We start from the raw sequence: 70,355 nt of genomic DNA on the forward strand, positions 1-70,355 counted from the left end.
ACAGCAGGCAGCAGTGTCCATCTCCCCGAGCAGCCGGCGCTGAGCACCCCGCGCTCGCCCTCTCCACGGTTTTCCATCCCCGGGAGCAGCGGGACGGGGCCAAGCCAGGCTCACTGCATGCCCCAAACCAACCAGCTCTGGGATGTTTCAGTGCTGGTCCAACAGCCGTGGCACACAGGTACCTTTGGGAATGTCTGGGATGGCAGGGTCCCCCAAGGACACATCACTGCACAGTGGTCAGGGATGCGGCTTTGAACGCACCGGGTCCTGCTCGCACCCTACGAGCTGTCTCATCTAATTGCAGTTAAAACTGGGCTTTTAAAAATCACAAACCAACCTGGACACTAGTGATCGATGGGTGGGAGAGGAAGGAGACCAGCTCGATTCCTGATTTTCAACAGGTGGATGCAAACCTTAGCAAATGTGTGACAGAATAAAGCTGGATCCCAGGAATCTTACAGAGGCAGACATAACACCTGCTTTTAGAGAGTCTGAACTTCCTTTGTAAATGGACTGGATGAACTGGAAAATACCAATTTGTCTAATGAATGTGCTTTTAAGTCTAGCCATTTGAGATTATGTTTTTATTTGATCATTCTTTTGTTATTAATTTGAATATCTCTGAAGCATGTTTATGTCTGCTGCTTCTTCTGAGACAGGTTTCCAAAAGGAGGAGCACCCTCCATTGGATTAGTACTCAGTAAAATCATAATAATTTTCTGAAATCCTGAAAGGCTGAAGTCTGATAATATTTTTAAAAACAAGAACTCAAGTTTATTTGTAAACATTAAAAATCTGAATTGATTTACACTCATCAAGAAACAAAATATTTTGCCAGTTTTCACTGCATACATTTTCAGAAATTCTGACAAGATTACAATTTCTCTATAAAATAATTTAACAATATTATGTAATTTGTGGCTGACAGACTGAACTTCTTAATGAACCATTAGATCTGCAGAAAAAGTTGAGTGCTACAACACACACCTTGCCTAAGTTGGAAAATATATTTTTTAGAATTTCTTTATTTGATATCTTCCATGATTTTAAATATATTACTTCCTGTTCTGGATTGTTTCATGATGTTATTGTGAAACACTCATGGCTGCTGTGTTTATTTCACTGCGGATGTGTGTTCATTTCACTGAGGGGTAAAGCTTGGTAATGGGTAAAAGATTTTGCAATCCTGTACTGGGTGGCTCAATATAAACCTTAATTATCCACCTGACTTGCAACAAAAACATTTTGCTGTACTAAAGATCCTGAAGTTTGGGATGATACTGGGTGGTGATTACACTTGGATTTGTTTGTATTATACAGGGGGGAAGTTGGGGGAAAAAACCAAGGGAAGATGATATAGTGTATAATGCATAGTGCGAGCTGAAGTCCACAAACAGCCTAACTGAATGAAAGCGCATGAAGTAAATAAGAGGCATGAAGAACAAAGGTAACAGCACTGTAGTGTTTACAGTGACAGTGTGTCCCATTTAAGCCGCGCTGCTGGCTGAGCAGGCGGTCACGGATGCTCGGCTCTAACCCTTTATTCCGGGGGTGACACTCGCCCACCCTTCCAGCGGGGACCTGCCCGCGACGGGCGGCACGAGGTGAGCCCGAGCTGCTCTGCCTCCCGCAGGGCAGAGCACACGGCGGCCCGAGCGCCGGGAGAGGGGCAGGAGCCCGTCCGGGACGGGGCCAGACCTGGACAACCGTGCGACGAGGGGAAGCATTATTAAAAACACCTCCCCGCAGGTGAGGGGCGCCGGGCCGGCGCTGCCCGGGGAGCCGGCGGTGCCGCGGGGCTGCCGGGGCTGCGGGAGGCGCCGTTATCGCGCAGCTGCCTCAGCCCGTATCGCTGCTGCTCCTCGTTGGAGAACAAAGAGGATCAATTAAGAGTGTGCAATTACCGCCGTGCCCTGCCGGCAGCAGCGCGGCTCGGAACGCCTTTCCTGCCGTCGCTCTCCCAGGGAAGAGTGCTCCCCTCTGTTAATCCGAGGCGGTTTGGGGCCACGCAGCGCTAATGAGCACAACACGCGTTTAAAAATCAGCCAGTTTAGTGCATCAAACACAAACTTAGAGTGGGGAAATAGAGACTAAAGCACACGTGCCCTTGAACGTCTTGTCTAGGATACTTGCGAGCCTGTAGCAGAATGGATCAGAAGCAGTGCACAGCTGTTACTTAATTTTTCACTGCTTTTCATGCCTCTTAGTTGCATTTGAATATTTCCTGTTGTTAGTCGCCTTTTCAGCATTTAAAACAATAATGTGTTCCTAATAAATTTTGCTGTCAGTGTCAGCATGATTTATGCGTGTGGTCATCCATGCTACTAGTTAATGCTCTGAGACTATTTCATTTTACAGCATCCTGGAGACAGTTACTGGTGACCTTTCTCGTCATCCTGTGAAGGGGTAAACAGTAGCAGTTTTGCAAAGTCTCAGAGCAGTTCTGCGGGTTCAAAGGGGACCTTCTGCCTACTGAAATACTTTGTAGAATGTGTGCGCCTTCATAGATCAGCAAATTGAGGTGAGGTTAACCAACTTGCTCAAGGTCATGGAGTGTCAGTGACAGAGTTAGCAATAATGGAATCCAGCCATCCTGACTGCTGGCTCTGTGCTCTCATCATTGGGTGACGCTCCCAAATAATTGCAGGTAGTTTAAACATTGGTTTGCGTAAGTGCACGTTGAGGCCTTCAAAACATTTTGGAGAAACCAAATGTTTATGGTGTGCTTCAGATCCCATGCTGCATTTGTATGTAGCTTAAAGTCATTGCTCAGCTTGGCATAGGAGGGAATTTTGAAGATTTTGTGGTTTATTTGGTAAATATGTGCTCAAAAAGCATTAGTTTTACTGAGTATATAGTGTAGAAAGACTTGTGTAGATTTAGGGGTTAGATCATGAGATGTAACAAAAGTAGATTACAGTGTAATTAGGCAACTTTTAAAGCAGCATGACTGGAGGCATGACTGTAAAGAGGTTTTCTTCTGAATGAAGTGTTTACCCGATGACATTCTGTAGAGTGATTTGCAGTTGTTATGAAGAAAAACAACCAACAAATGCGCTGGGAAGCCATGGTGATGAGGCTGTTGGAAGTTAAAATGGGAACAAAAAAGTTCCTCAGTTGATTTATTTATTCAACAGATACTTGTTAAGTAAAAACAAATCACAATGGATGTTATTTCTGACCCTGGAGAGAAGTTACGTTTCGCTTCGTGTTTTGCTCTGTCAAGTTAAATTTATGAAGAAAGGGATTTCAAAGGAAACACTGGCAGATCTGTGCTATTGTGACACCAGCAGTATATATTTAGTAACTTTACAGAGGAAAGATCCCTATTGTGCTGGAAAAATACCAGTGACAATTGTTTGTCAGGACTTCAAAGGGCGCTGGGAAGTGAGCTGGCAGTGTTCAGGTGTTGCAGCTGGCCCTGGTGAGTGTTACCTGTGACACATCCCTGCTCCTGTGGGAATTCCATCCTGGGAGAAGCCCATCTGTGCAGTGCAGCTCACAGGCCTGACACCACAGATCCTGGGTTGGGACAGATTTGCTTGTGCTTATCTTTATGTGCTGCAAGTAATTATGGTAACTGTTGACCACAAAATTTAGTGGTTGTGGTGCAGTGGAGGTGCAGAAGAGCAGCAGCTGAGTTTCTGTTCATGAACTGTCTGGGGTACGTGACCTTATTCTCACCGTTAGAGCTGCTGTGGGGTTAATCTGGGCAAAGAAGTTTGTATCCAGTGCAGCTCACAGGCCTGACACCACAGATCCTGGGTTGGGACAGATTTGCTTGTGCTTATCTTTATGTGCTGCAAGTAATTATGGTAACTGTTGACCACAAAATTTAGTGGTTGTGGTGCAGTGGAGGTGCAGAAGAGCAGCAGCTGAGTTTCTGTTCATGAACTGTCTGGGGTACGTGACCTTATTCTCACCGTTAGAGCTGCTGTGGGGTTAATCTGGGCAAAGAAGTTGTGGTGATACAAACTTCCTCTGTAAAAGTGTTGGCAGTTTCTCATTGATGGGAAAGGTGTGCTGTTTTCAAAAGTATCAGTACTAAACCATTACATCTCCCTATCATATGTGTGGATTATCCATCAGTCTTTGGGAAAAGTGTTTTTACCGCTGTCACTTGGTGAGATGTCCCAGCAAGGTGACTTCTAAGCTAAAACTGTTGTCTCAAAAAGGATGCTGGTTTGCTGGCTTAGGAATACAGAAATTCATACCCTGAATGACACTGCTGTGTCAGCAAATGTGTCTACTATAGGTCTGCCAGACATTACTTTTGCAAGTTTGGGCGGTAGCTCCTCATCCAGCCAAGTTAAATAGGAAAAGGAAGCAATAATGGGATATTCTTTTTTAAGATTGGTGCCTTTCCACATGCAGGTTGTGGAATCCTGGGAGGTTTCCACAGATGTGTAACAAAAATGAGCCTGTTGGTAGCCACAGTGATGCAGGTTGTGGAATCCTGGGAGGTTTGCACACTGTTTTCCACAGATGTGTAACACAAATGAGCCTGTTGGTAGGCACAGTGATCCATACCTCCTCTGATACTGGGAATTGTGGGGTTTTGGACACTGAACACTTGCCACGGACTGAGTTGAAGAAATTGAAGATGTGGGATGAAGCCAGGAATTAGAACAAAACATGTGCAATGTTTAAATAAAAAACTAAAGCATCAAAACAATACTGATTATTATAAATAATACTTGAAAATTTTATTAAGCATAGTCAATTAAGTTGTGTAGCAGTAACTTGCTGTTGGTTTAATGGTAGCTTAAAACATTCATTTGAAAAAAATCCCTACTGTTAATGTCAAAATTTGCCTGTATTTCTGTTTCATATGATGTGCAGAGTGTAGATAGATATGAGAACCAAAAATTCCAACATATTCTTACTGCATACTGCATTGAGCTAACTTTGGTAAATGAAATTTAAATAAATTGTTCTTAATCTTCTGCCTATGTCAAGCATCAAAAGGTATTTTGTATTCCTGTGTGCTGGCAGTTTTTTGACATTAGCTTTTCATATAGTCTCAGTATGTTTGACTGGAGCAATGAAACTCACTTTGCAATAGTGCATGAAGTTGTTCAAGGAATAATACACTTGCTGTATCAAGTCATTCCAGAGTTTGTTGATTCTTCTGAAACAAAAGGGATTCACCATAATTCCAAGAAGCACTCAGAACCCAAATTGCCACTTAGAGAGCCATTTCTTTTTCTAGACTCTTCTTAATAAGGTAACAGAACATCAGCTTGGAACACTGTCATTGGGGATTTGTTTTCAGAATATTATTAGTAGCATTTCAGTGAAGTGGAAACAAACCTGTGCTCTGAAAAAGAAGTGGATCATGGGGAAAGACATTCCAGTGAGATCCATGAACTTGAATTCGACAGGGATAATCTGCTATTTTAATAAATAAATAAAATTAAAAGCTTAGTTTGTGAATAAGAGTCAGCACCTGTAAATCTGATGGTGTGACAGATATACTCTTGTAAACACATGAACATGTGTCATGTTTTAAGTACGGAGTACGTATCTGGTGCTTGGAAATGTGATCGTTGTGATGTTTAGAATGCGGAAACAAGCGTTTGTTTTTGATTGTTCATACTGTTTGGGCTGTTTGCTGCTAGAAATTTCAGAAGCTAAATTCTTTAAGGTGCAACTATCCAGTGTATTGAGCTGGAGAACGGGTAAAATGTACCTTATTTTAAAAAGCTCTCTGGGAAGTGGAAATGACATTTAATGAGTCAGTAGGAACTTTTTGTTGTTTCAATATTTTTTGCTATAAAGTTAGACCTGAAAGGACACCTTCAGTTTGATAATTAATCTATAGAAGCTGCAGTAAAGTATGACCTTCTTCAGGGGAGGAGAAAGACTTTGTTCTCTCATGACTCTGTCATGTGTTGAGTCAATGGTATGTGTGCTGAGGAGTCTGGCCTTAATTTTATTTTATGAATTACATTTGGGATTGTTTCTTGGTTGGATCATTGGTCCTGGTTTTAGTTCTGGAATGTCACTCAAAATAAAACAGAACTGGGGGAGGGGGATGGTGGCAGAGGGAGAATTGTGATGATTGTACTTTGGTTAGAGGTAGTGCTGGTAGAAACCTGTCACCTCTTAACAAAATAGTGAATCCCAAATCTGTTTGCTGTTGCTCATCCCCGTCATTTTTCCATTCATTACCTGTACCTGCAGTTGGAACAGGGAGTTTGGTTTAAACAAGGCATGCAGGTGTTCCCCATTCCTTTGTTCTGAATCCCTGGGATTTGACATACCTGGGTGCCTAGGTGAGGAGACTCCTGACTTGTTATACCTCATCCAGGGAGGTCATCCCCACGGAAAGGTTCCTGCCCAAACAGTGACTCCTGCTGCCTCAATGTCCTTGTGTTTCCTCATTTCTGCCCTCGTGTTTCTGATGTGTTGCTGTCCTGAGGCAAGGATGGGATTTCTTTCTGCTGTCATTGTTTGGTTTGTGTTGCAAAGATCCAGCATAAGCAGCCCTAGTCATGGGCTGGGCCCCCAAATGCCACCATGATACACTGGAGAGGTGCTTATCCATTTATTTTGTAGCAGCTTGTTAAATAGATGGAAACCCAGTGCAAGTATTTTTTCTATTTCAGTATTTTTGAAGGAGCGTAAGTAGAGGTAGATTGATAATCAAACATCGTGCTTTATATTTTGCACCTTTGTTAACTGCCTCAGTTCAGTATAGACTTACGGAAATAATCTTCTTGCCTTTTCTCTTTTTTTCCCCTTTTTTTTCCTTTAGAATTGCCAAAATGCTTTGGAATTCTTAAACGATTCAAAAGCTGAAGTCTCTGAGGATACAAAAGCATAAGAACACAAGAAGCAGCAAGGAGGATTCAGTGCCAATGCAGCAACAAAAAAGACAGCCAGAGTTAGTGGAAGGAAATCTTCCTGTTTTTGTTTTTCCTACAGAACTTATATTTTATGCAGATGACCAGTCAACACACAAGCAGGTGTTGACTCTATATAACCCCTATGAGTTTGCCTTAAAATTCAAAGGTGGGTTTCTTAGGTTAAGTTCTATTTAAGGGCTAGTTGATGATCTTGAACAGTCCAATTATAATTCATGTAACAAATCATATCTGTGACAAAACCACACTCGTCTCTCTACGTGTATCTGTTGATGAAGCTGGTGATGTATTAGTTCATGGTTTGTTACCACTCCTGTCCTTCTCCTTGCAGTTCTTTGTACAACTCCAAATAAATATGCGGTGGTGGATGCTACTGGTGCAGTGAAGCCTCAGTGCTGTGTTGATATGTAAGTAGAAGTTGGTTGGGTTTTTTCCTAATATACAACATTGTATTGCCTTAATTTCTTTTATTATTTAAGAGGTTGTAGATGACAGCATGTATGTTATAATATGTAAGTTGGATAAAGATGTTTTCCTAATCTCCTGTATATACTTGTGGTTCTGATTTTTGCTGTTCTTTCCCTCTAGAGCAGAGGTATTACAGTATTGAAGATATATCCTTCTTTAATTTTGTCTTTGGGCATAAATAATATGCCAGTAAATGCATCTTGTAATGTAGTTTGTAAACCAGGAGCAAGAGTAATATGAGCCTTCTCTGAGCACCTTTTCGTTAGAAGTAACAAGAAAAGAAAAAAAAAAAAAAACCAGGATTGAGATTTGTTTGTGAGAAATGCTTGTTTGCAGATTGGCAAAATGGAAATGCATGCAGTTCTACTGAGTACATTTTTCTGGGCTATGTTTACAAAGGTAGTTTTGCCTACCTTTCACTCTGACCACTCATCTCATTCTCAGATCTGTGTCTGCCCTTTATCTCTCCTGCCAGGTCTCAGCCCAGTAACTCAGAACAGAAGGAGGCTGCCTAAGTGACCACAGTAATGTACAGGGTCTGTAGGCTGCTGGAAGCTGAAACAGAGTAGGTGTATAAGCTGAAATAGATCAACTCTTTTTATCTTCTATTTGCCACATTATTTCTGTGCTGATGTACAGACACAGCTGAAGAAAATCTGGAGTACCTCAAAGAGCAGACTGAACTTTTTGAATAGACATTTTCCAAACTGTAAAGCACCACCTGGAATCTCTGGCTAACAAATGGCCACATACAAAACCCCTTTGTCAGATAAATATTAACTGTTCTTGGGGAATAGCTCTTCGTTCTTATAGACTGTTTTCCTTAGGTGCAATTTGAAAAATTCCAAGGACTCACTAAATAGAAAGGAAGTTTAGAACATGGAACTGGAAGGTTTCAGTAAGTAGGGACAACAATGCTAAAAATGGAATTAAACAGGTCAGACTATACCAGTGTACCAGTGAGCTAGTCCATTCTTCAGGAGACATTTACACAAGCTTGATTACATTTGGTTAAACAAATGTGTTTTATTAAATAAAGGAAAATAAGACAGACACATGTTCCAAGGGGATTTTTCTGTGTAGCAAAACTCCCCATCCCATTCCAGTGGTTGCTGTCTAAGGACAGTGTTTACTGCTAGGATATGAGCAGTACTATGCAAGTGTGGCCATTTGCCAGATAAACAGATAGTCTACAGAGCTTCCAATTATGCAATGATCTCTAAAAAGAAACAGGAGAATGTGTCTGTTTATAAGGGTCTGCATAAAATATCTCCTTGCTTGGCAGCAGATACATGTTCTCCTAGCACAGTGTTATGTAAAGATTCTGTTTAGGTTGGTAGTTGGTACCATGGTACTAGGAGTAGGAGCACCAATGTTAAAGGAAGAAATCAGAGTTGATCTGCTGTGCTGATATGCTGAGAGCTGGATGAATTAGGGCTGTGAGGGGAAAAAGCCTTTTGTTTTAGTGAAGGCAGTTGCCCAGCCAACACTCCACTTGCTGGAAGCCTGTCATAGGCACACTCCTTTGCCTCTGGAGTGACGTAAAACATCACTGCAGCCTCTTGCTGAGGGGATGACTTGGTCTCTGTTTCTGTGTTGAATAGTCTATTCAAACCAGATACCAGTTGCAAGCACTGGCTACGTGCTAACGCTTGTAGATATCTTGATGTGATATAGGTCCTTTAAATAAGGACTGAAAAACAAAAATCCATTTCTTGCAGCATTTTAATGTAATTCGTTTCTTGAAGCAATTTTAAGGCTACTATTCTGTGTTACTAAGGGTACAGTAATTTTTTTCCCCTCATGAGATGCCAACCTTCTTTGTATGTACGTTCTTCAGATCAGCTGCTGTTATCTTGGAAACTTAGAATAACCTTTAACAAAAAACATCTGGAAAAATAGTTGAAATCCTTATTTACCCTATGAGCTGATACCACTTCAAAACCTAAATGTTGTAGCTTTTCAATGCTAGATATGTATTCTCATGATGAATCACAAATGCAGAGAGGAGGCAGTTGAGCACAGCACTGCTCAGAGGTCTGTTTTGCTGTTGATCAGTGCTATTTTAAAGCTGTGCTTTTTATAGGTTCCAAACATGCTCTCAGTGGTGGGTTTCTGATTTTGAAAATCCCTAGCTGACTCTTGTCTATAGAGGGAATGAGTTTTGCTTCTGAGAAAGTAGAAGTGTAAAGCTTTGAGCTTGGTTCCCTCCAGAAGCTGGACTGTTGCTTGCCAAACACCTGTCCAACTCCTTCCCTTCCCTGGCCACTCCAGTCCCCTCAGTCCTTTTAAAATCACTGGCCAGCATCAAACAGCTTTGATACAGGAGGAGGAGGCATCTTTCAGATAATTGATGTTTCATCAGTTGGCAGCAGGACCTCAGATTGAGGCAAAGATGGGCTTGAGATAAAGACTTAACTGTCCTGTTTGGCCAGAAGCATTTATATTTGAGAATTAAAGCAAACATAAGGAGGGGAGAGAGGAGGTAAGATCAAGTCTTCAAGAACATTGAGTGGTGGAGGTTATTATTCCAGTTTATCTGAAGGAGGGGGGACAGAGGGCAGACTTAGTGATATATAGAATATAATTCCACAACAGGCATGCTTCTTAGTACTTCATCTGTTTGAAAATGTTGTTTTTCTACAGTGTGATTCGTCACAGAGACGTTCGGGCTTCTTACTATGGTGTCATAGATAAATTCCGTCTCCAAGTGTCTGAGCAGAGCCAGAGGAAAGCATTAGGGAAAAAGGAGATTATTGCTACTCTGCTTCCATCTGCAAAGGAACAACAACAACAAAAGGAAGAGGAGGAAAAACGAATAAAAGAACACCTGGCTGAAAGTGTCTTTTTTGAGCAGACTTTGTGTCAACCAGGTAGCTGAAATCTTTTTCCCTTCCTGTGTTCTGAATCGATTTTGAATAGTCAAGTGACTAGACTTAAAGCATGTTTTAAATATAAACAGAAATACATTTTAAAATATTTCATTTTGCTTGCCTGTAAGACTGCTGTCTTTATCGCTTGAGGATGACAGTATTCAAGAACCCAAACTGTGGCTATTTTGTTTGTGCTGTCTTGATCAATCAAGACCCTTTGCTGCCCTGTGTTTGCATGTCATACCTTGGAGAGTGCATCCACTGTTCCTCTGGAGCAGGAGTTCTCATACAGACAATGGGAATTTATCTGTGAAAGGATGCTAGTTATTTTTTTCCCTTGGGCTCTTTCAAAACATATGCCCCTTGTAAGTTTGTTCCAAACCCTTAATCCCCCATTTCCTGATGAGCAGGAAATATTGCCAGAACATCTTCTGAAGTGCTCCTTGTTCTGTGCCCTGTCCTTTGTCTGTCCCACAAGACCAGAAGAGCACAGTTGGTGGCTGAAAACTCTGCGTGTTTCATACACACAGTGAGGAAGTGAATCAGCAGGCTTGAAAACCTGGGCCACAAAATTAAATTGAAGGGATAGGATATAAAGTGTCAAGTTGTACCTGAAATGAATCTAAACTGATTCTTGATGGTCTGCATTCTTTTTACTTCTACTGATTCATACTGAAATGTTCTTGTCCCTGTTATATTTTCAGGACAACAAAAACCAATTCCAGAAAATAGATGAACCTCCTTGAGAGTATTCATGCTGTTAAAATGAATGCTTCACTATTTATACTGAGTTTGTTGGCTGGTGAAACACTTTTTATTAAAAAAACCCTCATAATAGATATTAGTAGGATACATAGTTAAAGGAAACCTACAAAGGTCTCTGGGCTCACAGAACAAAATGTTCCTGTGATAGTTGATCCAGGACAAAGGGCCTGAGCCATCCTGAACAATCTGGTACTGGTCTTATTCCAAATGCTGTTTCTCTGCTTAAAAACCTCATTGACTATGGTATATTGCAGTAAAAGAAGAAGCAGTGAACAAAGAAACTGCAGTTTTGCATGTAACCTGCTACCTGGAAATAATAAATTTATGGAATTAAAATAGAGCACATATTGCTAGTCACTGAGGATAGAAGTTGATAAAAACATTGGCTATTTTCCAGTGGGTCTTAAGGATTTGGTTAGAGGTATTCAGCTAACATGGTAACAGCTCTTTTCAAAGATGACACAGTGGGCCTTTGAGTAGGTTCCAGCTGTTAAAGTGCAGGACAATAAAGACTATGAAGGACTCTTTATTGTCTGTGGTTTGCATTTCTTATTCTGATAATACTGGACTGTCAGAGCAGTTCACTCTCACAGGTTTAAAGTAAGATTCAAATTTTTCTGATTCGTGGCATCTAAACTGACTGGCTCAGGTGTAGCCCTTGAGCCCTGTAAAGAACAAAAGGGAGCTCATCTGGCCCAAGAACCTGTGCTCCAGCAGCAGGCTTTGTTCAGGAGGTGTGAGCAGTTACCTGCCTGTGCAGGTCTTTAGGGTGCTCTAACTGATTTATTACTGATCACTGAAGGAACATATCAAGGAATGGAGTCAGGATGCACAGGGAAACCTGAAGCATTGCTGAGACATCCAGCTGTCCTGAGTGTGTATATATAGCAACTGGGCCTGGCAGGCTCTGTTCCTCCAGAAGGGAGTGGTTTGGGAAGTCATGTGAAAACAAGTTCCAGCATCAGAACAGGGAGCAGCCTCCTCCACTGCAGAATGCAGAAGGTTTAGAAGGGTGGGTTTAACACTTGTCTTCCACCCCCTGCAAACTCCAGAGCAAAAAGGAAAATCCGAGGATATTTCAACTCCCATGTATTGCAGACATTTTTCCAGAATATTTAATGTTTATATTATTTAGATCTTCCTTACAATTGGTGCTGTCTTTCAGAAAACAGAACTGCCTCGTCGGGACCTAGTTTACTCACAGTCTTCCTTGGAGTGGTGTGTGTCGCAGCACTAATGCTACCTACATTGGGGGAAATGGAATCCCTGGTGCCTCTCTACCTCCACTTAAGTGTGAATCAAAAGTTAGTAGCTGCTTATGTTTTAGGTAAGTACTTTAGATTTTATAAACATTTTCCTACAAAATCTATGAGTTTGGAAAACTTCACCTGTCCCTGCCAGCATCCTCAGGAACCTGGATGGAAACAAAGCACCACGTTAGGTTTTGTTTTGCATCTCAGCTTACATCTTCATATGTAGCCATGGTGATAGCAGGGTAAATTAGTTATTGTAAGTGTTTTAGACCAGATTTGAGTTGATACCTATTGCACACAGGCCCCTACATGCTAATTTCAGCTTTATTTGATGATGGGCCAGCAACAGTCATCTGCCAACACACCTGAACGGAATGTGCTGTTTCTTAGTCTTGCATTGCAATAGTTACTCTATTGCAGAATGTAGAATGTGTTATTGTGTTTCTCTCCAGCCCCCTGTGAGCTGTTTTTAAGGCTTGATTCTCAGTACCTCTTTCATAAGGAGTTGATGTGTGTAGCAGTAAGTTGTTGTAAACCCTGTCTGAGACCACTACCATCCACAGTTCTTCCTGATTTGTAACTTGCTCCTGCATTAGCTAGTATAGATGAGTTGCACATTTCATTTGTTATGACTATTTCTCTATAACTATTTCAGATTTGAAGAACAGTCACACTAAACTCAGTTCTCCTCTCCCACTACCTGGCAGAAATGAGGATTTAAAGGAAAAGAGCTAGGCAGCTCCAAACTGATAGCTAGAGGTGAGGTAGTGATGGGGAAAGGTGCAAGTTCTGATGGTTCATGCACACTCTGCTGACTCACAAAGGTCCATCAGCTGAAGTGGTTTGAAATCTCACTTGTGGCTCTTTGCCCAAGCTGATGGATTCTCAGATCAGGACCTTGCAGTAATCTTCACTTTGTTTTTATCTCTGCTTTTGAAATTTATCCATGTTCTGCTGGTGTCAGCTACATTTTTAAGCCTTTTGACTTTATACATTTGCAAGAGCTGAACCTGTTTCTAGATTGCCTATGAAGTTTTGAGAGGTTTTGACTTCTTTACTGGAAGTGCTTTTAGTGTTCATGGACAGATTCTTTTGTGTGCGACTCTTGCTCATGTAGAAAGTCAATTGCTCTTGAGAAGTTGAAACCACTTTGTTCCACAAGGAACTACAACTGGATTGTGGAGCATTTAATTGGAAAGGGTTGTTATACCACACCAACAGGACTGTATGATATTTGAGAAGTATCTGATTTACAGAACTGAGTTAAACCCTTTATTGTCTGCAAGCCCCTGTACAAGTGGTGCAGGCTGTTCTCCAGAAGCCTCTGCTGTTCCTCTGAGATGATGGAATTGATCCAAGCTGAGGATCCAGCAGCTGTGGGAGCACTGATTGTCTGAACCAGTACAGACCTTAATAAATAGCTGAGCTGTAGCTCCTCTTTAAGGGATGAATTGCTGATCTAATGGAAGGCAGTGTTGCAGCTCTGTTCTGTTGTGCTTCTGCCTTCACCATCTTCATAAAGTGGCCAAGTTCCATCAGTACAGAGTGGCAGGAGATAAAATAGTCTCAGAAATGTCTTTATGCATGGTGAGATCTGTAGGTTTTAGCTGAGCTTTCTGCAGTGAAAAGTAGTTACAGTGACATCATCTGAGCTTGCAAGAAAGTGAGATTGCTCAAGAACTAATAAATTGTTATTCTGATCTTACATAAGGGTGTAATTCAGAGAGCCCCTATGTTCTTCCATCTCCCTCACCTTGTGCAATATAACCCATGGCTAAGACCTGCAGATTTGCACTTTTTCCTGTATCAGCACATAATTAAAATGAACTTTTCAGTGTGTCATGAGTAGGTTTATTAGCCCCTGTTTCCTGTTTTCATCTGGTTTTAATTCTTTTTAACCTCCATCAGAGCAGTCGTTTTTTTCCCTCCCTCTTTAAAGGTCACAACAAAGAGTCTGTTGAAAGCTCCCTCTGCAAACTGACAAGGAAGCTTAACATCTTTGTCTAAAACTGGTCTTTGATCAGTTATTATTCACAGAGCAGAAAAAAGCCTTGGAGCCTTCAACTGATCTGCCTTACTGATGATTCAGCATTCGAATGGCACTGCCCATAACTGGCCCCCGTGAGGAATGGGGTTTGGGTGCTAGTGTTACACTTACCCAAGTCAAAAGTTCAATGTTAAGATTTTCCAGTAGAGGGGTCAATAATGGTTTGGAATATTTCTGTCTTCTTTGACATTCAGTTATTACATGCACCACACATCAGTGTTGATTTTTGACTATGTCAAAATTTGGAGCAATATTTCTAATATTTAAGTGTGTATATAAATGCATTCTGCATGCATTTGTGTACTTGTACTATATTTTCTGACCTGTGATAGGGTAAACTCTTTATTTTAAATGTTCTATTTTGAGTGAAATAGAAGTGTTTAGTTCTTAATTCTTGTCTTTCAGGTCTCATCACCATGGTTATTTTGAGAACATGAGCAATGAGTTCATAGGATGACAAACACCTTACTGTATATTCACATCATGAATGTGGACTGCCTTTTACTCCCATTTGGCTCATTAAGATGCTAGCAAAACTGTTCAGTGATTTAAGATACCTTCAGAAATGTAATATATTTTAACTATGTATAATAAATGAAAGACTCAAAGCACTTTGCGGTGCTTCTGTAACAGACAGCTATGAAATGTTCAGTGATACCTGTGAAAATAATTTGAAAAAACTTTTATATCTATGCCTACTGTAAAAAATCCTTATTAAAACAACATTTGTTATTTTTAGTCTATGTTCACATCAGTGCGTGATCACTATAAAAGCAAACTGTCTTCTGTAAAAACGCTCATTTGGTTTGTGGTTGTACCTGCTGAGGCTGGCACATAACACTTCTGTATATACATACCCAGAGGGGTGAGAGTTGTGACTGATCATTGAAGAAAATGAAAAATTCCTTCAGTGGAACTATGAAATAAACCATGAATTTTAGGTGAAGAAGTAATTCTCAAATTTCTTACTTCATCATTACCAGTATATCGTTGAGTGCTCATTTTCTTACCTGGGGAAATAATTTCTTGCAACAGTCATTTTGTACCACAGTTAGACAATAAAATCAAGTTCTGTAATCAGATCCTTCATTTCTTAGGGTTGCATGGAAGTGGCATTAATGGAAACTGAACTCATACTAATACAAAATTAATCATTTTCTCTATTTTAGAGACCAAACTAAGTGAAATAGCAAAGGCATTTCTCTACGTCCCTCCCCCCACAGCTACCACAGGGACTTCTTTGCTATCAGAAACTCCTGCTTAAATGCCAGTTTCATGTTTGAGGTGAACATTAATCTTGTTTCATACAACAAGTATTTCCCTTTATTTGACATTTCATTGTCGAGATGTTAATTCTAAAAGGGCAGCTATTACTGCGTTGGATTCATACAGACAAATCTTTGTTTGTAAGAAGTCTATAGAGTATGCTCTGATATGAATAATAAAGTTTGGAAATCAAACCTTCTTTCCCCCTGCATGTTTTGGGTCACTTTTCTGCTTATGCATGGAAATACAAAAAAAAACATGCAAAGAAGTGTTTAAAAAAAAAAAAAGGAGAAAGAGAAGTTGAAAAAAGTTGTTAACTACTACATTTTTTCTTCTACAATGCTGCTCCAGTTTGATTCTCGGAAGAACTGGCGTTGTGTCATCCATCGATCAGCATCAGATGATAAAGTCAAACATTAACAATCACTAAGAAAAAACACCAAAAAAGGTTTCCAGCTGGTTTTACAAGTCTGTGTGCCAGGGCCTGCTGCAGGCACAGCGCTTCCCTCCAACACTGAGCTCGTGGCTGGGTCAGTGTTTTCCTGACACTGCCGGACTCTGTTCTTGTAGCTTCCCTGTTCCTCAGTACCTACCCTGAATTCTGATTTTCACCAGGTGGTTTAACCTGCTGCTGCCTGGGGAAAGGTGAGGGAGTGGAGCAGAAGTTGTGGAGATAAAAGTGCCACGTGGTACTTTACCTTAGCACCCAACAGCCAGGCTAAATGTTTTGTTGTGCCCAAGCTGATTAAAAAAGCCCAACACAAACCCTTTTTTCCCCTATGTCCTGGAATTCTGGTCATGGACAGGGATCATGCTTTGCCAGGCAGGTGCAGAAGTGCCAGTCTCACCTGTAGGAACCCAGAGTCACTGAGTGACTGTAACCAGCTCTGGCACCTGCAGCTGCCTCAGTCCTGCAGGACAGTGCATGCATGGGGAGGGGAGATCACAGGACACAGATGCCAGCAGTTGTTTTCAAGAAATCTGAAGGGAAATGATTGGTTTAGAAAAACACCTTGACCAAAGAAATCGGAACAAAAAGTTACTGTCAATGAAAAAGGTTAAGAACATTGGACCATTTCTTTGTCAAGGCAACGGAGGAGCAATACAGAGCAAAAAAAAAAAAAACAACTAAAAATTAAATGCACAGAGTAACTCAGCAGATGTAGATAAAACTGGTGCTTGGGTGAAATAAGGATGACAAGTGTGAATTCTGACTTCCTTCTCCTCCAGGGAGGTTGCAGCACACTGCAGAATCACAGATTTATCCCAGTTATGAAAACAAGACCTGGGGACTGTTTCAGTTCAGCACTGAGGGAGAACATATCAAATTATGTTCCTGCACAGTCACAGCAGGGCACCAGTAAAATGTTACCAGGTGGATACACAAGATTTTGAAGATATTTCCTGATTTTATGTATATTTATGTGCATGCACACACCTCTAGCACTTACATACTAGAGTTTCAGAAAACACTGAACACCTTTGGAAATAAGACCCGAGACACTGAATATACCTCTTAGAAACACCAGGAAAAACAGTTAAGTGATCACGTCATTTCCCATTCCTGACTCCTAACACAAACAAACAGTCATTTCCTTGCAATGGGCAAGTGTTTTCAGCAGACAGCTGGGAGAGCTTTGAGATCATCCAGCAGAAACAATCCTGGTGTTTACCCACGCCTGCCATGGCACGGAGGAGCCGCGCTGGCAGAGGAAGTGGGAACGCTTTGGGCAGCGTCACTCCCATGGCTTGGTACATGATCTTCTCTAGGTGTCTGCACTTGTCTGGCTCAGAAAATCCTCAGGTGATCGTGTTTCTCCGGAGGAGTGAATCACAGAGTGCTTGAAACTTCAGTAGACCCGGTGCACTGTTGCAGAGCTCCAGGGACAGGAGGGGAATCAGTTCATTGCACCAGCTGATAATGGAGCCCCGGGGAGCAGGGGCTCCATTTCCACCACCTGAAACAAATCAACCCCTGCAAAGGGAAAAGCTGAGCTGCTGCTGCTGCTGCCATGTCTCAAGACATGCCCCAGGAAGACAATGGGACATTGCTGTCAGATGGGAACAGTCACTGCTCCTCTTAAAACAGCTCTACATGGATGTTTGCAGCAGCTCCAAGAGGAGCCCATGCACAGAATGGTGCCTTCAACAACAGCAACAACAACAACAAGAAAGAAGCAGAGAAATCCTGCAATCAGCCAATTAAGAACTGTCAAAGTCAATCATATGTTATTTCATCTTATGCCAATATGTACAGGTATCTGATGACCAACAAGCCTATACTGGAAACAGGCTGTCAAGTAGGTTTGGCAATAAATCATTGTATTTTAGTCCTTATTTGTCAATGTACGCTTAATATACCTGGCTTTCCTTATAACAGTTTTCCTTATAAATGCCAAGTTCCATCGCCCCTTTCCTTTGTCAGGAGTGTGACTCCCACACTTCAAACTTACACTCAGAGCAACATCAAATTTAAGGATCAGGTCTTAAAAACCCTCTTGTACAGGAGGCCTTAAAAAACCCCCAAACCTTGAATCGTCTCTGCCAGGTGGGATTTGAGTTGTTGGGCTGGAGCAGCTCAGGTGCTTTGCCCTCTGACCTTGCATGAGCCCCTCTGGGCAGAGGGAAGAGAAGGGAACAGAGTGTCCTGCAAAGCACGCGGGGCTGAGCAGTGCTGCTGCTGACCCTGCTGCCAGCTGTGCAGGCAGAGGGGCCGAGTGGAAAACAGGTTCCCTCCTGTGTCCCTGGGAAAGGGGCACTCACCTGCTTGCTGCGGGGTGGGGAAGGCACCATCTCTCACTAGAGCTGGAGGAGAAACAGCCAGAGCTAACAGTGCTGGAGTCTCTTTCCTGCAGGCATAGTGTGCTGCCTGAGGAAATTGAATTAACACTGAAACCACTGAAGGAAAGTGAAGTTCACTGCTGCCAGCAGCCCACCAGTCACTCGTCACTGCCCCAGAGGAGCTGAGGATCAGGAAACCATCGCCACGCAGTCAGCAAGAGCCATTTCCAGATAAGGACCGCAGTGAAAGGAGCCTGGAGAACAAGTGCATCCTCCCCAAAGGAGAGCTGGAGAATGAACACAGCAGGCACACGCAGCGTGTCAGTAAAGCCCAGTAAGGGCTTTACTCACTCCTGGGTGTATCTTTGTCTTCTTTAGAAGCTCTCCACCGAACGCTAACGAGCTGTTTACCTTGGATAACGAGCTGCAGCTAATGCACATCAGCTCTAGGAAACCTGCAAAGCTGTACGGCCACGCTGACGATGTAATGTGGAATTACATGCAGGCAAAGCGACCACATTGGTCCTCAAAACAACAGAGACTGCAAAGAAATAATTTAAGCAAGAGCACAACCATGATTGCAGCTATGGGTGTCTCCTCAGTGTGAGGAAAAAGGCTGGTAAGGTATAGCTGAGTGACAGGCGCCCTGTAATGGAACTTAAATCCATTTTAAATCCAGTTTAAAAAGAGAAAAAAATTAGCCATAAAATTTTCAATAGCAAAATATGATTTACAGTAACAAAATGAGAGTGTTCTCTAGAAAACGGCACAGTCAGTGGCTTGAGGTATGAACATGAAGGCATCAGAGGAACATTTGCTTTAACAAACAAAAAACCACCATCAAGAGAGGGAACTGCAGCAGGGAGAAAACCCTGTTCCATCAACACCACCAAACCCATTAGCGCCTTTCCCTCAGGAATGTGCCAGGAATCTCCACAATCCAAACCGACTGCTGAAGTGAATGCACTTTAAATGAAAGGATGGTGATGTATTTTTAGCAGGAAGTTTCTTGCAGCGATTTCAGTGCGAGCTGTATTTAAAGTGGCTTGAGAGACAACACAGTACCTGATTTCTGTGCCACAAACCCTGACGTGTGCTGTGCACATCATGGCTTTGATTTTTCTCCATACAAGGACAAAAAGTAACCAGGAGAGCCACATTTCCAAAGATTAGTCCCTGCAGCAAAACCTGCTTCCTCTTGAGCAGCTCTTCCTACCTGGGTTGACATCCAGCAAAATTCTAAACATTTTACATACAACCATTTGTCATGGAAGGAAATAGCAAGCATTTTCTAAGGCTCTTAACAAAGCAAATAAAATAATAAGAAAACAAACAGAAGAATTTTAAATTTGATAAATGCCAGATTTATTTAGATGAGGAATCTTTGTGGCACTGGGGATGTCTCACCAGTTCCTTGAGAGACACAGGGGAGCCAGCACCAAGGGGTGTGGAGGCTGTGTTTGGTTTTGTTTTGAATGCACCCAACTCCTCCCTCCTTCTGAGATTTCTGCTCCTGAGCCAGCTACTGAAAGTCAAACAAGGTTATTCTCCTTCAGCTTATTTTTTTCACCTCCTCTCTCATGCTTCTGCCACAAAGCCCCAGTGGTGGAAACAGTCTCAGCATGTGTGTGGGGTCTGGGTCTTTGAGAGGGAGAGAATCTCCTGAGCAAGGCCTGGGCTGGATGGCAACTGCTCTCAAGTTTATCAAACAAGGATGCTCCCTCCAGATATGCAGAAATGGGAAGGCTTCACTGGTACTGCTAAAACAATCACTCCTAGAAAATTAACCCGAGGTGACAATTTTTACACCCAGTTATTGAAAAGGATTCTTGCCAAGCACTCCTCTCTGTGTCAGTAAGGTTTTAATTACTCTGCTGTAGCTGTAAACATTCAGTTGCATGTACAAATATTTTAACTTGTTGCTTCCAGGAGAAAAGGGATCAACTTAAACTCCATCTGCCTGTTGGTGATGGGAAAGGTTGCTTAAAAGAGGATAGGAAGAGCTCACACAGTTTAATTATGACTCCTGAAGCTCTCTATTTTAAGTAAATGAATTATGACTCCAGCATATGCAAGAATACAACAGCATAAAGTGAACATTTCTGAAATGATGACTGCTAAGGGAGGCACAAGCTGTTCTCAGTCTCAGGGAGTGCTGGAGGTCCCTCCACTCACTTCACTAGCAAATCATTGCACAACAGGGCTGGACTCACAAACAGCACTGACACTGGAACCACAGCACACATCTATAAATGGAAATATCTCAGTCTCACCAGGCTTTGAAGACTTGCTTTGTTTCTATGGGTTGGTGATAATTTACATTCAAGTTTTCTGAAAAAAAGGTGAGAAGTAAGAATTTAGGATTAAGTTCTTACCCTGGCCTCAGGACCCTGGGCAGTTGCTCAGCTGAGCATTCAGGTCACCTGCCTCGCTGGCAACACACAGAAGATCCTGCAAATCAATCTAGCTCAGGCAGAGGCTCATTTTTCCTGGCATTTGTACCTCTCTTCCAGAGGGAAGTATCTATCCCTCTGCTAAATGCAGCAACCACTGCAGGGTTCATTCCAAAAATACAGCCCCCTGAGCACTGGCACGGTTACCGACGTTCCCTCAGCAACTGTCACTCTGGAGAAGGTGGAAGGAAGGAAACACCAATGTTTGTCAGGGAAGACACAGGGGCCCAAGATCTAACTGCCAACAAATCCTGCAGGAAAATTTTCAACCAGACCAAGCAAGTGCCAAACCCAAGTGTGATTTTTGGAAGGTGCCATTCGTGGCAGAATCCCAGAGAGAAGCAGAGGCAATATTAAAAGCTGAGTTACTAGACAAGTACAGGGTTGATTATGTGCATGGTATAACATCCTGATTCCCTGTATCCAGATACATATTCTGGAGTATAATTGATTCCAGAATTTTTCATTTCAGTGGAAAAAACCTCTGTATGTGTCACAGGACTCCAGGGAGTGAAACTGCAGCTTCTTGGTGACATGGGGATAAAACACTGAGATGCTTTCCCACAATTTCAATGCAGTTTCTGTTTTGCAAAAGCAGGGAAAGGAACAGATGCAGATAAGTAACTATTTCACTCTCCTCCAATAGCATTAATTGACATAGAGAGGTTGTGGATTCCCCATCCCTGGAACTGTTCAAGGCTGGGTTGGACAGGGCTTGGAGCAGCCTGGTCTGGTGGAAGGTGTCCCTGCCCCTGGCAGGGGGTGGAATGAAAAGGTTTTTAAGGTCCCTTCCAACCCAACCCATTCCATAATTCTATGATTAACTGCCCTATTAAAGCAAACCACAAAGACTCCCCACTTCTTCGCAAGAGTTAAGACCTTCAGTACTTCCCACCAGCAGGCAGAAGCTTCTGACTTCTTTATTTCACTACAACTTCCTCTAGGTATAAACTAGGGACACATGTAACTCACATTCAAAAGTGTTTGGGTTTATTCTTCTTTATTCCTAGAGTTGTCACAGACCTGCAAGACAGCATTGCACAAGGAAAACAAGGTAAGTCTGCTGCAGATTTTCATACCTGCTTGCATGTTAACTAGACTGTGTGGAAGTAAATTACAATAGATATTCTGATTTTAAAAGAAAGCATTTAATCCCAGATGGAAACAAGACTATGGTCATCTAAAAAAGTGCAGAAACAGTAAAACACATTTATTTTTCCATTTATTGGCACTTATTTGAAAAATAGCATAAATATTCAACAGAAAAGAGACAAGTTGACCCACACTCAGCTATTAAACCCCCCTATACTGATGTGTCTTCTAGCAAAGACTGGAAGAGACACCAGGAGGTTCCTTCTTAAGAAATAAGCAAGATTTAAAAAAAAAAAGAGTCTTGCTGTCACCACAGAAGAGTGGTGGCACAGCAACTCTTTGGCACAAACCTGAAACTGCAAAGCCAAACTTTGCCTCAGCAGAGAGAGCAAACAGAGCCCAGCACTCCCATGTGCCTCTGCTTGGGGACAAAGGGCAGCTGGACTCAGGGAGGGACTGCAACCAGCAGGGTGATTATTACAATAATTTAAGAGGAATGATACCAGAAGTAAACCATGTTGTATGTTAACTAGAACAGAGTCAGACTATTAAATACATTCTATTTTCTCTCTACAATAAGGACACACAGAAATGGGTCACTGGCCCTCAGGTCGCCAGGTCTTTGCTCTCCAAGTCACCCCTTTCTCATTTTGATGGCTGCTGTCAAAGCTTCATCCATGTGAATCTTTCACAGCAGAGTTCAGGGTACATTGTTCTCCTACTCGAGGAAGTTTCCACACTTTTCTCACTTTATGACACACTACAAAGATTTAGCGTTTAAAAATAAAACATTTTGCTTCATTCTTAACCTCTCTAGAGAGAAGGTTGGAAACCACATAGCACAGATGCACAGACATGTACAAAAAGGGACTCAGCTGGGGGAGTTCAGCTGCACAGCCCCAGTGAGGGTGTCACTGCAAAATCCCAGACAGCTGTCCATAAGGGAGGTCTGCAAATTCTTCCTCTTGGTTGGGGAATTTCAGAGTTGAGATCAAGATGTCTCAACACAATGACTTTTCAAGCATCTCAGATTACCAGATTCCAGGCTTCCAATCAGCATCTGAAGTTTTCAACAGCAGAAATTACTTGATGTCATTATTTGAGGAAGCAACATCAGGAAATTAAACACAGATTAAATATGTTTGATGGCCTCAGGCTGTAAAAAGGCATTCAAGATTCCTCACTGTATCTGTCATATATGAGGACAAATACTGACTTAAAATAATTCATTTCTGAAGTACTAAATACTACAATCCCAAGATTTAATGCATTGTTCCAAATATTGTCACTATTTTTCCCTATTAAAAGACCTTTAACAGAGCATCTACCACTCCTATACATCATCTAAATGGGGAAGAAAAAGAAACAAACGCCAGATACAAAACCCCAGAAAAATGTTCCACACCTAATTTAGATTTAGTCACAACAGCAGTCATGATCATGAATGAAATCCAACATATAAATTTGACAATTTACCAACTCGTTATTTTCTGACATCCACTGGAACACAAAATTAAGAGCCAATCATAATAGAAGACAATAATATTAATAATAATCAATTTCCCCCCTTCAATAGTCTCCCTTTCATATGAAGAAGAAAAAAATATAAAGATCTAACACTCTGGGAGTAGAAACAATTAATAAGCTGTTTCATTGGTTTTAGGCTGAGGACAAACGTGAGTTATCTGCTCCTCCACAGGCAGGGAGGACACAGGCTGCTGGCAAGCCAAGTCTTCCACAAGCAGGAGACATGTCCAGTGTTTGTAACTCATGCCAAGGAGATCACATCCACTGCAAACCAGCAGCCTGACTGACGTGAGCACCCAAGGTGTCTGCAGCCCAAATGCTTCTGTATTGTAGTAAATGTCATACAAATCACTAGAAAGGTGAATTCCTCCTCAAGGAACTGTTCTGGAAGTTTTCTAGAAGTAATGACATTGCTGGAAGTTCCTATGAGGAACAGAATGGGTTACACACAACAGAAAGTCGGGGCGATATCCGCCTGCATCCCGGCGTCCATCAGCAGATTCCTGCTCCTCAGTTCATTGGTAACTTGGCCATGAGATCCACTGGCAAAAACGGGGATCTGGAGTCAGAGAGTGACACTGGAGAGTCTGTGCTGGTGCCAACTTCAGCTGGGGAGTCACAGGAGGAGCCTGCACTGCTCCTGTTGTCATCCAGGGCGTGTGAGGACAGACTGAAAACAGAGGAACACCAGGGCTGAGGAACGAGGCACTGGCTCAGGGAAGTGCCCAAAACCAGCCCAAATCACCACAAAGCCATTCTCAACACAGACGTGCAGCTCTGAAGGAGCAGCAAGCCCTGTGATCTGAAATCCCCCTGCAGCTACACACACAGCCACTCCTAGACCCACACAGGACACTGCCCATTTTCTCCTCTGCTCACCCAAAATGGGGCACAGGTCAGAAGTTCCAGACTGAACAATCCACTGCAGCTTTACTCCATCCTCAAAGCCCTGGGCCAGCACAACAGCCAGAGGCCTTTTTGCCAAGAGAGCCAATGATAAATTGTCCATCTTCCATTGTACTACATATTTCACTGGACACAAATTCAAAACTACAGCTGATCTACCATCAGTGATAGCAGCAAAGTGATTTTTTAAAAAATTACCATCTCCTACACCAAGAGGCAGCAATTGAACTCACACTGCTATCCCACTGTAAATAGGGCGTGCAAAAACGATATGTTATTAAAGTACCTTTAAAACATCTATATTGCTGCTCAAAGCTTCTGCATGACTTGTACATCAGCTGAGAGGCAAAAAGACAGAAATACAGTGAACAACCCTTGACAGTTGTGTGGGCACACCCTATGTATGATTAACCTTTTGAATAAACACTAGATCAAAATCCCTTGCTATTACCAATCACTACAATTTTTAACAAAGTATTTTTTATCTCCTCCCAACTCCTCTGACCCTCCAGGGAGGGTCAGACAGACTCATGTTCCTCTGTGACTAAGAACAAGGGAAAAGAAGAAAAACCCAATTCACTCAAAAAGCATCAGCATTCACATTTGATTGCAATTTGAATCGGACTCCAAAAGCTATCATCCATGAGGTGTCTTTTCCTAAACATGCTCATAATCCATGTTATCAGCCAAGCCTGGAAACTGCAGAATTCTAGGGAACATTGCTGCCTGTTCACTGTGATAATTTCAGTGCAGTAACACTGTGAGATATCTCTATTAAAAAAAAAAAAAGACAAAAACAAGCACAAGAAACTTCAAGCATTCTCACTGCTAGAAAAAAAAAAATTTGTAATGTTTCTGCTGAAAGGGACAACAAAGAGCACAGATTTACCATGCCCCAAGAAAAAAAAAAAAAAAAATTGTAATGTTTCTGCTGAAAGGGACAATAAAGAGCACAGATTTACCATGCCCCAAGGTCACCCTGATGTGCAGCCTCGGGGGTTAGCATGGTGGTAGATCCTTGGAATAATCTTTTTGGGTGATCTTCCATCTCTGTCACACCTTTGGGAAGAGATACGGAGTGGTAACAATCACAATTCACTTAAACTAAAACCTATTTTCAATGCACTTCTACAGAGCAAACAGAATAGAGGTTCAAACTTACAATATTTCATATGTTGAACATAGAATTTAGATGCTGAAATTTTAAAGACTATTTTTCTGGAGCCATTTTGTCCAAGCTTCAGTACAGTTTAGTGAATAATTACCTAAGCTTAGATATCAGATATTTATTCTTCAGTAGTGAAGAATAATCCTTTTGTTTCAGTTTATACAGCTATCACTTCACTGACCAGCTCCAACAGGGTAGAGAAGCTGAAAATAAGGAAAAGGAACAAGCTCCAGAATTATCACAAAACTTTTCTCTTGACTTTGATTTCCAAACACTCTGGAAGAGGAGAGGATAGATATATGCTTAAAAAGGCTATGACAGAACTCAGATGAAAGTGTTTTAAAAGTTGTCTCAGAGCCAGAGATGTTCCGTAACAAAGGTGAAGCTTGAAGATATAAAAATAGGTGCAATAAGATTTCCAGAAGTTAAACTTGAAGAAAAATGCAGAAAGACAGAGAAACATTTCCTAATAAAGCTGTAAGGTGCCTACCAGGCCTGTGTATCAGCTTTGGGTTTTGAAGAGTTATTTTAAATGTACAGTACCTGTGTGCTTCAGTTAACCAGGACTTTCAAAGTTTTCTGTTTAAGTTAAATATACCAATAGTTGTATTCATTGTTTTGTTAAGCAGGTTACATCAGATTTTTTATCACATCTACATGACCACGGCAATGGGGAGGAATTAAACAAAACAATTATTAGCTTTATGGAATTAAAAGCTTTATGGAATCGTAATCTAATTTAATGATTTATCTGTTTCATTATGTGCAATATGTTCTATTTCTAGTTTCTTTTTGAACTACCAGCCAACAGGACAGAATTATGAAGAAAGCTATATGGATTATTATATAACTAACAAGTTGGCCTATTGTATTTGCCAAACCCAAATACTGTACCTTTTCTTTTGATTGATCCAAGAACACTTGGTCGAATGCAGTTAATTGGGCTCTGGCTTCTCCTGCTAATAGAAGACAAAAGCTGCACTGAGATCACCATTGAAAGAGAAAGGTTGAAAAAAAAATCAAAATATATTCATAAAACAAACTACTGGGTGGAAACCACTAAGAAAATAGGCATTTAAACAGCTTATCCAAAACAAGCCCTTTTTCCCCCCCTCTGAAGATAGGCCAGGAAGCACAGAACTGAGCAGGAATGTTTAATTACATTATTTCACAGCTGGGGCAGTCTAAAAACTCTCATCCAGGCACTGAATACATCTCAGATGACAGGCTGAACTGTGAGGGCCTAGTAAAATTTAATCGTATGCCCACATCACTCAAAGGAGTAACCAACCCTAAATCTGTTTGTGTTTTCTTTCCCTCAGAATTCAGTTACTCAATATGTGAATGAGAGCAATATAGAGACTACACTGGGAAGACAGATGCCACAATGCAGCCCATTTCCCAATGCTATGACATGAGGATTTTGACAAATGTTTTACAACACTGTAAAATCTAAAGTCTGCATGAGTATATGAAATTGTGTTTGTGCTCAGAAATCAATTATGGATGCAACAAATTCTGGTATTTCAAATGCCTACTATAAACAAGCTTCATCAATTTTCTGTCATGGTTATGATCTGGTGACTTACCTTGAAAATCTCCTTGTTGGACTTGGGCTGGGACTTGGAGGCAACCCACTGCTGCTCACCAGACTTTGCAAAGATGGTGAGAAACATTGCTGAGAGGAAAAGAGTTTGTGTTATTAGAAATACTGTATCATTCCCATGTAACAATTGATGCTTAACTGCAGAGAAATAAATCCAGTATCAAATCCAGCAACCAATCATTGGTTATACTGAGACATCACTTTTTGCTACTGAGAAAAAAAAATTAAAATTGGACAGATTCCATTTTCATGCAGACTTATTTCACTGTACTCTGGTTAAACAGACTTATTTGGTTTTTATTAACCACAGGCTAACAGCTGAACACTCCACAGAAATTCACATCCACAACATGAGCAGCTGGTATTTTCTGGTTTGGGGTTTTAGGGGGTTTTATTTACTCTCTAGTTTCTTGTTTGCAGCTGAGGTAGGAAGGAGCAGGTGGCTTAATCTTTTGCTACTAATTTGGTTGAATTTATTTAGCTCTACTTAAGATAAAACCATTATTACCACATTTTGCTCACCTTTCCTATTCCTCGAGTAGGTGAAGGAGCTGGAGAAACTGGAACAAAGTCTACTTGCTTTGGTGATAGTGATTTTTCAAAATCATTGTCACTCTGTAAACAGTACACATTTTAATTAATCTTATGAGCAGGTACCTTAACAAGAAAAGGGCTGATTGGTGTGAAATCCCAAAGTTATCCTCCATCATATCAACAATTATTAGGCAGCCATTTATGAGCTTATGCTTAACAAAAACAAAAAAGCCTTAAACATTACATGGAGAGTATCAGAACATGGAAGAAAATTTGAATAGGCAGACATCCATGCAATTTCCTTTTGACACAGCAGCCCAAGGAACCCACATGTACCTTGAACAGTTGATAATTCTATGCCTTGTTAGTGTGATAAATTGCTGATCAAAAGCAGTACTATACTAACAACTTAACTGTAGGTCAAACTATCAAAGGAAATGTTGACATGAGAGAGTCTCTAGTGTCCTGATACTGATGATAGAAACACAAATTAAAGCATGAATGCATTACCAGGCTCAAGCTCTCCTCCCATGAGTGGCTCATCTGCATTGCTACTTGCACTTCTCTATAAAGAAGAAAAGAAATGTATTTTCCTGGGCCCACAGATGGCTGCAGTGACTGTTCTGCTTTGCCTTAGAGCTCACCTTTCACGAACGGTTTCCCTGTTCAGCAAATTCATTCCTTCCTCCTAAAAGATTAGCACATGAAGAAGTAAGGTCAAAAAAACCCCCACTTTGTTCCAGCAAATCAGAAAAGCTGGGGTTTCACTTCACTTTGGCATGTGGAAAATTTAATTCAACTCGGTTAAGCAACAATAACCTCAAGTTCTCATCCATGGAAAGGAGTGAGGAGGAGAGGATGGGAAAGATGCAGCAGGAGAGACCATCATGTGGTCACACAAGCTCACAAGCTTATGTGAGCTGCTTGTTTCCCAAGCAGCTTTATTTTCATTACTAACCAAGAAGTAAACTGAATAATGATAGTATGAACCAGAAATTCTGCACATGCCAGAGCGTCTTTATGCAGTCTTGAGTAATTTCATTTTACAAAGGGGATGCTAGTACAGATAAACCTCAAAAACATGGCTGGATTCTTACCTGACTCTATGGATTAGTGACTAACTAGACACTTGTCAGCCTCTCATTTGCAATACACTGCACTGCACACAATAAATTCAGGAGTCAGTGAGGTTTTTTCTAAAAAACACCCCATAAAGTATTATTAAAATGGATCAAATATATAAAATTAAACTAAACGTTAACACCAAGTACAAACATGACTCAATCTCCTCTTAGGCAGACACCATTCCTTAAAATTAACTGAATGCTACCCAGTTTGTTCAGTGAATGAGTAGGTTCCCTAATTCAAGAGTAAAAGTTCAAGTGAACATCTTCATAATCCTCACCATAAGTAGGAAGAGTCTAACTTCTTCACCTGTGTGACAATTTGCTCAGATTTGAAAGAGGTCAGAAGTGAATCACACAGGTTCTCAGTGAGTATACAGGACATGGAATTAATTCCAACTAGTGAATCCAATGCTCAAACACAAATTAGGAAATTACACTGTTTGCTTCAATAAATGGACGACACAAACATGAATGCAGAAGGATTTTCCAGAAGACTGAATTATCAAATTTTATTTCAGGTAATAGAGCAGAGCCACAACAGTTCATTCCTTTGCTCTCAGCATATTCTCATTACATCTCCCTGCTCACTGCAGGGGGGTTGGACCAGATGACCTTTAAAGGTCTCTTTCAACCCAAACTAATTTATGATTCTATGATATTTACATATTAATCCTAAGTGTTTTTATATTGATAAAAAGAGCTGTACAATGGACCCGAGTGCTTCAGAGTCTACTCAAGCCAGTAAATTATTTACATAATGAAAGCAAGCAGTTATTTTCTTCAGGATTACTGTGCAACTACCTTAAATAACCGAGGTAGGAAGCAGAAGTACCTTCCACCATTCAGGCACCATACCCTAAAAATGCTGCCTGAAGCATTAAATTGTTTTCTTAACTTTTGACCCTGTAAAAAACAAGCCTATCCATTGAAAACTAGCCAGACAAAAAAAATTTAAAGAAAATAAGAATCTTCAAGCCCATTTTATAACCTTTCTACTGTCAAAAAGTGGAGATATAAAATGAAGGAGACACAAGAGTTGGAGCTTGTTGATTTTAAAGCTGGAGTCTTCAGCCTGCAGTGTTCTGGCTGGGAGCAGAGCTATTTGAGCCTGCTCAGATATTCCCCACTCCACCCCCCTTCCCGAGTGTTTGCTCTGCTGCCCTTCCCCCTCTGTTCCTGCTGTGACAGCACAAGTACAGGGATCTGGATAAGAAAATTATACAGATGAAAAATAGCCCAGCCAGAAGAGTACAGACTATTTTTCAGCCAGAGTGCTTCCTTATCCTGCTCATTTTCTGGCTGCACAAGAGTCTTGTGCCAACACAAGTTAAGGAACACTCTGTTATTGGCCCCGAATATTTATGCTGGCACTGCTGCCAAAAACTTGGTGAAACTTTACCCTAAGGGTTTACATTAAAGGTTTCCTTTCTAAAATGTCCATTTTAAGAATCCTCCGTCTGCTCAAATCTTCTCCTTGCTGTAAGATGCATTTTGCTTCATGAAACGTGGAACTGGGCAGGCAGTTTGAAAATAAAATCTATAGCCAGTTGAAGGACACTAAACATCAACTGCAAAAAACCCCAGCTACCGATAAAAAAGTCATTTAGAAGAATCTGTGCTTACTTGTTTGATTTGATGAAGACGGCTGCTAGGAATACGGATAGGAGATGATGGCACAAACTGCAAAACAAAGTCACATACAATTAGAAGTACAGCAGAAGGGAGGGAAAGGTGCCACAGAAATGTTAGTAAACTAGTGTTGCCCCAAACTGAAAAGAACCCAATTTAAAAAAAAAAAAACCATATCACTTATAACATTCTCAGTGTATACATAACCTACATTGCTTACTTGCAAGAAGGTTGCATTCTTGCACGTTAACATGCATTCTTGCATGTTAATATGTATTTCCACATTATACTGCTTTGTAAGCTCACAGATGCTAATTGGTATCAGCCTGGCTTCCATTCCATTTCCAGGCAACTAGAACTGACAGCTTTCCCCACAGAATGGAGCTGCTTTTCACTAGCACACTGTCACCCTTAGTATATATGTTGGCATATATACGTTCCTTTATGTGACTCAGAATATTTATTTTCATTTAAGTGGTCCAGAAAGCTCCCAATAGATCTTTAAAATACAAAGCCAAAACAACGAATTGTACAAAAAGTTCCTGGATTGTTGTCTGCTTATAAATGAGTACTTTGACAGGTGAAAAAAATCAGCTATTAGAAGGCTAACAAAGAGTTAAACACTTTCTTTATGGTTTCTCAAGAGCTTCACCAATCTGGGTGAAATCAGAGAAGACGTCACTAAAAATGGTCTTCTGTTAATGTTGACAGTTTTGCATCAAGATCTCACTGGAATGCTATGATCTAAAACTGCACACCCAAAACCGAGTAATTTAAAGTGATTATTTTCTCAAAATATAATTTTCTTTCATAAATTTCCCACCCCTCACATTGTCAGCCCTCAGTTTATTTATGTAACAGCCATTCAGGGAACAAAAATTCTAAACCGAAGCCTTGAATAGAGGTTTAACTTCTCTGTAAGATGACAATCCTTCCAAAAAATAAGGTGACTTTTCAAAATGGATGTAATGGATGTGTTCAGCAAGTAAGGCTTGCATTATTATAGGTGTTTTTATACTTCATTCATTATAAGGCTCCATCTGCTTCACAAAACATTACTAGAGCTCTTCATCATGCTGAAGCTGGAGAAGTAACAAATATTCAGTTAACTCTTACTGCACCATCTTCTAATCAGTGCCATGGAGAACACAAGGATTTTGCTGCCTGGCAGGGTAAGTTAACACAGACTATTAATGCTTCACACATCCAGAACCCTCCTTCTAAAAAAACAAACACAAAGACATCACACCCTGCTTCTCACAAAAGAATTCAGCCTATCAGGCTCAGACAGAGGATGACTACCATTTGTGCCAGAATTTAGTCATCATAATACATAATACTAAAGTCTAACAACTATAATCTTGATTTGCTACTTTTAAGGTCCAGTTTAGGTCAGCTTTACTATTATACTGGGTTCCCAAAAATCCTGTGCACTTAATAAAAATTCCTCCAAGCTGCACCAGCCAATGCAGACCTTGAGATGACCTTGATTTTCACACAGAGAAAAGGATTTGGACAATAGTGCATTCCTGCCTATTCACTCTGTCATTCCACAGCAGAAATGCATTTGTTCCACTCATTATATTCTAATTTTATGACTGTGATCCACATACTTTAAGGTTTGACATTAATAGAATATGTAAAAAAAAAAAACCAGTGGCTTGCAGTACAAAACAAAAAATATAAAAAGAAAATTAAGTGTTCCTCTGCAGGGTCTGATGCACTAACACAGCTCTGAGGATCCTACATTTTATTTCCAACAAGTCATCATCCTTGCTCTGCCAGTGTGTAAAACTCACTTTTGCTCTGTTTGCAACCTTTGATTTAATTCTTGTGAAAAGAAACATCTGTCACTTTCAAAGGCTACTTGCTAAACTGAACCTATATATTAAAATTATGCTACTCAATTCCCCATTGTTTTAAGAGAGCAAAAAGCTTAATAAAAACATTACAAACTATTATGCTATGACCTTCCCCCCTACTCCAGTGTGTCAGATACTGTGCTCCAGTGCAGGTAAAGTTTCAGCAGTGTCAGGCTGGCAGGAGCCACTGCCCAGGTGAGCAGGGACTGCCCCAGTGCCTCTGCCCTGCCCTGCAGTGCCCTCTGCCTCCTGCAGCACAGACACTTGAACCCAGCCGGGAAATTACCTGGCTTAAAAAAAAAAAAAAAAAAAAATAGAAAAAATTTAACATCAGCTTCTGCTGAAATAGCACCTAAACATCTAACCACAGACCCAACTGCTCTGCTTAAGCAACAAAACAAAAACCCCAGCCGTGCAAAACAAATCAAAAAAAACACCAAAACATTTACTCACTGGTATCTCCTGGAAGAAAATAAACTGCAGATACTGCAGAGCCTGGTTAACCCTTCCTTGGCAATTCCATGTAGTGTCAGAAAACTGCAGATCAAGCCCCAGCCCAAACGGCACCACTGCCCTTGCAGTCATCACTATAAACCAGCTGAAGTCTGAGACTTGGAGAAGCTACTCCAAAATCAGATTGTGGAATTCAGCTGAGCAACTGGGACAGCACTGAAAATGGAGTTGATCATGTATGACCTCCAGTTACCAGAGATTTTAGCAACTCATGCTGTTCCCCTGACAGGGAACACCACACAGATTAGACAAACACTAATTAACTTTTTTTCCACAAAGTTTAAAAGAACATAAAATTTAAGCTGTACTTGTAATGCTTGTAATAAAGAAGTTTCAGTTGCTTACTGAATCTTTTAACCCTCTTACAGTTTACACTGCAGTAAAACTTGGATTAGTTTTCTTAAATATCCAGAAGGGGGTTTTGAAAGACACTTTATCACCTTCTTAAGTAAAATTTAATTTACAAAAGTAGATGTGCTCTAGCTCCTTAGAATATCTCTAAAATCATAAAACTAAATGTACTTCTTTGCTATAGGAAGAATACCAGGGAAGGTTGCTTAGGATACTTGATGCTGAAAGCTTAATTCTGTCACAAAATCATTTATCTGTGGATGATCCTGGTTTAAGACCACAGAAGGATGAGAATCTCCAAGATCCTTTCCAATTCCATCCCCTCTGCCATATTCAACAGAACCATAACCCAGATCATAACTCAGAGGAGCATTTCAAAGCAGACAAGGCACTGATCTAGCAGTCAGTGGGGAACTTGATTTTCAGTGTAAGTAAAACTTCATGTATTTTGTCAGCACCTGGTCAGCTGGGAGTGAAGAAGGACACTTTCTAATAACATTAGTGTGAGGGGAAGGGATAGGATCATCCCATGAAGATGGAAACACTGGTTAAATCCAGGAGTCTGCAACATTTATGAGGGACAGGCAGAAGAGCAGCCCATCAGTGAATTAGCTCCTGCTTCCCAGCAAGTTCTGGGCAAGACATCCTGAATTAACACTTTTTAGCCCAACAACTGAGGATCTTCAGGAGTAAACACAACAAACTGAGCTTTTGCCTTCGTTTTTTTCTCCTCTTGCCTGACCACAAGCCCAAACAGATTTACACTAAGCTGCTGTCCTAAAATTATGAAGAAAGAGACTTGATTAAGAAATCTTGACCATAACACTTTCTTTCGTTTTTTTCATCCCAGCAGGAGAAAGGATTTTCCATCAATCTTTTCTTATACATAACTATTCTGGTTTTGCTACAGATGCAACCTTGCTGAAGTATTTGTCTGAAGTTTTTTTCTTAAGCATCAGAAATCATTTAAGACATTGATTACTGTTAACAGTACAGTTATATAATTAGTTTTCTTAGCAAGCTACCTTTCTCACTCTACCTTGGAACATCTATTTTACAAGCAAAGTTATGATCACAATGCAATACAGGCATTTTCCAAGCCCAATGATCTATAAGTAACATTTCATTACAGCTACAGCATATTAATGTCACAGTCTAGAGTCTTGTTTCTGAAAGCAATGTGGTATTAGTTTCACAGACTGCAATCTAATTTTGTTTATTCCTGTTTGCATACTCTGCCTGGCACCTGTGGGCTCGGTGTAGGAGTGTCCTTACCAGGCTGTGCCGATTCATGACCGTGGTGCTGTTCCTGCGGGTGCGCAGGACGCTGGCCTGGAACACCTGGGAGTTATCGCTGCGAAAAGAAACACTCGTCAAATGCAAAAGCCATTTCCTTCCTAGCAAAAAGCACTGTAAGAATCCGTGTATTTAGTGCAATACAACAAAGCACCTCTTCATATCAGCTCAGTTCCAAGTGCTGTGACAGCTCTCCTGTCGAGACAAAGCACTCCAGAGACAGGTAGGTAAGAACTCTTTTAGCTTGTTGGCAGAGAGTGCAAATCAACTCGTTCATCCTCCAGTTCCCAGCTACTTCATTTAATGATTTCAATTAATCATTTTGTGTCTTCAGAATAATTGAAGAATTGTTTAGACTGTGGGGATTTATTATGTTTGGAATGGCTGCTGCTTGTGTATTGCTTCAAATGGTATTCAACACAACAAACGTATAAATGGCTTGTAAGCAGTAACTGAAACAAGCTTTGATCCCACAGATAAAACAGAATTAAAAAATACAGCATCTTGATAAATCTTATCACTACAAACATTTAATATCTTCTGAACATTTTTCCAACAAAAGTTAAATTAAACTTAGAGTAAACCCAGTTTTTAAGGCCCCAGAGCAGCGTATCCATTGAAATGGTATAGGATTATTTATCTGACACAAAATGAACTTCTTTCTCAAGGCAATTTTAGTTCTATTGATTCCTAAAGCAAGTTTTACTGGTCATGTCATCATCAATGTTATCAACAGCCAATGATCAGAATTTAATGAATGCGACTGCAGAAATAAACTAAATTTTATGGTCGCTAGAAAAAAAATGTTAAGCCACAACCCTACAATCCCCATGCCCAAAAATCAATGAGGAACTGAAAAGGTGAACAAATCCAAATGTGAGACTGTAATAAGATTCAAATTACAAGAATTCACATTGTATCTTTTTGTTTCAGCTGCTAACTTGGGATGAACAAAAGCCCCCCAAAATACAATTTATTTAAAACTAACCTGACCAACAGCACTACCTTGCTGTAAGGACTGATAATCCTACTGCACTTTCAAGACACACCATTGTCAGAATCCTCTAGTTTAAAAAACACCAGTTAGACACATAAGTTTTAGACAGGTTTTATGTAACTGTAAATAAAAAACAAATAAAGTTTATACTGTGAAATAAAAGCCAACAGCAGTTGGCATAGGCACTGTACTTTCTGCCAAGAAAAATGCATAGACTCTCCTTCTCCAAAATGTCAAGTACACAGGACCAGACATCATTTCCAATTTTCCAAGAAGTTTCACTCAGCTCACACCCACAAGATATCAAACAGCTGCCATTTGACAGAGGTGGAAGAGGAGAAACTGAAGGGATCCATGACATGATGTTTAGAGATGAGTTTTGGCTGAGGCCAGCCACAATTCTTTTCAGTGTAAGTGTACTGGTTGGCATGCAAACACAAGACAAACAGCACATCCTGAAATCCAGGGTCTGAGTCAAGAAAACAGGCTGGAACAATCCTGTCCCACATTACCACAGCCTGAGTCCAATACTCAGTGCTAACTGGCAGAGAGGGAGAGAAAAAAGACCTACAAATAATCCTATCTTTAATTTCCCTTGCAAAAACACCAGAACTGGTCAGATCTCCGACTAACTTTTCACAGAAAACTACAGTTCCCATTAAAAATCAATTTTATTTGGCACAAAAACAAGAGTTAGAAGTTCTGTGAAATGTAACTTTTGTGATCTAAAATATTCCACTTATAACTGTTCTCTGGATCTATGGCAACTCATTTTCCAAGTTCCTAACTAAAAAATGAAGAAGTCAAAACAGGAGGCAGAGGAGAAAAAGCAAGCTGTGTAAGAGCAAGAGCTTTTGTTTCAGTTTACCCAACAAAGCCATTCTGGGAAAAACTGAAGTTTCTTGCCAAGAGCTGCAATCTTGCAAAAACAGTATTCTGGTGGAAAATTCCAAACTAACAGGCAAACCACTGCAACCACCTCAGATTAGTTCAATGGCATTTCAGTTTTATTTGTATGAACACCTAACCCATAGTATATGCACAGTGCCAAGGCAAGAGCTCAGGCTTACCCTTCTCTCTGCCCAAACCCTGAGCTAAATAATTTGTTTGGGGTTTTTTTTAAAGAGTCAAGGGTTTTACAATTTCCAATTTACAAAAGGCTGAGATTTTAAAAATGTCTTGTCTCAGTTACACAACTAGTTTACCTGCTCAGAAACCTCCCAGGGGAGAGCTGCCATATACAACCCTTCCATACTGCATCAAAACACAAAATGGGAGTTGTTCCATTGTGACTATGTAAAATAATCAAAATTATATTCACTTAGCATTAAATCACAAGAAGTAGTATTTAATCTGAACTGTCAGACATTGTTAACAATTTTGGTAAAACATGTATGCGAGATTTATTCATCTCTTGATATCCAGTTCCTTACAGAAACAGAAAGGGAAAAAAAAAAATCAATCCACCAGGAAGTACTTATCATTTAATATACTACAGTTTATGAAACTTATTGTCAATATGCACTCCCCAAATGCAGACATGCTACTAACAGCAGCAGCACATGGACCACCTTAGAGCTGGATGGAAGCCACACCATGTAGCAGATGGGGCATCCCCCAAGTTCTCAACAGCCCAGAGGAGACAAGCAACAGCCCTTTGGGTTATAAACTTACCCAAACAAAACTGTACAAGAAATCCTACCTGTCTGAAAGCTTTCACCTGCCCTTGCCTGCCACTGCCACTTTCTGTCCTGTGGGCTAAAGAGAGCCAGACCTGGCAAACACCCAAACCCTGCTGCGAACAGAGCTGCCACAGGCTGGTGGCAACATCCAGGCACAACTGTCTACACAGCACACGGTACTTCTCCCAGTAATGCATACTACAGAAATTAGGAGCACCCAGGAAAATTCCTGGCCACCTGACACACCGCTTTACACTAAATGTAAAACTTACGTCAAGGTCCCGTGAAAAGACCCTTCCTGACCAAATTTGCCTGACTGTTCCGAAAGCATTTACTGTTGTAATCGTACACAGAGCAGTGATTTATTTTGTTCAGACCGGATCCATTACAGAAATCATCGCGATTGTTATTCGATGCACAAGAACAGCCACAACTGACGTTGCGGACGGTGTTCTTCAACACACAGCAGCCCTTGGTGAAAACAAAGCGTTTCAGTAAAACCAAAGCCTATCTTCCCGGACTTCCTCGCACCCCTCCATACGTTGGTATGTTCCCTAAAACCCTCCCAGCCTGGGACAGCGCTCAGGATCCCGCTTTTCCCCGTGGCGCCGCGGAGCATCCCCGGAGGCCCCGCACGGCCGGGCCGGGCCGGGAGCCCCCCGGGCCCCTCACCTGAGCCCGTGGATGAGCGGGGCGCTGTTCGACCGCCTCAGGCCGCCGCCGTCGCCCGGGGCCGCGGCGCTCCCCGGCGGCAGCTCCAGGTCCAGCTCCATCTTCTCCTGAGCCATCGCGGCGGCTCCGGCTCCTCCCGCTCCGCCCATCCGCGGCCTCAAGCCGCCGCTACCCCGGCCCTGCCGAGCCCGCGGGCGGGGGGGCTGCCGCAGCAGCGAGGCCGCATCCCGGGGCTCCGGAGGCGGACCGAGCCCGCTGCTCCCGGTGACTCCCGCAGCCCCCGCGGGCCCCGGGCCGCTCTCCCCGCCCGGCCCCAGCGCAGGCGGGCCCGGCCGCAGGGCGCAGGCGCAGCGCTCGGGCCGCGGCCGCTCGGGCACGGCTCTGTGAGGGGACCGGCGTGAGGGGAGCGGAGCGTGCTCGTCCTGCAGGGCTCCCTGGCCGAGGGACGCCGGCTGATCGCCACACAGCGAAAATACCGCCTCTGAGCTCGTACCGAGCTGTGCTCGCTCGCAGAAATAGCAGCGGGTGGTTCTGTGCAGGCCCAGGCAGCTCCGGGAATAAAGAATAAAACCAAACGTTTTCAGAATGCTTTAATAGCTACATGTGGCCCTAGTTTATACCTAGAGGAGGTTGTGGTGAAATGGGTTGGAAGGGCAGGTGCCACACTGGCTGGTGGGCAGCGCTGAGGCTCCTAACTCTTGGGAAGAAGTGGGAAATCTGGTTTGCCTTATAACAGGGCATTAACCATAGAATCATGGAATGGTTTGGATTGGAAAGGACCTTAAAAACCATTTAGATCCATCCCCTGCCATGGGAAGGGACACCTTCCACTATCCCAGGTGGCTCCAAGCCCTGTCCAACCCAGCCTTGGACACTTAGGGATGGAGCAGCCACAGCTTCTCGGGGCACCCTGTGCCTCACCACCGCCACAGGGGAGAACTTCCTCCTAATACCCAGTCTAAACCCACTCGCTTTTGATTTTAAGCCCTTCCCACCTTGTCCTGTCAATCCAGGCCCTTGTAAATAATCTCTCTCCATCTTTGTTGTACATAATCTCTCTCCATCAATTTCCTTCAGGGACCTGAAGGCCACAGCTAGGTCACCCCAAAGCTTCTCTTCTCCAGTTTGAACAATCCCAATTGTCTCAGCCTTTCCTCATAAGAGAGGTGCTCCATCTCTTCATCTGTTTATACTGAGAGTTTCAGGCAGTCTTTAGGAACAGAAATAACCAGAGAAAGAGAGTAGATTATAGAAAGCTAAAACATTTTTTCTTGGGCTCCATGCTTACTAATTTATCTAAGGCTGATGGCATTTTGTGGCTGTGTTTATTTCATCCACAAGGGTATTTTCCTGACACTATTAAATACCCCCCACATCATCACCCACTTCATGCCCACCAGTCCCTCTGTATCACTGTACTCATGCATCTCATTCTTCCAGTCTCTGTTTCCCCACTATGAATATCCATCCTTCACCCTCCCAAGGCTCTTTTTGACATGTTCTCTCCTTTCTTAACCCCTCTTGCCATGGTGCTGTTTATCTAACTCAACAGCTTGTGATTTCCTCATTTCCAGAGTTCTGTTCCACAGCACAACTTTCCCTCATTACCCTCCTCAGCCCTTTGGGGGTCACCCTGACACTCCCCACTTTCCTTTGGACATATATTCCCATTAAAGTTCTCTTGGCTACAGTAAATCCTGGTCAGACAGCAGGATGACGTGCCTGGCACTGGAAAATTTGAGAACATGGAGCAGATGTTTTTGTGCTCTCAGCCACATTTTGGATATTGTTGGCTTTTTCCCTAACAGTATCCTGGTACATAGCATTTGAAGCTGTTTGCTGCCCTTGGTGGCAAGGACATAATATAATAACTCCACAATAAAAATAAATAGCAAAATCCACATAGTTTAGTGCTGTAGTCAGATCCTGCAGGTGGCTTTTGTATTAAGAGAACCAGCATATTTGTGAGTAGATTTCCATTCAGAGCTAGAAGTTTTGCTAGGAACTTTCACCTGAATTGCCTTTTAGACAATTCTAGCCATGGAAAATGAAGGTATGGAAGCTGTTCCCATCTGTGAAATGCTTGTGCTGAAGCATTTCTGAATGCTTCAGCACATCTGAAGCACCAGACAAGGATTTTGGTGCAGATTCTGTAGAAGTGTTGTATTGCTTTTAGAGAATGGCGGCAGCAAAAGGTGATTAACAGTATATTCCTTTCACAGCTGCAGATCCTAATTTTCCAATGAATCAGACTGGTCATAATTATTAGAAATTAAGCAAAATTATTTACATATTTACGTTCTCAGTCTTTGCAGGAGATGGCAATTCTGTACCACCTCACAGAGGGTGTCACTATGGGCTGTGATAGGCTGTAGTGTAAGGGGCACGGGACTGTGAAAGGTGTTTCTTCTCTGCAGTAATACAAGATAAGGATTTTTTTCTCTGGGTTTTTCAATACAAATACATATCAAAAAATCCTGTAAATATTTTAAATGCAATCTTGTGGGTCTTTTAACTCAACTCCATGCATCTTTGTGCATGTCAGCACACAGTTCTTCTTTAATAGTATCATTTCAGTGAAAGAAATGTAAGCATCAACAACAGTTGAGGCACAGAGTCCCCGAACACAGAAAAATGGAATATGCTCAAGTCAGTCCTGATTAACAAAAAATGCAAGGAGGTACCATAATAAATATTAAGGTACAGAAACAAGAGTTCTAATCAGTTATCTAGAAGCATCTACCCTCAATTGTTTAAGAGAATAATTCACCTAGGTGTGTTCCCAACTAAGGTAGTTGAAAAATCCTGACTTTTCTATCTTAACAGTTTCAACACCGAGCACTCTGGCAGAATAACTGTTTTGTCCCAGGAGAAAATGAAGACCTTTTAAAATTTGGTGCTGGGAAAGACCCTGAAGCCCCCCACATGTAAGAGACAAATGTATGATGAAACAGTTATTGCAGAAAAATACTGTAAAGTAAGCACAAACTTTGATGCTTTGATCACTTAGAGTGGGTTTGCTCAAGTCAGTCCAAACCTGAGTATTGTCAAGATCCAAGATCAGGTCTCATAACGAGTTTTACAGCAGATTTCTGAAAGCTGAGCCCACTCTCATTGTAATCAAAGCCCTGGTACGTGCTTCAGCAGCTGGGGAAGGCTGGGGAGAACAGTGGGAAAGCCTGCGGGACTTAGGTCGGGGAGGGCCAATTTTGAAGAAGGCTGTAAAACTTTTTCCCCCCTGAGACGGGAAAAAGGCGCCGGGTTTGTGCCGGGGTGGGACTCGAACCCGGATCCTCCTCCAGGTCACGGCCCGGCCACGCCCCCGCGGCGCGCGCGTCCTAGCGACCGTTGCGGCGTTTCAAACACACACGCGCTCCCCCTACAGCCAATCAACGCGCTCACCGGCCCCGAGGGCTGTCGGGAGCTCTCCCGCCGCCGAAGCAGTGCCGGGGTGCGGAGCCAGCGCGCATGCGCTATGCTAGGCGGGCGGCGGTGCCTGCGCCCCGATCCCCGAGCAGGCGCAGTGCGCGGCGGCGGCGGCGGGCGCGGAGCGCGGTCGGCACCGAGGGAAGCACCGGGAGCAGCGGGAGCGCTCCCACCGCCACCGCGGGCAGCGGCACCGCCTGCAGCCGCTGGAGGAATTGGCCGGCCCCGGGCCGCTCCCCGGGATGCGGCGCTGCTGCGGCCGCCCCCCCGGCGGTCGAACAGCGCCCCGCTCATCCACGGGCTCAGGTGAGGGCCCGGGGCCTCCGCTCATCGAGCCCTGGGGTCGCCGCTGCCCGCTGGCCTCGCCGGGGGCCCGGGCCAGGCCCGGCGCTCCCTCAGCGAGCGGCCTGTGGATCGTGTCCCTTGTCCCCCGGGGCCGCCAGTGCCCCCCTGTCCCCCCTCGGCTCACGGAAGGTGCTCGCCGCCCTCCCGGCGACAGCAGTGCTCCTGTTCAAATAAAATGATGTTTTCAGCGCTCTGGAGGCTGCAGCGCGTGTCACAGTGCTGCGGAACTTTTAAGTAAAGCGCACCCAAAAAAGCTGTTCACGAAACTTTGTTTTCTCCCCCTGCAGTGACAACTCCCAGGTGTTTCAGCCTTACGTGTTGCGGACTCGCAGGAACAGCACAACAGTTATGAGCCGCCATGGAATGGTGAGGAATCTTAAGCATGTCATGTTTACACACAACAAGGAATAATTGGAGTAGAGAAATGAAGTTAAACTTGATTTTTATTTGCACTAAGTATCCTAGCAAGCTTCCAAGCTGCAGAATAAGCATTTTTTCACCTCTAACTGCAACATATCATGAAATAATACTGGTGTGTTGACTGTCCCCAAGAAGACAAGAACGTTGGCGTTTTGTGTGACTCCCCATATTAAGTCCGGTTTTAAAGTTAATTTAAGCCTGTGTTAGAAGAGTACGATTCTATCAGAATTAAGTGTCTTGAAAGGGTGTTTTATTTTGTTCTGAAAATGGACAATGTCACAGTTCTTTGTTGACCTGTTTGACATAGAGCTCTTTTTGTGCAAAGGCAGACCACTGGACCTTAGAAAATCACTGAAAGAAGGGGAATTTATTTGTTGCCCTCTGTTTAAGTCTGGTAGTGTACACTACTGCAGTTGTTTAACTTTTCAAAGATGTTGCATTTCTTTTTCCTACCCTCTCCATGTCAGATGAAGGATTTATGTGCTCCTTCCACTGAAATTTTTCTGTCTTGTCTGAGGATAGTGAAGATTAAATATTGCTTTTCTCAAAACCTTAAATTCCTGACATAAGTTTACCTATGTCTTCTATTCAGGAAAGGTGACAGGGATTTTTAATTCAAAGTCTTCTGTTGTGAGACATCTTAAGAATCCAGAATTTTAGAGCGTGTCAGTAGGTGTGACACTGGACACATGGCCATCCTGAGTGGGAACTGTTGGCCCATTTATATGTGGTGTTAGAGTTCCAGAGAAATTAGATGCATACAATTGCACAGAACTGGAAACTTGCAGAAGTTAAGCTTTAGGGAGTGTTGTTCAAGACTGAGTTGAGGCACTGAGATTCCTCCTTTACAATAGCCAGCAGGTTGAGTAGGGTGTCTACAGGAGTTTGTCATATCCTGGGCAGTGGGGAATTGTGCAACAATCACAGTTTCATTTGTAGTATCTCCCTTGTCTGAGTGGCATCTGTAGCTATTTGTGTACTTGAGATGCTGAGCAGTATCTGCCTGCAAGTCAGATCCGTGCCACTTGCTGAGTGATAGAAGGAATTTGTGAGTGGTAAAACAAGTCTTTTCTCTTGAAGGTCAGTGTTTGCTTTTTTGCAACATTGTTTGAGTCATCCACGTGTAGTTGTGCAGCTCATTTTGAACTCCCTAAGAACGCAGTTGATGGTAAATGGTGTGTGTGCAAGCAGTTGTGTGTGATTTAATCATTGTGGCTGTCACTTTTTTTTTCCAGTTTTTGTCATCATCTCCTATTCGTATTCCTAGCAGCCGACTTCATCAGATCAGAAGGGTAAGTGGAGTTTTTATCTGTGTATTCAGTATCAGAATGAAAAGTACTCTATGATATTGAAGTACTTGCACAGTGGGGGTTTCTTTCCTACTGAGTATTTCAAGTACTAAAGAAAACTGAATATTTCTTAAGAGTTAATTTCACGAAGGAAGAGGCCTTGCAAGGCTTATTGTTGTGTTTAAGCCACCTTGCATTTTAGAAGGGTTCTATTTAAGAGAAGCAGTGAGCTGGACTGGTGGCTGTCCTGTCTTTTTGTGTAATGGTTCTGATGTTCATATTTCAGTTCTGATGGCAAATAATGGAATCACAAGTGTTATTTCAAGTATCTGTGATGAGTGAAATGTTATGAGAAAACTTATGACGTTTATCTCTTGCAGGAGGAAGGAGTGGATTTAATGAACAGAGAAGCAGCACATGAAAGGTGAGTGTTATTGAAAGAAGGTGATAAAATAGCCAGAGTTATCCTCTTTGTAGCTACTGATGGGGTTTTTTGTATTCTAGGGAAGTGCAGACAGCAATGCAGATAAGCCAGTCATGGGAGGAAAGCTTGAGCCTGGTAATCTTTTTATAGATGTTTCCTATTTAATTCCACTTTTACACTCAAATGATAAATTTAAGGGAAAGAGAGGAATTAACTGTGAAAATAATTTAAGAAGAATTTAAGCCCATCTGCTTTAGCTACTTTGTGCATTTGACCCAATGACTTTCCATTAGAAGGTTGTGCCTTGGATTTCAAGGTAATGTCCTGTGCAGTGTTAAGTCTGAAACCTTGTATTCACAGAGCGACAATGACTTGGACAAGTCTGAGAAATCTTTTTCCCCAAAGAGAATAGACTTCGTTCCAGTTTCACCTGCACCTTCACCTACAAGAGGAATAGGAAAGGTAGGATAAGTGAAATACCAGGCTGAGACAATATTTCAGAATTGTGGACCAAGCTAAGCTGTCAAGATCTGTAACTTCACAAATTGTTCCATAGTTTCAAAAACCCCTGAACAGAACAACCAAACAAGCACCAAAAAAGCCAAATTCATATTTTGCTGGTTTCTTAGAATCAAATGGTTGCCATCTGGGAGCCTGCAGAGTTTAAGCAGTGAAACACTGGATGTTTTCAGTTACTGCTGTTTGTGCAGTGGTGGGTGGGTTCTGGTTCTAGGGAAGCTGGAAGAGGTCATGAAAACAGTCACGGGCAGCATCTCCAGGTGCAGAAGTGGGGGGATTTTGGGGAAGAAGCACCAAAATTGGACTGCAAATCTGTATGGTGGGAGATAAAAATATGTTATCTCTGAAGAAGGACTTGGGTGTGTTGAACTTGTACTGAAAACTGGTGACAGATGCCATAGAAAGAGCTGGATGTGAGATAAACTACTTTTCCAGTGAGGATTGGAAAACCGCAGTGTAGCACAGAGAAGCTGGCACCTGGGTTTGAAGATGAGCTGCTTGACCTTGTTTGCACCCTCTTGTGTGATTCTGCTTTTGTACAAAAAAGGAGCAGTCTGTGGGCTCCTACCAGATTGGTGCATGTAACAGCCACGTATGAGTGCTGGGTAAATGTGTTCCTGGGAAAACACTGATGCTGGCAGCTGGTTCTGTACCTTTGGAATTCTGACTGTAAAATACTAGCAGATAACTTGACAGAAAGATTTTTGTGTTTAGCTAGAAGCATTCATGGGCTAAGCCATGAGAATCACAGAGCTAAATATCGTATTTTACTCTGGAATATTGTCAGTTTTCAGGTCAGATGTATTTTGAGTAAACTCCTTTGTTTAAAAAGCCCCTTGAAAGAAATAAGTCTTGAGTACTGTACTGCTGTTTCTAAATGTAACAAAGAACAGAAACAATTCTCTTACTTAGAGAACAGTGTCTATTTCAATTTTACTTCTCTTGTGGGTTTCAATTTTAGCTTAATCTGAGCAGAATTGCATGGGCCAGTATGTTTTTTAAGTTAAATTCTAACACTTGTAAGATTATATTTGATAATCTGCGTAATCTGTTGCTAGCTTTTCTTTAAGAATAAAAAGGGAATAGAAGGGGGGATGTTTGTTTTGGATTGTGGAGTGTAACATCTGAGTATTTTAAAGGAAGTTCTAAACTGGCTTCATTTGAACTTTCTTCCTGCAGCAATGTTTCTCACCGTCATTGCAGATGTTTGTGAGCAGTAATGGATTACCTCCAAGCCCTATTCCCAGTCCAACAAGGCGATTCTGCAAGTAAGTAATGAGTGTCTGTCATGCTAACGTTGGAATTTAAGACAAAGATTAATTCAAGTTGATGTTAAGGCATTAAAAGAATTCAGTTTTACTACTGCCGAAGCACTGCCACATAAAAATGCTGTGAAAGTTCAGCTTTTACCAGTGGCAGCTTTATGTGTGTGCTCTTACAGAGCATGTGTCAGCTTTAAACTGGATTTGGTAACTTGAGGGAAAGTCCTCAGGTATTTCAAACTAACTTTGTCAGCAGATTAGTTTTATATAAATACACTGCAGAATTTAGAGAAGGATTGAAATGAGGATGTGATTCACTAAGGGAAGGAGAAAACCTTAGAAAACCTTCTATAACTTCATGTGGCAGATAATCTGCTCTAATAGGCAGCCCTTAATTGTTATCGATGTATTTAGATTCCAGAAGAATCCCAGTTGTGCAGGAATAGCTTTGAAGAATTCTTCATATGCTGTGGTTGTGTTGATTTGATGCAAATTGGAACCTTTACAGGCCTGACTCTCAGTATTCTCTTTTCAGCAGGAGGAGTCAAAGTCCAATCAACTGTATCAGGCCCAGTGTTCTTGGCCCCATTAAAAGAAAAGGTATGTGATTTTACCTTACCAGATGTCTTAATATGGATGTAGTTTCCTAGCTGGGTACAATATTTTGTTATTCTGTAAATATAATGCACTTGTATCCACAGTGAACTGGAATTTGCCAGGCATAACTCAAAAATACAATGTAAAGTAGCTCATCTAAAACACAGGAATGAAAAACTTAAAAAACAGTTACTGCTTGACAGAGGCAAACTTTGTTATACATCATATTAAATGTCAACTTACGGATGTTCGTAACATTCCTCCAAGTACCACTGAACAGTGCACACCCTTCAGATCATCTTAGGAATGTTGCTTATCATGCAGTATCTTCTAAACTTAGTACTGAATGTTTGTTTTCACTCTGAAAGTTCAGAAGGTGAGTGTTTAGAGAAATGGAATAGATCAGTGCCCTCTCCTCCTGAAGGGGGTAAATGCATTCTTTCCTGGAACCATTCCATGTTGGAGATTTTCAAATACCGTCCTCAAACAAATCTCCAGAGTAGAACTGTAGAAATGAGATATTCTTAAAGTGTGCCTTTAGCTATGCTTATCCTTTCTCCTTTTTTTTTTTTTTGACTTCAGACATTCTTAACTGCACCAAAAACGTCCTTTTATTGTACTAGACTTACATTTAGGCTTTGAGAAAAGTTACTGGTTTTGTATTGTTTTGTTTTTTTTTAGTACTGCTTGTCCTGTCAGATAAAGAACACTGTCTAACTGATACTGACTTGACAGAGGAGAGAGACAAGTTTTCTCTTAGATGTTAGTTCTATCTTGGCTTTTATTTTCTGTGAGTTTTAGAGGCACTAAAATTGATCAAAAGTTTATTAAACTAAATGAACAAAAAGGAATAAATATCCACACTTACACTTTACACAAATTGTAAAAGCAGTGCAGGTAGAGGGACTGGCCTTTCCTTACCAAGTCCATGTGGCTTCCATGGAGCATCTTTTACAAAGTGGAGATGTGAGTTTTCCTTTTCTTACTTGAAATATCAAGGAATTTTCAAAATGCTGCTTAATTTTGAAACATCTAATCAATGTAAATGAACTTACTTTCTTTTCTTAAATATGTGGTCCTGTTTTTTTCTGAATTTCAGCCATAGATTTACAGTAGAAGGAAAGCCATGAACTGAAGAATTTTCACTGCCATAAGGGATTTATACTGGTGGACTCTGCGATGTATTGTAGCAGTGCAGATTTGTCTCTGTGAAATTTAAGGGGCAAAAGTGTTACCTAAGTTGGTGTTTTGTTCATTTTTGTGCAAGACCAAATATTTTATAAATGTTTTTTGCCCATTCTGCTTGCTAGAACCAATTATTCCTTGCCTTAAGATGGGAATGTATCCCTGTGGGCTGCAGGAAATTAAACTTGTAGAAGTTACCAGTCTTCTATAAAATGTAGCAGTGTGATTCTGTTGCAGAATGTATGGAGTGGTTTGGTATAATGTTCACCTTCTGTCAGGTTTTTGAGCTGCTCTGGCAACTACTGCAAAGTGTAGGTGAAAGCCAGAAAAATTGTTACCATTTCATGGTTTTTTTTTCCCAAAGTAAGAATGAAAATACACTGTAGGTGAGAGGGTTTGGGTTTTTTTTATTTATTTTCAAATTCTGATATTTTCAAACGTGTGTTGTAGAGCAGCTATCAGTCAGCCAGCTCATTCTCACTGCAGATTATACTAAACAGATTACATGAATTCTCCCCATCATATTTAATCTCTTAATGCCTGTAAGTGGTTACAGGACAAAGATAGTCTGATCCATGATGAGTAAGTGGAAATGCTCCCACATGACAGATTTATTCCATCCAGCTTCCCTGTAAAAATGTACCCGTGCATCAGAATTCATTGTACAGGGGAGGGTGAAACTGAACCCAGCTGTCATTCTTATTTTCATAATCACTAACAATTTTAAACTTCATATTTTAACTCATATCAGTTGTCTCAGATGTTTACTTAAAACTAAGTCATGGTAATTAGTTTGCTTTAGGTTATTTTGTCTGATTGCAGTACAAGTAGCAAATTTTATGTCTTTGAGATCATTGTAGCCCCTCAGGTACTGCTGAAGTTTTAGCTAAGGATGGGCTGGATGGTCTAACAAGAGCTGTCATCAAATTGATGTTTTAGGCTTGGTTGGCTGAATTAGAGAACTGCTGTTACAAATGCAACCTTGGAGTGTTGTAGGTCAAACCTCTCTTTTACAGCAGACAAATATTAAATGGATATTGCAGAGACTCAAGTGAGTTTGATTATTTGCACTGTTTTCCTTAGGTGAAATGGAAACTGAAAGTCAGCCAAAGAGACTTTTCCAAGGAACAACCAACATGCTTTCTCCAGATGTTACACATCTGACAGATCTCAGTTCATGGTAAAATATTTCATGTGCCCTGAAATGCCAAATGGAAGCTGTCCTGTGGTAGTGTCTTGTGACAATGGTCCTTCTCCTTTGATCAGTTCTTGAACAGACTCTAGCTTAGATTTTGGGTATCAAAGCATTTACACGGAATATAATTGTTACAAATCCCTGTTGATTCATAAACAAAGTTACTTTGGTTCATCATTACAATATGTTGTAGGCAGTGGTCATACAGTGTCTATGGCACTTCACTGAATACTTAGAGGTGTGAGGGTACTTAATTGTTCTTGTCCCTAAGTTCATGATTTTTAGACTTCTCTTTCTTTATTATAAAATACCAAGGGTTTTATTGTGTTGAGTCAGATACTAAGTATTCAAAAATATCAGCTGTTATTACTGTAATTTCAGTTTACCTACAGACTTGAAAGATGCCTAGGTGGTTTTTTCATCAGGCTTGCCTAGATGGTTTTTTCCATGTTGCTTCCCTAATTTCAGTTTACCTACAGACTTGAAAGATGCCTAGGTGGTTTTTTCCATGTTGCTTCCTCCTAAATTGGAAAAGCATCAGTGTATGTGCCCTCTGCGATCTTGTATCTAGACCTCAAAATCCAAACACAGGAATTCCGTGAGAAAGATAGGTCTCAATCTTGCTTTGAGTAGTGCTGTGTTAGAGAGCATGCCAGCTAATTAATGACATCTTTGCTGCATTGCTGATTAATTTATTATTTTTCCTTTACTATAGGCTTTGTCACTGCCTTTCTACGTCTGGTTAAAATCACCTTCATAATTGATTCTGCATGTTAAAAAATCCCAATAATTCTGCTCCTCGTTCCCGTGAGGAGCATGAATATCTCTAACATGCTACAGAAAACAAGGAGTTTTCAGGGCTGCCAGTCTTGCAGTAAAGACTGAGTGGTAGTATAGGTCTCCTACAAGTCCTGTCCAAGGGGGAAGCACGTCAGCTTTGTTCAGAGCCTCGTGCCCCTGCACTAAAGGTCCTTTTCCCCTTTCCCCAGCCTGTCCTCGGATATTCTCGACGGGAGTAGCAGCAGCGTTGGCTCTTCCTCTGATTCCCTGACTAAAGGCAGCATCACCACAGAGTCTCCAGTGACGTGCTCCAACTCCTGCTCCTCGTTCATTCTGATGGATGACTTCTCACCCAAGTGACTTTACCAAGTCCTGAGTCAGTGTCTGGCTGTGCTGTCCCCTTCCTGTACACTCGTACAGAGAAATGAACTCTGATCCTTGAACCATTCATATGAGGTTTATTAAAAGGAAAAATTGTTGTTACTGTAATCCTTGGCTACTTTCCAGTGATTTTTTTTTTTTTTACTTTATCCATTTAATGGACATTGTAGACCATATTAATGTCTGGTTTTGCGAATTTATTTTTTAAACAAGATGTCTGCTGATATTATACTAACTTTTGCTTTCAGGAACTTGCATACACTTTTTGATTCCAGGAATAGGTATCTACCTATTAGTGTTGCAGTTTTTAGGAATGTACTTCTATCATTATCATGGTCGCTATGTCTAGGGAAATAACTTGGTTTGGAAGGATTTAAAAATACTAATTTATTCTCTGGCACTTCTATTATTGAGTAAAATTACTCTTTTTTTTTTTTTTTCTTTTTTTTTTCAGTCACTAGCCTCAGATTCCTTTATGGAAGGGAGAAAAAAATATTTTATTTCCTTAGTGCTGCTAGTCATTTTTATGAATTCATTTACAGAAGACCACATTGAGTGTGGAAATCTCACTCTATTACATTAAACTAAAAACCCCACAGCAAAATAACTAATGACTGTCACTTTTGCCATCAGTGAAGAAATAATAATACTCTGCAAACAGTTAAATTAGCTGCATAGTTCTCTTCCCAGAACATTTGTCCTACAGATTGTATGAAATAAGGTCATTATTCAGCAAGATTTGGCCAGAAAAAATTAATCCACACCTCGACTGAAGACATACAGTGCAGATAACTAAATTAATTAAACTACTGTGTAGGAGAACCATGTATGGCACCATCGATGTCTCCTGTGGCATTGAGGTCATAAGTATTTTTGTGCCTTAGGGGACATTGTTACAAAATTATGGAATGTAAACCAGAGGGGTGGGTGGGGAAAGTCCTTTGTGTACAGCTTGTTTATAGAGCGCTTACCCAAATCTGTCGGGGGTGCTGCTTCCCTTTGTGTTCCTTTCCGAGGTGTGGAGGTGCTGGGGCAGCCAAGGTGAGACCCTTTGCAGCTGCTCGGGGCAGAGTTTGTCCATTTCTTGGTCATGAGCAGAGCAAACAGCTCAGCAAATGCTGGATTCCTAAAGAAAGGCTTTGGATTGGATACGAGCTCTGCAAATTGCTTGGTGAAGGAGTTCCCTTTGAGCTATGAGTAGTCTTGATACAGTACCTTGGTCAGTCTGAGGTAGGAACAGATATTTTACTTTTTAAAGACTATAACGGGGCAAAATAAATCCGTTTGTAATCTACTGTGTTATGCTATTTATTATTTATAACTCTGTAAAAAGTCTGTGGTGATGAATTATAGTATTTTTTTATGATTGAATAAGTTTTTTATGTTCAGTAATTGCTGGCTGGTTTGTATTTAATACGCAACATTGTCTGCCAGAATCATAAGCTTCCATTTTTGAATGTTTGTAACATAAATGCTTTTGTTACCTAAAAGTACAACTTGTGATCTTTCTGAAAGAAAATAGCACTGAATTTAAAGTAAGATTATGTGCTTTAGATGTGAGCACAATCTCTGGCAATACTGTCTGGCTAAAAGGGAGGGGGAGAACTCTAGTTTTTTCTGTTCTGAAGAAGCCGTTGGGTATCCAGAAGACATGTACATACCAGATTATTTTTAAAAGTGTTTCCATTAAATTGTAAGAAGTACCAGAATGGGCCAACAGTGGCACTATTATTTGTATGATCATTTCCACCTGTGGAACATTAGTTCCCCACTTCAAATAAATGTGCATATTGTAAAATATTGTCCATTGGTGCCATTTTTAAATGAGCTCTACAGTATTGAATGTTAATTTTGTTTGTATATGCACAGTGCTATTTCTTGAATTTTTGATGTCTTAAGTCAATTATTTTTTTATTCATGCCTGTATCTTCTCTGCCTTCTTGGTGCTTAAAGAAGGCTGCTTTTCCATTTGCAAAATATTGATAAACAGTCTGTGATAAAATCCAAGCCCCTACCTGTGCCCCGCTTCCCTTCTACCGTGCTTTTGCTGGTACTGTGATGTGGAAATCTGAGGGGTGGCAGGAGGGGGAAACCTATTGCATGCTTTCTTAAACCTGAGAAGAGCATAGCTATTGCTTCGTTTTGGCTGATTTACCTGTACAATTGATGTGTTCCAGATTTGTTTGTCAGTGGAGAGTCCTATCTGAGTGCTGGCCTCTGTAAACATTGGAATGTAAGCTGCATAAAGCGAGCGCACAAACAGTCACTCTGTTACGGCAGTTTTTTGTAGTGTTCTGGCTGTTCCCCACTCTTGGAAGGTCTTGTAAAAGACATTGCTCTTTTATAAAACGTGTCGGTAATGCCCACACTCGCTGTGTCTGTTGTTTCAGAACCAATGGATGTCGCTGTGGAACAGCCCCGGGGTAGGCCCAGGCTCTCTTTCACACTCCCAGCACAACTTCTTCATTTTGAAACCAAGTTTTCTGATATGCTGATTATTGACTCTTGCAGTTCACTGTGTTTGAGTTGCCGCTGCTTAGAGGGTTCATTGATACTGCAGCATACTCTAAAACTGACTTTTAAAAGTTGAATTTCTGGATTTGTTACCTGCCTTGTCCGAGGGAATTGGACACCAGTTGGGAAAGAAGGCAGCTGGTGCTGGTAGTCAGCTTTAATGTATAACTATTGACATTTAGCAACTGTTTTTTATGACTTCACCAGACTTATTGCTGCTGAATTGCCATGATGAGTGTCTGAGAATTCCTGTCTTTCTCCCACTTCCTTCTTTTTAAAAGGGATCATTAGTGCATATCTTTTGCTGAGAATCACAGTGATGAGTTACCTTTAATGTTGTAATAGTTGAGAACTAAGTTAAAATACCTGTGTAATTCAAGCAGCATTTTAGGTGGACTGTTTTTAACATGTTAATTAGCACAGCATTACAGCAATGGTCTTTGCACAGCTCATTGACCAGCACTGCCTTTAGATCATATCCAGAGCACACTAAATCCTCATTTCATGGGCTTAAAATGCTGGAAGGATTTTACCAATGGTTTAGAAAAATGTGTGTGTCAGCTGTGGAACTCTGTATGTTTTGATAATATCAAGTGTTCTGCATCAGGAAATGGATCACAGTGTGCATGTTTCATTCTCCTTCATTGAATTTCAAATTGGGGGATCATGGGCCCAAAAGCCTGTATTTAAGGGGCTGTTTTTCTGACTGTATGTGATTAAATACTTTCTCCTACAATGGAAGTAATTAAACTGTCAGTGGGTGAGGATGTAAATCTGAGTCCTGCAGACTTTATTGGAAAAATCATTCTTGAAAGGCTCGAGGAACTCTATACTGCATAAAAACACTGAAGTGGGATTTTTTAAAAATTATTTTGTAAGTCATGATAAAAATAGAGAAGTCATTATAACAATTCCAAATGCTAAAAACATTTTAAATGTAAGGCTTTAGCTTGGCATGTTTCTCCAGGTCCATGTTGGGGGCTGTTTGCAGAGGTGGAACTTGAGTAGGCTCAGGCAGATTTGGAACTGAGGTCCTGGTGCACAAACACAATAGACTGGCCCAGGGAAATGATTTTGTGCAAATATTCACATTCTTATCTGTAGACCCTGCTAATACATTGTGTCACAACAAAGATGAGAACTTGTTTTTCCTGGAAGGAATTTCATCAGCATATAATTTTCCTGGTAACTTCGTAATAAAAAAAGCTTTGCATTAACATGAGTTCAAGAATTTCATGAAGTCATAGTCCTGTTGCATTTGCTTTTTTTTTGGAGTAAAGGCCAAGGAATATTTTTGGAGCCATACAAACTGCCCCTTGTATTCCAAGGCTATTGCATGAATGGCAGCTGTCCATAGGAGATGGGAAGATCTTTGCCTGTCATTGAGTAGTTTAGTCTCTCTTGAGGCTTGTTAAATAATCCTTAGCAAATTCAGTGTAAAATGGGTCACTGGAGGTACCAGAAGACCCAGTGAGAAGGAAGTAGTGACATGGTCCCCTAATGATAAATTAAGAGTTTCAGCCTTGAGTTAATCTTACCCAGATAATTTTCAAAGGAAAAATACATTTTTCAGAAAGCTGAGACTTTTCATGGGGGTCTGCCCTGTTCAGACTTAGAGGAAAAGGCTCCTTGTGGGCAAGTCTAGGGCTGTTTTGCTTAATCCACTCCAAAAAGAGGGAGCTGTGCTTGCCCACCAGAACTGGAGTAGCATTCTCTCAGCTGGTTCTGGGGAGGGCAGGGGTTTGGTGTCTGGGTTTCCTTAAGGGCTGGTTATCTCATTCCCAAAGGTCCCAACAAGGACCTTTGTCATCGAGCTAAAATCAGTAGACTTTTTTAGGGCAAGCCTGTTTTCTGAGGGAATAATTTTGCTGCAGAGCTGGTTCAAGGCTGGCAGCTGGGGTTTGCTTCCTGCTGCAGGGACAGGGCTGCTCCTCCTACACATGCAAAGGCACAGAAGCCACTGCAAAGGGTCCCTGCAGCTCCAGGCTATCCTTTATCCCTTCAGAGTGGACTGGGCACTTGGCAGAAGTCTCTTGTTTCAATTCAAACCCTTTTTGCATTCAAGCTGCTTTTTATTACTTGCTCTTAGATCTTAAAGCCCTTTGGTTTGAGTCTTGCCTCTGATTATCATGCCAGGGCCAGCATTTTCTTTTTAAACCTGGAGCAATTTGGTTTGTTGTTCTTGCATTATGAAGTTTGGAGATGGGGAGGAGGTGGGCTCTTGCTATTAACAAAGAATGCATGTTAGCTTGGATGGTCACAAAAGATTGTGGGGATTTAAAAGAAATGAGACCTGAAAACACAGAACAAAGAAATGCCCATTTTTAGTGAACCGATTTGGCTGGTTTGATACCAGGCTCTTTTTCTAAACACAGGCAATAGTCTTTCGAGCGTATTTTTAGTAGCAGCAACAAAACCCAATGTGCTTCCACCTCCAAAGTCTTCCTACTGTAAAGTAAGAATTTATTACTGAAAGACCACGAGTTTTGCTCATCTCTAACCAACCAGGCCAGGTCTCTCTTGGTCTCTGCTAAGTTTGCAGTGACAGTCCCTGGGATTCAACAGGCCAGTTAGTGACACCAGGCTGTCAAGCATTTTCTGTCTCTCCAAAAAGCATCATCTTACACTGTACAAGAGTTCAAAAACTCTTGCATTTCCTTAGCTTATTTCTGAGGGCCGTAAAATTTTATTACCTTTTATACAAACACAATTATTATTTACTCTTAATTACTACAATTTGCCTATCTTACTGAATAACTGTGGTAAAATTCCTGGTGGTCTCTTGCCTGTCTCTCATCTTGGGGTACAACAGAGTTTGGTATTTTTGATTATTTTTCAGATAATGTGATATTTTCTGGAAGAATTATACACAGTGTTTTGATTCTGCAACGTGTTTGAATACAGTTTATGCAGAAGTCCTATTTGACAACATGAGTTAAAAGAATCTTGGAGACAATGACATGAGATTATTTTTTTCAGAAAATGAGTAGCTTAACCCCTCCATGACCTAATGAAACCTCTTACATTCTGGCACCACTTTTGAACTACCACCAAAGTTGAGTAAGTTGGCAGAAGCTCCCAGCTATTACTTGTGTTTGGATAGTTTATAACACAGATTACGAAAACCCTATTGTGCTAGAACAAAAATATTTTCCTTCCCCCAAATAATTTGCAATTTAAATTTATCATGAGAACGGTAATCGTTTATCAATGCAATGTGTGCTCAACAATATTTTCAGTATGCCAAAGTTAGGGCTTGTGATAGGCAGGTAAGAAGCAGGTGATATTAAAAAATGGGGGCCCAAGTAAAAAAAAGAATGTAATGGAAGTTAACTAATCCAGCATCTAAATATAAATGTTTGATCTAGCCTCTGACAAAGCTCTACAAGCCCCTAAAATTTTGGAAAAATTAGTCTACTGCCATGAACTTAACAGCTCTCTCTCAACCCTAGTCAACGTCAACACTTCCTTATTTATGACCAGAACCTCCAAGAATTTGGAAGAAAATTACATATGGAAAGGGGGAGCTAGAATAAAAATGCCTCTGTGCCTATGATGCATGAGTACTGGTTTGAAAAATGTTACAAAGTACAGTGAGTTGGGACAAATATGCTTTGAATAAGAGTTGAGGATGTGCTATGTAGAGTACGTGTAACATCTTGTTCATGTGCAAGAACAGACTGTGAAAGAAACAGCTCTGTGTGGGAGAAGCAACATCAAAGGCCCTGAAAGAACTAGTGCTGTAATAGAAAACATTTGCCTTTGAGGACTCTTTTTGCTTCTGGTCACTTCTTTTTTTTTTTCCTCTTTTTTTTTTTTTTTTTTTCCTCCTGTGTTAAAACGCAGCAGCTGAGCAATGAAAGGAGCATAGTTAGGGCGAGCTGGACGGGCAACAAGGAGGATACGGAGGGCCAGCTGAATTTCTGTGGGACTGCACAGCTTCCCTCCCACCCCCTACACATGGAGTTTGCACCAGCCTTAAAGGCTGTGGTTGTTTTTTGGACAACCAAAGCAAGGCTGGAAGCTCAGCTTCGTGTCTTCAGCTGGAGAGTGAGCGCATGGGATGCTCAGCTTCTGTCAGACGCGTCCTGCATGGGGGCAGAGCAGGAATGAGAGGGGAATGGAGGGGAATGGAGTGGGACACAGGTGCTCCAGAGGCTCCGGGCTGTGCGGCAGAGCAGGAGGGAGCTGGGGGGACAAGGGACAGCAGATAAAGCTCCGTAAGTGAGCAGGGGCAGGAATGCCACCCGCAGGAAGGCCGCGGCTGGCGCACACGCTCGCTGGGGAGCACGCACACGGTGTTTTCCTGCAGGGAATCGGGGCTGTCCTTGCTGCCAGCAGAAGGCTCCAGCTGAGGGAGAGAGGTCATGGCAGAGCTGAGCGCAGGCAGCGACCTGCCCCGGCCACATCCTCCGGCCTGCGCCTCCCTGGGTGTTTTTTGGGGAGGGAGCAGAACTTTTTCAGCCTTGCTTTACACCAGCAACACGGAACACGGAGCATGAAGGACTGGAGCGAGCCTCAGTGCCAGCAAACAGAGCATCCCTGGCCGGGCTGGGAGCTCTGCACCGGCTGCGGGAATTGGTGGGATCGGGATGGCCACGGGATGGCGTCTGGCGGCTTGCAAAGCGCAGGACGGGGTTTGGTGATGCTGCCTGAGGTGCTCTGAGCTGCACTGACCCTGCAGCTTCTGGTACTAGAAGCTTCTAATGTTTTCTTCCTTTCCACTTGCAAGGTAACCTCTTCCTTTCAGAGTCAACACTGACAGCCCAGAGTGAGGGTTTGGACTTCTTCGTGCTAATAACCTTAAAACTGATTTTAAAAAAGGTTCTCTGTGGCTTAAGGACAACACAATGCCATGCTAGAGGGGACTTGGATCAAATTTACTTGACAACCTGAAATGAGTGAATAGCTCACAGCAGAGAGCTTTCCTAGCAGTGCATTGCACATTGGCTGTTTTCCCAGCCCGTGGAGTCTTTCAGGAGCCTGCTGTGGCACATTTTGGTTGGGTTTAGGGGATTGCAGTGTACAAACTGGGGTTTTTCCCAAGTGCTGATGCTGCAGTGTTCCCATCAGACCGCACACAGGAATCTTCCTGTTGTTTCTCCGAGCGGGCACACACAGACCTGGATCCTGCAGAATGCACAGCAGCTTCAGCTCTGTGACCTGCAGCACACAGGGAATGTCTGCCTGAATGGAGAGCATCCAGCATGGAGCCCTGCTCTGCTGCCCTGGCCAGGTGGGTGCCCAGGTAAGGCTGGCACAATGGGTCTGGGTGTCTGCTGCTGCTTTGGACACAGATTTGGTTATTTACTGAAAACCAAGGTGTAAAACGGGGCAGCAGCAGCTCTGGGCTGTGTGTGAGAGCTGCCTGCAGGGTCACAGTGTGGGCTGGGATGGTCCAAGTGCTGCCCTCCACTCTGGCCTTACCCAGTCTGGAAAGGAGCTGGGGGAAGGTGGGGGAGCCTCATGATCTTCCCAAAGGGCTCTGGGCTCCCTCCACAGCAAGTGCTGTGCTGAGGCTGAGTACTGTCAGCACTGCTGCTGCTGGGAATTCTGGTTTGGCCCCTGGATCAGTGGCTGGCCCTGCTGTGCCTGTGCTGCACGTAGGTTTGACTGAGCTGGGAGCAGCTTCTCTGCTCTTTCATAGTTTGCCTTCTCCTTCGCACGTCTCCAGCAGGAAGTGCAGATTCAGCAGGCATTGTGTGCCTCAGCAGCCTGCCAGCTGCCTTGCTGAAGCTAATTCACAATTCAAGTCACTCCTGATAAGTTTGCAAACAATGTGCAGTGATTTCTGAGCTAGATAGCAGCTGAGCTGAACTCCTCCACTTCCAGCCTGTCAGTTGGACAAAGCTCTGCGCTCACCTCGTGAAGCTCACGGGTCAAACGTGGCCTCAGTATTTTGTGCTTCTGTGATGTTTCATAAACTTCTTATTTGTTTAGGAGTAGCTTTGAGCGTCATCATTATTACTGAAACCCTCGAGTGTGTGGAGATACAGAGAGGTCATGTGGTTAGTGTTGGTTGAATATGAGTTAGAAATTGAACCCAGGACTTGCAGTTTAGTTCTTTGATCACCGGATAATTGTGTTACCCCCTCTATAACACACTGGAATAGCCTGGGAATTTCACTGGGAATAACTCCAGTGAAAACAAGAGCAACATTTTTTTCTTCAGCTAGCTTCATGTGGCAGCCACTGGAAGTGTGCTCTGAGGAACTGGCCCAGAGGAAGAGACTCTGCACTCGTGGCTCATCAGCCCTGGCAGGAAACAGCAGGTCAAAGTTAGAAGGAACTTAAAAGCTAATGAGTGAGTGGTGCAGCAAGCACTGCAAGAAAGCAAGGCTCCACAGTCAGCAGGGGAGCTTGGGCTTCTCTGTCTCTGTCCTTATTCCACTTCCTCTCTTCTTGTTCACTTCTGTTTAACCAAAGAGATGCCAAGGTGATGATCTGTCAGATGAGAATTCGTAGGTGAGACTGTGCCCTCTCCTGATCTGAGCACAGCTCCCTCTGGAAAATGGGGCTGGTGCAGAAAACACGCTGTTTAATCTTCCTCAGTATGTTTTTATGAAATTAAATTAAATCCTCATGACTCTATATCTCAGCTTGGCAGATATGGTTTTTTTCAGACATGTGTAAGGTCAGTAGTCAAAATGTAGCAGCCTAGAACTGCAGGGTCTGACCATTCTGTGCAAAAATTGGTACAATACAGTGGCAGAAACAGGAATATATATTGCTCCTGCCAGATGATAGCAGAGTTTTTTTCCCTAGGTAGGCTTTGGGAAGCCCTCCTTGGTGCACCTTCCAAAGGGCACGAGGTCACAACACAAAGCAGACTTACATTGTGGAGTGTATTTGTCTCTGTGCCATGAGTTGGGTCAGGTTTTTTTTACTCCTCCTTTAGTATTGGAATTGAAAATTCAAGTTGGAGAAATGTGAAAGCAATTGGGCCTAATCCATTCCTGTTGTTACTCCTTTTGTTTTCACTGGAGTTACTCCAAGGCTGAATTCAGCATATGATGAACAACTTGTTCTCCAAAGCTGGAACTTAGGTTTTAGGGATGATCACGCAACTCTGGGGCTCCTTCTCAAACAGCTGAAGCTTCCACAAGAGGGATGATATTTGGTGAGTTCAGATTATTGAATTTAATGCAGCATTCTAGTAATAAGCCCTCTAGTCATAATACGACATTATTATCCCTTAGAAGAATTACTTGAATAAAACCCAACTGCTTGCTTAGATTAGATGGAAAAATCCTGTTGATCTCATTTACCAGTCAGCTGCACAGATACCAACCTTGAGCAAACCACAAATGGTTCTGAGCCTGGTAATCCTCATCCTGCTCCCTGTCCTCCCATCTTCTCTGGGACCAGCCCCCCCAGGGTTGCTGCCTGTGAAATGTTCACTGCTTTTCATGTACCTACCATCTCAGTCTCCAAAGATGTTACAAGTCTCCAAAGAGGTTACAAGCCCTAATTCTGTCTTGGTTAGATGGAAAAAGGAGGGTGCTATAAGCTATGGAGAAGCTGAGTGCATCTAGCTGAGGATTAGGTGCTGTTGATTTGAGTTTGGGGTGGGTAGGTTGTTTGTTTGTTGGGAGTTTTTTTTCAGGATCAAGGATATTGCTGTTAAGAACTAAGATGAAACTCTTTACAAATTTGCAAGATGAATAAGTCCTCACTGCTGGTTAATTCCTCCTGTGTTCCTGTGAGTTGTTGGAGGGGTCATGGCAAAGGCAAGATCCCCATGGTAAAATTAAGCTTTTCCTTGTTGGAGAAATAACCATTACTGTCTCTCTGGCTCACTCCGTTTCATTTACTTTCTAAACAACTTAGATCACAAAGGGCTCCAGGAGGGGTGCAGCACCTCCAAAGAAAAGGCCTGGATGACTTTCTCCAGTTTAAGAGAGTCTTGTGAAAGTTGTGCTTCCTGTCTTTGCCCAGAGAAGAGGATTTATAACAGATGCTTCTGCAGCCTGCACTGTGTGATTTGGAAGGTGGAGGACGCACCAATCTTGCTGTGCCTGGGAGGCCAGGGCAGCTTTCTGCTGAGCAACACAAGACCTGGCTGACAAACAGAAAATCCCAGAGCCCAGCTGGCACAGAGATCCCCTTCTTGCACGAGCTCTGGTGTGCTGGGGCACATCTCCTCAGCAGCTGTGCTCAGGCAGTGTCCAGTGCCACAGCCAAGACCTTGGTCTTGCTGAGGTTGAGCACTTCTCTGTTACCCTTTGGTTTTCACCTTCCTGCTCCTTTGCTTCACTTGTGCCCTGGGGATGCCAGCTGCTCTCCCTGCTCTGCTCCTTCCAGACTGGCTCTGTTTTCAGTGATCCAAGCTGCAGTTTGTGCCCCCACAGCCCTGACTGCCTGGGATGGGACAGAATGTGCTAAGAACAGAAAGAGCACTACAGGAAGGGGCATTTACAGTGCTTATTACACTTAATTAGGACTAGAGGAAGTGCTTCCTTAATGCCTCTGCTGGTGCACTGGGTGAAACACTTTCTTCAGCAGTTAGATATTTAGGAAGTGGCAAGGAAAAATCCCTCACTTTTATTACCAAAATAAAACAACTTTCAGACTTACTTGTCTTGACTCGTTTCTCTCCACAGCAGAAAATGCATCACTAATAAACTTGCTGGGGTAATGGTCAATGAGATGCTGTTTCACTTAGATCTGAGGAGATTTTAGGGGGAAGGCAGAAAATCTGATCTATTCTAGAGAGTCACTGGCCCCAAGGTCAGTGGAACAAGCACCAGGAAGCCAAGAAGAACAGAAAGAATAGTTAAAATCTTATAAACCACAGCATGGATAGATTATCACAACAAACTTTGGTTAAAGTTCACATGGCAAAGAGGATCTTTGTCTTCTGGGAACTGCAGCTCCTACTGTTTGTGCCCCATGCTGCTCCAAGCCATAATCACTTGCCCAGCTTTACCTGAGGGCTGTATTTTGGACAAGACTTCAGCACCAAACCAAGCATGTTTTTGCTCAGCTGAAGCACAGTGCAGGAGGGGGTGGATTTTCCCTTCCATGGCTGTAGTTCTGCAGGGCACCCAAACACAATATAAATGCCTGGATTCATACAGCAGGGATTTGACACAGTTCAAAGGTGGGATGTGCTCAGCCTCCTTGTGTGCAGACCTCACCTTCCCTGAGAGTCCAGCTCCAGGTAAGACTGGAGGCTTTTGCCTCCAGCCCTGCTGAGCTCTTATTTTGTCTCCTGTTTGGGCCGTTGCTTCATTTCCCTTCAAGCTCTTGGCTCCAGGAACTGGTGCATCTCGTCTTTCACTTTGAAACTCTCTGTTCCTACTAGCTACTGAGTCACCTGGGAATTGCAGATCCTAAGAGTTTGGAAGCTACAAGATATAAAAAAATAAAGCCTTTAAAAACTGTATTGTCTTAATTCCCGGAGGAGGTGGATTGTAACTTGTGTCCTTGAATGCTCTGCTTAGGTGCTCAGCCCATTTCTCTTGTAAACTAAAATTTTGTTTATTTTGCCATATGAAATATTTGCCCAAGAACTTCCTTCTATCCCCAGGTTAGTTAGTAACACCTGTGGAGAAAGACTGACTGCTTCTTAAAGACCTGTCAAGTCTGGTAAAGGACACAGACAAGCAGCCTGGTGTGGGGAATTGGCAGGGGTGTTTTGGATGAATTGTTACACAGCCTCACGCTGTACTCATTTGATTCAAGCATGAACTTTCCTGAAGCAGGGAATTTTGGGTTCTGTGCTCAGCTGTGAGAGCCGAATATCACTTTTCAGATGGGCATCCACACTTCTTGAAGAAAACCCCAGTTCAATCTTGGCCATCAAGGCACTGGACATTTTCCCTGATGCTGTTCCAGAGCTCCATAAAAGCTGTGTCCCAGAGAGGCTGTGACTTGTTGGGGCTGCTGGTCAGACCTGTCTGCAGAGGCCACTGGACCCGAGAGCATCGAGGGGCACGTCAGGGCCAGGCCCTGGCCAGCGCTGCACATTTTATCTTTTTTTGTTCCCTTTATTTTGCTGGAGTGCACAGCCATACTTCAGGACTTCCAAGGGCTGCTTCTCTAATCTCCCCAGCAGGATTACTGCCTCTGGAAATCGTGAGGGCTTGGACTAGCTATCAGCTTTATCAGGAAAGCTTCTTTCCGGCCAAGCCAGTGAGAGCTTGGCTAAGCGGGAATCTTGGGTTGAAGCTGCTCCTCTCACATTTCACAGATGGCCTCAATGAATGATTTACTAGGAGAGCAGAAGATTAGCCAGATTCCTCCAACTGCATCTCAAGTCACATAAAGCACTTGGTTTTGTTGCAGCACGGGCAACTGCTGTTTCTTCAGCCTGGTGAGAGTGTTTTACAGTGGCTGATTGCCCTGCCCTCCCTTCCCTGGGAATCAGGTGTGTCCTGGGCAGGATCCACACTCCTCACACGAGCTCTGGAAGAGCCGTGCCACTGCAGCCTGCTCCACATGGGCAGGAGCCCAGCAGCCTCGAGATGTGCTGTCTCCAGCTGTGTTTTACTGGAGAGGCTCATGTCCTTCTGGAAAAGAGATGGTAAAGGGAATACTTAAGATATGCAATGAGGTGTTCCCATAAAATTATCAAAAGCTTTGCTGAATCTTCCTGTGGAGAAAAGCATCACTGCAGAGTTCAAGTGAACAGTGGTTTGGGAAGGGCAAAACCTCTAGCTTCAATATTTTAACTAGTCTCCAAGGCTTGGATGAGCTCTCCTGGGGGAAGGGAGATTACCCCTCGCTTGCCTGTTACAGAGTTTCTCACATTTTTCTCCTTTACACTTGGCAACCAGAACCCTGCGTCTGTCTCTCTATGGCAATTTCTACAGAGTCTGACTGTTTTAAAAGACTGCAGTATTGATTTAAACATCCAAATTGGAAAAGCAGGCTTTAAAGTGGACCAACTTTTTCCTTTAGAAGGCGACTTGTTAAAGATCTTTGTTAAATTATTTACAAGGGGGTCTCACAAGACGAACAGATCTTTGCATGTAATCATTTGTGTGACTTTCATTGTGCTTTTCTCCCCTGCCCACTAAATCAAAACACAATCCTGAGATCACTGAAGGGCTTGCAGGGAGGGATGGCCCGTTGCTGTCGATGTATGAAGTGTGCATGCCATAAAGCCTAAAGCAGTATTGGCATGTGCTGATCTCCTGCGAACAGGCTCTGATTTACAGCCCTCAGAGATGAGAGCTCTGGGGCTCGCTGGGGGAACCAACCCCTACCAGAAATGCTTAAAATACTTGGAGTTTAGCCAAGAGGCTAAGAAAAGAGGGGTTTGTGTCTTCCTTTCTCTTTGCTGTGATCTCCTCTCATACAACACTTAGAGCTGTGCAAGGCACAGGGATGAGAAGAAACAGCCCGGACAGCTTCACCCCCAAGACACCAAAAGTTGTTCAAGATCCACAGCCTGCCCCAGAAGTACCAGCATAATAAAATTTGCTACATTTCTGATTTTTGCATCACCATTTGGACAGAAAAATCTGGCCTGAACATACACCCTGTCCTTTTGGTTGAACCTGTGGCAGAAAGGAGTCTCCTTGATGAAAGCTCCCCCACTGCAGTTTTTCAGGACTAAAATTTTCCCACAATAGCAAAACTTTAGCCCTGAAGAAAGCTGAGGGAAAAATTATAAGAAGTATAGGAACATAACATTCTGTTTTCTTCTCAGTGGAGGTAGAAATAAAACATTTGTGCACATTTCCAGGACAGAATATTATCTGCCACCAGTTGTGTCCCATATAAATGAGTTGTGCATCAGCATTTGTTGCACAATTTTTCAAGCCTATCTGTCAGCAGAGCAGACCTTTATTTTGAGATGACTGCATCCTCCCCATGATCCAACTGGCCTGTAGGAGCAGAATATTAACACCAAACATCACTTTAAAAGCAAATGGCATCCTTTGATGTTTAAATATAAAAAAGGACAGCCTGTGTTTATGAGGGCAACACCAAATCTCAGGGGATTACTCACCATGGCAATTTTTTGAGGCTTTTAAGTCACTCACACAGATTTTATCCATGGGCTGCCAGACCAGGAGGATCCCTGGGGTTGCCTGAATGTGATCTCCCACCAGTGACCATCGAAGGTCTTGGAGCCCTGCAAGTCCTCATCAAAGACTGAGACTCCCCTTCTCATTGCCAAGCAGATGGGGCCGTTGATCATGGTTTGAAAAGGCACTGCCAAAAGATGGAGAAATTAACAGGAAGACTTCAAAGTCATGAGAAAAGGCTGGGAAATAGTGAATTTCCTTAATTTTTGAATATCTCTCTCATTATTTTCAGATGTAAGATTGTTGTGCCAGATGCACCCCGATGTCATACTCAGAAAGGGTGCTGGGCTGTGATTCCAGCATTCCAGCCTTTTGCTGTGCATCCCACCACATGTGCATGTCTGGCAGCCTGTGTCAGCAATGGTGGGACAGCTCTGCAATATACTGCTAGAAAACTTTCCTCTTGCAGTGCTGTCTTGCTTTTTATTCTATTCCTCCTGTTTTTCTATTCGTCCTGTCACTGCCAATGCAGCAGTGCATCTGCTCCTACAGAAGGGATTGCTCTCCATGTACCTGTGATGCCTCAGGTTTTATCTTTTATATTTTTCAGATTCTGTGCTGTTTTAGTGTGTAGGTCTGAGCTTCATATTAAGGTATGGTAAGCTCTCTTCACAGAGCAGGGAGACAAAACAATTCCTTCTCTAGCTTGGGACTAAGGATAACCAACCCAAATCTCAGGCTCAAGAGCACAAACAATGTGGGCTAAAGAGACAAAAACAAGAAAAATGGGACTTCATGGCCTAAAGCTGTAATTGGACAATTAGCTCCAATATGCAAATGGAACAGAACTTATAAAAGTGAGAGACCCCATGACCAGTCATTAATTTGGTGACCATCTTGGGTGCAGCCCTGGCTGGGCTCTTGTTCTGCCCAAGGTGGATCCATTGAGGCCTTTGAATAAATCCCTGCTTTATTCTTTAACTCTGTGCAGCCTCTATTCCAGGTCAGCCTTCTCAAGGCATCACCTGCCCTTGTCCATCCACAGATTTAAGATACCCCTTTTCAAAGGCAAACAGGAATTGGAAAAAGCAATAAGCTAAACATTGAAATAAAAATGTATTTATGATATTACCTAAAATGAATGTTTGTTACTATTTTGTGAGGATTCTGCCTGACACTGGCATGAGGGAGATTGCTTGGGAGCAGACAGGCAGGGATAGGAAAGGAAACAGCTGTGATCCCTTTTTGGAGTGTTCACTCTTATTCATCCCCTTAGATGTATCCCAATGTAAATAACCTTTCAGATCACTTTACAAAGTGATTGCTAAGTGGGACTGAGGAGAAGGTATTCTGTAATGTCATAATTTCTGTCTTTTCTCTTCATTTTCCTGCTTGGTCATAGAGAGGAAATGTGGCTGGCTGCTAATTTGAAAGTATTTGTAGTGGTGAAGGCATAATAGATATGAAAGTTCACAGGACTCTGACAACTGCCAGTGTACTGAGGCTTGCAGCTGAAAAAATGAAAGCTGCCTGTAAAGCATTCCCATTTGTCATGGAAACCCCACAATACCCCAGGACAGCTGCTTGCCTGGGATCTGTACCTCATATGTAAGGAACCAGAACAGACATGTGCTCTATTGTACAAAAAGTACAACCCCACAGAGACAGGTAAATCATTCTTTATAAGGGAAAAACATCATCTAGAATTAATGTTTTCTGTAAAAGATGATTTTCAGGGCTTGCTTGCTATCCACCATAATCAAAAATATGACTTAAAGTACATAAATTATAGTCTTTGATATTCTAATGCCCTAGTGCCTCCTCTGAAGATGGATTTGGTGGTGCTGCAAGTGTGGCTGGAGAGCTGGTGGGGTCTGGTTTGGCAAGGAGCTCTCCTGTTGTGGAGCACAAAGTGAAACAGGTGGCAAAAGTTTCCTGGGAGAGGCTGGGTCTGTATCTTTACTTCCCTCAAGCCACTCTGTGCTTTACCTTGCCCCCCATATCAAATAATTTGGTGAGGTTTCACTCGAAAATTAGAATGGAAAAAAACCCAGTCCAGGGCTGAAGCTTTACCAAGCAGCTGGGAATTAGGAAAGGCTAAGCTGTGATGCAAAGGTGACACAAATTTCATTCAAGGGCTGAACTTCTGGAAAATCTCCCTCTGGTTGTTTTGGGGTGCATTTCTTTTTCATGGGGTATCTTTACAAGGGTTTCAAACACATCCTTGAACTTCAGTGTGACAGGGTTGCTTGGGAGACTGCTACAAAAGATCCCTCAAAAAACCAGGGATATTACTGTGAAGTTCAGAGAGGGGAAATAATCCCCATCAAGCTCCCCATGAGCCTCCTTTTTGGTATATTTTTAGCAATGGCTCCTTTTAGTTCAGTCTGTGTCAGGAAATTCTGTACTGAGCTTCCCACTGTGCCATGTTGTGCCAGCAACGTCACAAGGGCAAAGCACCTCTGCGTGGAAGAGTTTATCTAATATTGATTTCCTTAACTTTGGCAGATCCAAGGATTTCCTCCCATCCTTTCTTCTTCTCTCCACTTTTTGGTTATGGCTTCAAATAACCAAACCAAGAAAGACAGCAAACCTTGTAGAACAGGGCTGACAAAATCATGAAAATAAAACAGCAAGATTAACCCAATTGCAGGCTTAGTGTGCACAGACATAGGAAAGTGAAAGAATACTGAAGGAAGCTTTCAAAACTTTGTTTCTTTGCCAGAGCTCAATCTCCAGACACTAATTTAGCTGTGCTAGCAATGCATTTAAATGTGTTCCTGTTAAGCAATATATTCCCTGTGGAGAAGCTCTGGAGCAGCTGTTAGCTACAGGCGCTCTGCAGGCTGAGGTCTCTGGGTCAGGAACGCTCATCTTCCACCAGCACAGCCCTGCACTGCTCCTCACCCTGACCTGTCTTCAGGCAAGGTGAGTTCCAGCTTTCAGAGTGCTGTGGCTCAGCTGCTGGCAGAGGCTGGGGACAGCTCGAGTGTTTGCTGCTCTGCCAGAGGGAGACGGCGTGTCCGGAGGCTCAGCAGTGTCCCTTGTCACACCTGGGGACTCAGCAGTGTCCCTTGTCACACCTGGAGGCTCAGCAGTGTCCCTTGTCACACCTGGGGACTCAGCAGTGTCCCTTGTCACACCCAGGGACTCAGCAGTGTCCCTTGTCACACCTCTGCTGAAAACAGCGCTGAGTTCACTGTGAGGGGCAGTGCCTGGCTGCTGCATGCTCACTGCAAGTCACATAACCTGCTCCTCCCCAGACACTCCATTTTCTTTAAGTTTGTCTTCCTTTTCCAGTGCCTCCAGGCTCACAGAGAGCCCATGGCCGGCTGAGACACCAGGGCTGAAGGAGAACAACCTTGACTTTGTTGCTGCTGAAGAGAGAGATTACATTTAATGTAAAAGTTATTGTCTTGGGCAGCCTTCATCTCACCAGTGCACAATTCCAGAATGCTTTAAATTAAGTCTGGAGGCTAAAAGTGTGTTAGTCATTGCCCATACATCTTGGGGGAAGCAGGGCTCTCTAAAGTTATTGTTAGCATTAGGCATCTGGTTTATGTTTATAATGATTTATTCAGCAATGGGAGACAGGTAAGGAACTGTCGTGAAAGACAAACTAGAAAAGATTGGGTTTTTCAAAGCTCTGAAGCCATTGTTAAATCAAAGTTGTCTGACTTCAAAAGGAATATATAACTTGATTAGATTCTTTAAACAATGTACAATGCTCACAAAGTTGGCAGCTATTATTAGAGGCAGAGTTGGTAGCACAGCCTGCTCTGGAGGTTCATGTCCCTTCTAAGTACAAGATCCTGTTCTTATGTCATGACTCTGGCTTTTGGGTTTTTTTTAAGAAAAAAAATTCAGCCAAGTACTTCAACGGCCTGCAAGAGCCAGGGAAGAATACATTCTTTTTTTTCAGTGTTAGAATAATTCAGGAAATCCTTTCTTTGCAAAGATCTAATGCTTCCATACTTTGAAACGGGGACTTGCAATCCAGTGTGGGAAGATAGGCTTTGTGCTAAAGAGGGCATGTTGCCATTGCCATGAGTGCAAGACAAGGGTCTGGCCAGAGTTTTTCCAGTTTTATGAGGCTCTGAAGAAGTCTAGTTTGTGTCTGTGCAGTAGGGCTTTGCAAGGGCTTAGCTAAGATTAGAGAAGAGTCTCTGCTCGTGTCTCCTCGTGCCTGGCCCTCACTGGCCTGTGCCAGTGGTGGAATTGATCTTTCCCATCTCCTGTGCAGCAGGACTTGGGGAGGGACAAGGGGCAGCCCCTGCACTGCAGTGCCGACATGCTGGAGCCGGGATGGAGGTGTGCCTGGAAGGAGGAGCCAGTGGGACAGGGCAGGCTGAGAGGTTGTGGTTCTTTGCCTGTTTGATCCCTTCTCCCATCCTGATGGGTATTCCTTCCTCTCCTGCCAGAGAAGACACTCACCAGCAAGAATCCTCATTCCCTCCAGGTGTGGATCAGGCAGGGAACACACCTCTGGCTGCAGCTGCCCAGCTCAAGGGCAGGAGGGCAGCCCAGGCCCCCCTGGGATAGAGGTGAAAGCTGAGTCTGGAGATCCTCAGCTCTTGGCTGAACACACCGTTTTGCTCATCTCACCCACTTTTTGGATAAAAGATGCTGTTCTGGCTTGCAGCTGATGCACTCAGCAGGTTCAGTCTCCACAGTGGCAATCCCAAGCTGCTGGACAGGGGCTTCTCAATTTTCTGTGACACAGAATGGATAAATCCTTGTCATCGCTCTGTTCTCTGCCTTCTTTCAGACTAACCTGCCTTCCTGCTGAGGAGCCACGGTGAAGGGACACAGGGGCTGGGCAGCCAGAGGTGCCAGCTGCCAGAGCAGGCTGGAGATTTCCAGTGCCTGCTGTTTGCCTGCAGGATGCAAACCAGGTCTGTGCAACTATAACTGCATGCAGGCATTGGATTTACTGACCTTGGTTTTTTTTTCCATTCTTCAAAACACCCCTTGACCCAAGAAATGACTCCACTTTGGGTTTGCCACCCTGCCAAGGAAAACTTCAATAAAATGTTGTGGATTTGGGGGATGTACACTGCTCATGGAGACCTTACCAGGGCTCTGCTATAAACTCAGCACACCTGTGCCAGCAGGTTCAGCCAGTTCTGGGCAGAGTCACCTGTCAGACCTGCAGCCATCCCACAATGGAAATAAACAACCCATGTTTTGCATGGCTGCCCTTCACCTGAGGCGAACCCTGCACACACCACGTGTCCCATTGCTCTTTGTCCTGGCCAAGGCACCACCTCAAAGATGTCCCTGGGCTGGGGAGGAGCACAGCACACCCTGAATGCCTCTGTGGGACACCCCACTGTGGGACACACATGGTGTGAGGACCAAACCCACACTTGGCGTGGGGAGTTCATGGAGCTGCTGGAAGAAAGCCAACATCCCACTCCTGCTCGAGTCAGAAAAATGTCCCAGCCCTGGATCCACCCAGCTCAGCTAGAGAAGGGCTGCTTGGCCAGACAACAGGCCTGGCTCTCTCTCCTAAGTGGATGAGTGCCAAAGGGGATTTTTAATTTCCAGATGCTTTTAAAATAAAAATAAAGCCTCTGCTGTAAACTGGCTTTGAATGGATGCCTCCCCTTCAGCCAAATAGCTGACTGATACGGGAGAGCTGACTGGGCAATAAAACCTTGCACTGCAGTCTGGTGCACAGTGAGCACTGGCCAGCCCTGTGCCGAGGTCTGCAGCTGGACAGGGCTCCCTGCAGGGCTGGGGGTCCCACGGAGCCAGCCCTCCCCACGGAGCCTGCCCTCCCTGCCACCAGGCAGGCAGACACGCTCCCAAAGCCCTCTGGCTCTAGATAAAAATCTTTGTGCACTCTTGATTTCCAGTTTGCTGTTTTGAGGGGAGGTGAAAATGCTTTGCAAGAAGAAAGTTTGCAATAGGGGAATAAGAATGAAAAGATCTTGGGGGAGCGTTGTCCTGAACATTCAAAAGGTGTGTGGATGTGGCTTTTGGGGACGTGGTTTAGCAGTGAACACAGTGGTGCTGGGTTAATGGTTGGACTGGATGATCTTAGAGAGCTTTTCCATCCTAAACCACCCTGTGATTCTGTCCTGCGGGGCAGGAGTGGTGACAGGGTGACATTGCAGGACCCTGTGCACCTTGCTAGGGATCAGGATGTCTCTAAGCCTGCCCTGGGTGAATCCCTCCACAAACAACCTAAACCTGGTAGCTGCCAACCAGCATAACAAGACTGGTGCATGAATTTCCAGTGTCCCAGGGCAGCCACCCAGCCGTGCTCCAGGGCCCTGGGAGCTGGGGCAATTC

General features: G+C 42.7%; 3 protein-coding genes and 1 non-coding gene across 9 annotated transcripts; 3 read left to right on the forward strand and 1 right to left on the reverse strand.

Annotated features, from left to right (window-relative positions):
- The first annotated feature begins 1,653 nt into the window (after positions 1 to 1,653).
- On the forward strand, positions 1,654 to 15,735 carry MOSPD1 (motile sperm domain containing 1). 2 transcript variants are annotated; one of them, XM_041485077.1, is made up of 6 exons: positions 1,654 to 1,749; positions 6,761 to 7,017; positions 7,201 to 7,276; positions 9,984 to 10,210; positions 12,141 to 12,302; positions 14,681 to 15,735. In XM_041485077.1, the coding sequence occupies exons 2-6, from the start codon at positions 6,864 to 6,866 to the stop codon at positions 14,710 to 14,712; spliced, it is 651 nt and encodes a 216-aa protein (XP_041341011.1). In that variant the 5' UTR covers positions 1,654 to 1,749; positions 6,761 to 6,863; the 3' UTR covers positions 14,713 to 15,735. The 2 variants fall into 2 exon arrangements, with proteins under 2 accessions (XP_041341011.1, XP_041341013.1); XM_041485079.1 differs by lacking the exon at positions 1,654 to 1,749 and adding an exon at positions 2,499 to 2,521.
- A 6,166-nt stretch (positions 15,736 to 21,901) lies between these two features.
- Positions 21,902 to 38,067, reverse strand: LOC121363111 (P2R1A-PPP2R2A-interacting phosphatase regulator 1). 5 transcript variants are annotated; one of them, XM_041485217.1, is made up of 11 exons: positions 37,738 to 38,067; positions 34,366 to 34,444; positions 30,359 to 30,415; positions 28,253 to 28,296; positions 28,119 to 28,173; positions 27,597 to 27,689; positions 27,058 to 27,146; positions 26,363 to 26,427; positions 25,263 to 25,359; positions 24,587 to 24,638; positions 23,937 to 24,064 (listed from the first exon to the last, which is right to left on the reverse strand). In XM_041485217.1, the coding sequence occupies exons 1-10, from the start codon at positions 37,884 to 37,886 to the stop codon at positions 24,635 to 24,637; spliced, it is 732 nt and encodes a 243-aa protein (XP_041341151.1). In that variant the 5' UTR covers positions 37,887 to 38,067; the 3' UTR covers positions 23,937 to 24,064; positions 24,587 to 24,634. The 5 variants fall into 5 exon arrangements, with proteins under 5 accessions (XP_041341148.1, XP_041341147.1, XP_041341150.1 ...); XM_041485214.1 differs by lacking the exon at positions 24,587 to 24,638 and having other exon boundaries at positions 21,902 to 24,064; positions 26,363 to 26,424; XM_041485213.1 differs by lacking the exon at positions 24,587 to 24,638 and having other exon boundaries at positions 21,902 to 24,064.
- A 3,190-nt stretch (positions 38,068 to 41,257) lies between these two features.
- Positions 41,258 to 51,923, forward strand: PABIR2 (PABIR family member 2). Its single transcript, XM_041485235.1, has 10 exons — positions 41,258 to 41,469; positions 41,796 to 41,874; positions 43,164 to 43,220; positions 43,598 to 43,641; positions 43,722 to 43,776; positions 44,002 to 44,103; positions 45,340 to 45,428; positions 45,958 to 46,022; positions 48,288 to 48,384; positions 49,389 to 51,923. Exons 2-10 carry the CDS (start codon positions 41,857 to 41,859, stop codon positions 49,537 to 49,539), a joined length of 678 nt encoding a protein of 225 aa, XP_041341169.1. The 5' UTR covers positions 41,258 to 41,469; positions 41,796 to 41,856; the 3' UTR covers positions 49,540 to 51,923.
- On the forward strand, positions 49,166 to 49,309 carry LOC121363269. The gene has a single exon (XR_005956671.1). It is a non-coding gene; the product is annotated as a small nucleolar RNA U109 (small nucleolar RNA).
- Positions 51,924 to 70,355: the final 18,432 nt, after the last annotated feature.

Source organism: Pyrgilauda ruficollis, unplaced genomic scaffold, assembly GCF_017590135.1.
Source record: "Pyrgilauda ruficollis isolate IOZ18807 unplaced genomic scaffold, ASM1759013v1 scaffold7, whole genome shotgun sequence".
NCBI lineage: Eukaryota > Metazoa > Chordata > Aves > Passeriformes > Passeridae > Pyrgilauda > Pyrgilauda ruficollis.

Bases quoted from the DNA above. Each gene is read 5' to 3' on its own strand.
- PABIR2 (XM_041485235.1), top strand. The intron at 46,023-48,287 runs GTATGTGATTTT...TGTTTTCCTTAG, and splicing joins TGGCCCCATTAAAAGAAAAG to GTGAAATGGAAACTGAAAGT. The intron at 48,385-49,388 runs GTAAAATATTTC...CCCTTTCCCCAG, and splicing joins CTGACAGATCTCAGTTCATG to CCTGTCCTCGGATATTCTCG.
- LOC121363111 (XM_041485213.1), bottom strand. From the start codon at position 37,886: ATGGGCGGAGCGGGAGGAGCCGGAGCCGCCGCGATGGCTCAGGAGAAG. The intron at 28,174-28,252 runs GTGAGCTCTAAG...TCTTCTTTATAG, and splicing joins AGGGAAACCGTTCGTGAAAG to AGAAGTGCAAGTAGCAATGC. The intron at 27,690-28,118 runs GTAATGCATTCA...TACTGTTTACAG, and splicing joins GGGAGGAGAGCTTGAGCCTG to AGTGACAATGATTTTGAAAA.
- MOSPD1 (XM_041485077.1), top strand. From the start codon at position 6,864: ATGCAGCAACAAAAAAGACAGCCAGAGTTAGTGGAAGGAAATCTTCCT. The intron at 10,211-12,140 runs GTAGCTGAAATC...GCTGTCTTTCAG, and splicing joins GCAGACTTTGTGTCAACCAG to AAAACAGAACTGCCTCGTCG. The intron at 12,303-14,680 runs GTAAGTACTTTA...CTTGTCTTTCAG, and splicing joins AGTAGCTGCTTATGTTTTAG to GTCTCATCACCATGGTTATT.